Genomic DNA, 72089 nt, shown 5'->3' with positions numbered 1-72089 from the left:
TGTCAAAATAGAGTCCAAATCCTAAGACCCTTCTCTCCACCCTTCTTTCGATCATCTTCTTCTTCTCCCTCCAAAGTATAATACAACCGTCTATTACAAAAATTAGAAGATCTTTTATATTCTCTTAGGCCCTCTACTAATAGATGCTCAAATCTAGGGAGAAGGTAGAGGAAGTGGCGAAGAAGGAGATCAAGATGCTACACCGACCTTCCCTTCTCTCTCCTCTCTTCTCTTTTCTCATTATCTTCTATTCTCTTTCTCTTTCTTTTTTTTTCTTTTTTTCCTCTACTTTCATACTATTTTTTCTTAATTTTAGAATGTAAAAAAAATTAAAGATCTTAAACCTAGCTTTAGAATCTTTCTTGCAGGTGCAATCTTTAGCCTTCTCCAATATTAATATAGCAACCAACACTTGTCTTATCCTCTCATAGATTTTTGTAAGATTATTTTAATACATCTTGGTGGTGACTCTAATATTTAACCCCAATAGAACGTTCTCTAAAGATTATAAAAATTATCATATTTTAATTTAAAAAAATTTACTTGAGTTCAATTCTAATGGTTGTGACTTTCTTTCTTGCCCTCGATATTTATTTACCTCTTCTATCTCCTACCAACCCTCCAAAGTCTAAAATCCTATCAATTTCATCCCTCAACAGCTCTCATTATATAACTAACCCAATGCCCTATACTCTGCCATCTACTCCGACAACTCTATGAGAAACTTCAATTAATTACTAATGTCTTTAAAATCCACACCCTCATCCAGGCCTCCAACTTTAGCCCCAAAACCTTTGATGCCCTACTATTCCATCTTCATATTTTTGGCACTTCTTTGCCAATTTTCATAATGCCCAAATCTTGAATCTTCTTTTGGAAGCTTCTTCTATATAAGTCATCAAGCTACAAGTTCACTCTCTCATATTATAAACGAGAGGCTTCGACTTTCAAGTGTTACTTCTCACGTATTTTGGCCTTCATTTCAATTCTTTTTTGCAAGCATAAAAATTTCTTTATCCAACTACCTAGCCTTAGACTTAGAAGGGAGGTAGGAGTGTGGTGACCTCTTCTATTTAAAAAAATAAAAAAAAGAAGAGCACAAAGGGAGGAAAAAGAATTTTCTTGATATGATGTCTTTTACTTGGCGTAATGGTTCATAACCAAGTGCTTAAATTTTGGCTGGACTTCATGATCTTCCATTTAGAACTTCATGTTCCACATGCATGATTCTTGGAGATGGTTTGATTTTATGAGGCTTTCTTTCAATGATGTTGTAAAGTTTGACAATTCTTCATGAATTAAATATTAGTGAGTACTTAAAGTGTTGGCAATTCAAATATGGACATTAAATATTGGATAACTGATAGTGATGTTATGCCATGGAGAATATAGTAGCCCTTCTAAAAAAGGGCTAGAGTTCGATTTAGAAGATATTGAAAGAGAAAAGAGAACTTAATGATAGCATATTGGCAAACATTGAAGAGCATGCACTCATGGAGGAGAAATTAAACTCTACAGCATGTACACCATGTGGCCATGTACCATGCCAATCATCTTGTCTCCTTCCTATAGGCCTTATTTATTATGCTTTCATCTTGTGATTACCCCATAAGAAGGAGACAAGTTACATGATATAGTGCACAGTCGTTATGGTGTATGCATAGGATATAATTTGTCCTTATGGAGGGGCCATCAAACAACTCATGTGAATGGAAGAAAGATAATGAGCATATGAGCCCCATTCTTACGCATTGCATTGATTGACATGTACTAGAAATATGATGGTGTGGTAAAAATGTACTATAGTTGTTCTCAGAAATAGATGGGGAGGAAATACTATAATATGAGGTATTGGTGTTTCGAATATATACATATGCTCATTTCAAGCTGATTTTTATTCTATGACAAAAAATTAAAGGTTAAGACTTGTTTTCTGGATTATTAAATGAATCATAAGAGATGACTGGGCAAATACCAAAATGAAACTAAATAGTGTTATTTAGGTCTCTGGGGGCTCCTCTAATTTTTTGAAACATCCACAAGAACGTTGTAATAGGAGAACAAGTCTTTTTTGAATTGGATCCAATAAATAGGGGGTGGTATGTTTTACAACTAAATACATTTGTATGGATTTGAAGGTACAAAAATATAGCTGAGCTGAGGAGAGCAATTGGAGAGTACCAGATCAGGATCATTTGATCAAATTATGAAAAGGAGCTTGTACATACCCACCATAGACTCTGGATATGACCACTATCATAGGCCTTTAAAAATTATTTGGTAAATGGATCATGATAAGCAACAATAATAGGCCTAACAATTTTTTTTTCATGATAGATATCTTCTAATATGAAAATATAAAAGAATATAAGTAGGGTCAAGTCCAAAATAGGCCTTACCATTTGTGGAGTAGATGTTAAGATACAAACCGAATAAACCTAGGCCCTCAGGCAATTGCACCTAAAGCTTATATAAAGGCATAAAGTAGTAGAAATACAAAAGATTGTAATATAAATACAACCCATAATAACTAAAAATATAAAAAGTTGACATATTACTCTGTAGATACAGCAACATTGATATTAAAGTGAAGACCTGCAGATGCAGAAACATTATTGCTAAAGTAGAATCCAGGATATCATACAATGGTACTTAGTAAGTAGGCCCTTTAGTAGGCTTGATAAATATACATCTGAATCTCTAATAACATAGCTGTGGTTCCATAATCTCTATTAAAATTCTAGTTTAGTTTTGAAAACAACATCAAAAGTACAGTATGAGCAATTACACTCATATAAGCAAGCTCTAACTATCTCCTAATATATTTGTGAAGACAAAATCCATATTTGTGAGGATAAACTTGACGTATGTAATCAAATCACAACTCAGCAAGCCATGTTTGAGATGAGCCAGTAAGGAATAAAATATATAGAAAACCAAATAGTAAACATATGACTTTATAGATAGGAGTTGTTGTTGAAATAGAAGATCTAATCTTTGATTATGATAGTCACTGAGCATCCACTGAGTTAAAACCCTAGTGATATGAGTAAGGAGTAATAAATAGAAGAACCATGCAACTCCTAAAAAAAATATCAAAAAAAGCCTACAGTAGATTATAATGCAATAAAGAAAGGAGGCCATCTGCACAAAAACACAACACAATAAGTAAACACATTGCCTAGTTTTATTTTTTTCTTTCCTCATTTTTCTTATATTCTCATTTTTCTTACTTTCTTTTTTTTCATTTTTTAATAAAATTTTCTTTTTTCTTTTCCTATTTGATCCTTTTTCTCTTTTCATTTTTCATTTTCTAAAGGTGTATGGTCAAGTTGTAGCATGAAGAAAAAAATCAAACAATATGCAGATATAATATAGAGGAATCTAAGTATGTAAATCTTGATAGTGTATTTCCAGTGTGAAAGGTCCATCTATAGCAGAATAGTTATATAAATATGGAGAAAGCAAAGACTTCCATATTTGAAATGTGATGATTAAGGGATCCTTCCTATCATTAATATTTAGCTGCAAAGCATCATTTGGGACATATGGATAATAGCAACTTAAAGCCTTAAATATATAAGATGAGTAGAATATGGGCCAATTCCTATTAGTTGCAGCTTCCATTGATACATTATTTGGGAGAGAATAATAAAAACAACAGAGATCATATTGGCAAAAAAATCATGCCAGATATGTCTTATCTGCAATATATGCCAATTGATAACTAGGACTATATCTGAAGTATAACAATTATATAATGGCCAAATATCTGGAGTATAGTGAACATTTGGAATAAGGGCGAACTCCCATTAGTAACAAACACATGAAAAACATCATTTGGGAGATACATGACGTGCCAGCCAAGATTCCATAGCATATGGAAAGAGTAAATTAAGATGCAAATCCCATCAAGTAGACTTGAAACATCATCTGGTATAGAGGAACCACAACCACACTAATATTTAATCTATAGAAGTTGCATAGCCAAATTAAGAGCTCTAAAAATTATTTTAAGAATAAGATGGCAGTAGATAAGGATTCAAGTAGAATAATGACAATATATTCTAAGAACTCTGTCCATGGATGAGAACAATATAGGTAGATATTCTCACAAATAAAATTTAGTAGTAAGAATAAAAGATAACATAAACTAGCCTTTAAACATGTCAGGTATATCATTATAATATTCATCAGTAATAAGACCTTCTCTTTGTGAGCCTTTTAAATGTGAAGCTGCATGAGTATATAAAAAATAGATCTTATGATGTGTTGCCCAGATGTGGAGCCCAAGAAGGGGGGGGAGGTGAATTGGATCTTTTAAATTTTTTAGTGATTAGTGCTCATAAGGAATGTGCTCAACTTGATGAGTGAGGTGAGTTAATTAATAATGACAAAAGATCAAACACAATTAGTAAATGAACAAGTATGGAGCACAATAAGAAAAAGAAAATATGCAAGCACAGCAAACACAAAAGATTTATAGTGGTTCGGTGCTAACCTTGCACCTATATCCATTCTCCAATTTCCAACTTGAAAATTCAATCCACTAAAAAAATTTTCAAATTATAACACGTCGGATTACACCGACCCTTGCTGTCCAAGCAAGAATACTTATTTTTTGGATACAAGCCAACCCACAAACTCTCCAATTTTAGGTTCGGATCAATCTATCTGAGTTTTAGAACCTCCCAAAACTCAACACTCAAAGTACAAGAATAAATAAACAGAGCACATAATTTTCAGCATAAAAGAGCTCATTATATGAGCACAATAAGATAATAAAAGCACAATACTCAAGGAGTAGAAGTCTTTGTGGGACATCCTCAGATGATTTGGATACTTGAATGTAGCTAGAGAGTGATTGATGAGCTGATTGAATATTTTCTTCTCTTTCTAGAATTTTCTTTCTCTTTCACGGATTTAAGTTTGAATACTTTTTGTTACTTCTGATTTTCTATCTCTAGAAAGTATTTATAGTCTTCATTAAATCTTGAGAGTGTCTTAGAATTGATTAAGAGCCGTTGGAGTGTGTTTAATATGCATTAAATACATCAAAAATAGACTGAAAACTAGCCATTACATGTGTCAGCCCCGTATGGGTCGACCCATGGGATGCCTCACTGGGAAGGGATAGACCCATGAGTCACCTCATTTGGTTGGACAGAAAAACAAGCTCTTTGTTTTGATCTCAGGCTCTCAGGTGTTGATCCATGGGACGTCCCACTGCATGCCAAAAGCTAAAACAGGTACATGCCGGCTCTCTTTTTCAAGAGGATGATCTAATTGGGTCGTCCTATTTTGTTCCAACTCAATTTTTCATATATTTAAAATTTAAAACTTATCGAAACACTATCAAACACTCTTAAATAGATTTGAACAAACTTGATACTCCTAAAAGACTTCAAAATCGTCTCCAACTTGTAAAATCTTCAATTTTGACACCCTTGAAGAAGCTTTTCAAACTCAATATTTTTAGACTATCTAAAATAATACCAAAGTATTCTTCAAGGATAAGAAACTCATTAGTAGTCTCCTCAAATAGTTTGTGACCATCAAAATTAATTCTTGGGATAACAATCTCTTTTTTTTTTTATGATGACAAAATATTTGAGTGTTCACAAAGAGAGATCAATAAAGCACAAAGGTTGAGTTTTTAAAATACTTGAAAGTTAAGAGAACATGCTAAAAGTTGAACATAAGTTATAGAGAATCATGAGTTCCACACTACCAGCAAGTTGTGATGATTTAAACCATACTTTCTCATTTTTGTTGAAAATTGCTTGTGAAATATCAAGATTTTGTCAAAAATTATTTCTAAAAATAAAATTCTCCCCCTTTCTTGTATGACAAGATAAAATAACCATTTACTTTCTTTCTCTTCTCCTTTCTAGTCACATAACCAACTTGAAAAAATAAAATTCTCTCTTTCTTATTTCTCCCTCTTTTTGACATCATCAAAAATGGATTAAGGAGAGTTTATAAATAATAAAATTTTTAATACCAAGTAAGAAAAGTAGGTTATGAACTATGGTCCTACAGTAGATATCAGAGTAATTTTGAATAGAAATTCATTCACAAATATCTAAGAAGTCATAATCATAAGTTAACAACACAAAAGATGATAATAGATAACCTCATTTAAATACAAGAAAATAGGAGGTTACAAAAGTCAAGTACCTGATCAAGTCACAAAACATCCATACATAATTATAATCATAAGATTCTCATACACTTAACAAAATACAATAACCAAGTATTATGAGACCTAAAGCAGCTAATACAAAATAGCATAATCATGATCAGGGAGATTGGGCATCAGGCTCATGATCAGAAGGAACAAAATGAGGGAATGACTCTAAGTAGAATCACGATCACGTCTGCCTCAGCCTCGACTGGATGATCTGGTCTGAGTAGAGAGGTCGGGGGATAGAATGCGATAGGCTGAATAAGGATAGGCTCAGTGGATACAGATGGTCTGGACTAGAGTTGAGTTCTAATGACATCTAGCTGAGATAAGACAGCTCTCACTAAAACTCTGAGCCCCTCAAGATCAAATGAAACATAATTCTTTGAGTTTCTAATATCAGCCCAGATCAGCTCAAGCATCAATCTGAGCAGACCATAAAGTCTCTCTACCTTCTGAGCAAGATCAGCTAACTGAGATGAAGAACTGCTAGAGGTGCTCGCTCTTGCTGACAGTGAAGTCATGATCAGTTTGATCTCCCTCTCTATATCGAAAAGTCTGTCACTGAACCTGAGCATAGAGCTCTTCATATTCTCCAATTTGAAGCTCAGGTCAGTCAACAACTGTACCAAAGAGGAGATATGTGACACAACTGAAAGATCTAATGAGAAAGCAGAGAATGAGCTCGACTGAGAAGGATGATAATACTGCTGCTGTATCTGCTGAAGGATCTGCTGCTGAAACTGTTGGAACTAGTGAAGGATCTGCTCCTGAAACTACTGCTGCTGGATGGAAAGGATGCCTGCTACCCACTCAGCTAGCAGTCCCATCTCGTCCTCCTCCAATCTAGATGATGATGGTATGGTATGGCTCGTAGACAGGGGTGCACTAACTAAAGGACCTGCCTCAAGCTCCGACACAAAATGAATATCAGGGCTCGATCTGGGCTCAGGTAGTGATGAGGGACCCTCCCCCTCAGCACGTTCCTCCTCCTCCTCCTCCACAATTGCAGCACCTCGACTCTTGGTCCAATGACCATCCACTCTAATGAAACCCATACGTCAAAAAGAGTGATCATTGTAAGTGTCAGTATTTAGCAGTCTACACACAGCCTCCCCCTTAAAACTCACACCACTCTGCCTAAAAATAACTGCCAGGGCCATTCCATAAGGTAAGGAACCCTTGGATCTATACAAGGCCTCCCTTATGGCATTAACCATTAGAAATGAAAGATTTAGTGAAGACTCAGATACAACATGGTGCATCAGACATATATCCCATCCAGTCATCAGGTCATATCTTTCCCCTCTAGGGAAGAAGATCCTAGAGATCATGTGGAGTAGTCTCATCTCCACACTCAAATTTTTTACTTCAATTTTTATGAAATCTGCAACATCATCTCTCCCTAGGATGGTCCTGAGTCCATCCTCTTGCCTAGGAAGCTCATTAAAATAGCTTTCCTCATAGGGCATTTGAAGTAATCTATCCAACCTAGCAGCATTTAATACAATCTCAATACCCTTTACAGCTGATCTTAGAATTTCAACAGTAAACACTAGGTTTGAGTAAAATTCTTTAACCAAGTCAATGTTCACTGGCTCAGACAAGCAACAGAAGAACCTCCACCCTTGTTTAATTATCTTTTCACCAATTAAAAAATCATCTCTTCTCAAGAACCAAAAATCTATATTTCTTCCTAAAGCAACTTTTCTGGCAGAGAGGAGAATCTTACTTGGAGTCCTAGGAGAAGAGGCTTGAGCTGGGATCTGAGCCACCCTCTTTCTTTTTTCTTCTGTTTCCAGTGGCCTCACAGATTTTCTTCTTTGGGGCAACGGCATCTTGGGAGCCATTGTTGTAATGAGGACCAAGGAATCGGTCAAGAGAGGAATGGAGGGTGAAAGATTAATGGGGATGAAGAGAAATGAGGGATTTAGAGGTGTTTGTTTAGGATTTTTGAAATGAGGGTTTCAAGGGTTTGGTAAAAATCATGAAAGAGTGAGTTTTGATCATGGATAGGCCAAGAGAAAGTGTCTACTTAAGTTTTTAAGGTAGAAACTAAGAATTTTTGGACCTATGGAGGGTTGGATTTAAGAATTTGTGGCCGGTGGGAAGCTTGAAGAGGGATTTGAGTTTGGGATGAAAAGAGGAGGAAGATGAATAGTGGATGAGTCGGCCCCTTGGTGTTTTAAAAAAAAATTTAATGGATCGACCTACTTACAAATCTATTTACTCGATAATTTGGGACGTCCCATAGGTCATCCCATTCAGGGTTGGTTCAGGTGATGAGAGAAAAAAATTTAAAAATAAGAAAAAATTAAAGAAAAAAATTGAAAAAGACTTAAATCGACTTAAAATGATCTTGTAGAGCTTAGATAAATTTTAGTATGATTTTTGATAAAAAATTTCAATGAAAAAAAATTTGAGATCATATCTGAATAACTCTGATGATTTTTAATTAGCTTAAAATAGACCTCAAATAAAAATAGATTGCCATTTAAATTTAAGATGATGAAATAAAAAAATTTTGGAAGGATTTTGAGAGAAGAATCATGATGAGAGATCAAGCAGAAAGATCTAAAATATCTAATTCCCTCCTAATTGTATAAAATTTATCTTCATTTAATACTTTAGTGAATATATCAGCTAATTGTTTCTCAGTATTTATATATTCAAGCATTACATCATTGTTTTGAACATGTTTCCTTATAAAGTGATGTCTAATTTCAATATATTTTGACCTAGAGTATTGGATTGGATTCTTAGTCAAACTAATGGCATTAGTAGTATCACATCTTATGGGAATGTCTTTAAGTTCAATCTCAAAATCTATGAGCTGTTGCTTAATCTACAAGATTTGAGCACAGCAACTTCTGACTACAATGTACTCGACCTCGATCGTAGACAATGCCATCGAATTTTGCTTCTTGCTAAATCAAGAGATTAAGTTGACTCCTAAAAATTGACAAGTTTCACTAGTGCTTTTTCTGTCTAATCTACACCTAGTAAAACCAGCATTTGAGTAACCTATTAAATCAATAAAAGATTGCTTAGAAAATCAGAATCCTAGGTTTTGTGTTCTTTTTAGATATTTGAATATTCTTTTAACGGCATTCAAGTGTGATTCCTTAGGGTTAGACTAATATCTAGCATATATACATACGCTAAACATTATATCGGATCTACTGATAGTAAGATATAATAAAGAATCTATTATACCTCTATAAAGCTTTGAATCAATAGACTTACCATGTTCATTCTTATCTAATTTACAAGAAGGGGTCATAAGAGTACTTACACTCTTGAAGCTCTCCATCTCAATTTTTTTTAATAATTCTCTTATGTACTTGCTTTGGGTGATGGAGATCCCTTCCTTCATTTGCTTGATCTGGAGTCCGAGGAAGAAGGTGAGTTCTCCCATCGTGTTCATCTCGAACTCTCCGGCATAAGCTTGGCAAATTCTTGACATAAAGCTTCATTAGTAGATCCAAATATAATATCATCAATATATATTTATATAACTAGTATCTCTTCATCTTTTTTTTTTATAAAAAAAATTATATCTATTTTTTCTTTTGAAAAATTATTTTTTAATAAAAACTTACTTAGTCTTTCATATCAAGCCCTAAGGATTTGTTTCAAACCATACAAGACTTTGTTTAATTTAAATACATGGTTTGGATATTTATGATTTTCAAAGCCTGGGATTGCTCTACATATACCTCTTCAGTAATATAACCATTTAGAAAGGTACTTTTAACATCTATTTGAAAAAGTTTCAAGTTCATAAAACATGCATAAGCAAGCAACATTCTTAAAGCTTCTAATCTAACAACAGGTGCAAATGTCTCATCAAAATCAATTTCTTCTTATTGGTTATATCCTTTAGCAACTAGTCTTGCCTTATTTCTAATTACATTACCATCTTCATCTAGTTTATTCTTATATATCTATTTTGTTCCAATTATTGGATGGTTTTTAGGTCTAGCAATAAGAGTCCATACATTATTTCTTTCAAACTGATTTAATTCTTCTTGCATGGCATTAATCCAGTTATGATCTTGTTCAGCTTCTTCTATTGTCTTAGGTTCTAAGTGAGAAACAAAAGCTATATAATTATGTGCATCTCTAAGAGAAGATCGAGTCCTGATCCCTTGTGCCGGATCACCAATGATTAATTCTTTGGGGTGATTATGAACATACCTCTATTCTTTTGGAAGATCACTTATACCTTGAGGTTGTTCTTGAATATTTTGATCATTGATGCTCTCACCCTCATGCTTTTCCTCTGGTTGGTCTTTATTTTGTTCATTTGAGTCATTGATGGTGAGCTCTTTCATTCCTTCTTCTATGATATCTGCATCATCAGCACCCTCTCTCTTTCTTGATAGAAGATTATTAATCTCATCAAAAATCACATGGATTGACTCTTCCACTACTAGAATTTTTTTATTGAAAATTTTAAAAATTTTACTAAAAGTGGAATAGCCAAGAAAGATAGCTTCATCAGATTTAGCATCAAATTTTTCTAAGCTATCTTTACCATTATTTAAAACAAAGCAATGGCAACTAAAAACATGAAAATACCCTATGTTAAGTTTTTTACCTTTCCATAATTCATAAGGTGTTTTCTTTAAAATTGATCTTATTAAAGCAATTTTTAAGATGTAACATGATGTGTTGATAGCTTCTACCCAAAAGTATTTTGGGAGATTACTCTCACATAGTATCGTACGAGCCATTTATTCAAGAGTTTTATTTTTTCTTTCTACTATCCCATTTTGTTTGGGATGTTTTAGATGTAGAAAAATTATTATCTATGTCTTTTTTATTATAAAATTTTTTAAAGTTTTATTTTTAAATTTGGTACCATGATCACTATGAATTGAAACAATTGATAAACATTTTTCATTTGAGATTTTTTGGTAAAACTTAGAAAAAGCTGAAAATGCTTCGTCTTTGGATACTAAAAATAAGACCCAAACAAAATACGAGAAATCATCGATAATCACAAAATCATATCTTTTACCTCCTAAGCTAGTTGTCCTTGTAGGACCAAACAAATCCATATGTAAAAGTTCTAAAGGTTTAGAAGTTGAAACTATGTTCTTAGGTTTAAAAGAAACTCTTGTTTACTTACCTAATCGGCATGCATCACAAAGTTTATCTTTTTCAAAATTTATCTTTGGCAAACCAAAAATCAAATCCTTTTTGATAATTTTAGATAGTATGTGCATACTAATATGTGCAAGCCTACGGTGCCAAAGCCAACTAGTTTCGTTGATTTTAGCTTTCATGGCCATAAGATATTGCATGTTTTGCATGGAAAGGTTATCCAAATCTACCATGTAAATATTGCCATGCCTATATCCAGTGAACCTAATGCTATCATCAAAAGGACTAGTTATAATACACATGGATGATTCAAAAACTATTTTATAACCTGTATCACATAATTGATAATGCTTAATAGGTTATGTTTAAGACCATCTACAAGCAAAATATTTTTAATACAAGTATAGGGAGTGATACCAATGTTATCTATGCTGATGATCTTTTCTTTATCATTATCTCCAAAGATGACCATCCCTCCATTTTTAGCCTCCAAGATGATGAATTGAGACTCATCACTGGTCATGTATCTTAAGTACCCACTATCAAGATACCATTTTTGCTTCATTGCTTGGGATGCAAGAGACACCTACACACATGAAATCAAGCTTTAACTTTAGGTACCCAAGCTAACTTGGATCCTTTGGGGTTAGTTATAATGATTCTTTTTGAAATTCATATTTTCTTAACATTTATATTAACAAATTTGTTTGACAAGCATGCACAAGCTTTATGTCCTACCTTGCCACATTTAAAACATATAATGTTTGATAATTTGTTCATGGATACATTTACAAAGATATTTTTTAGAAATTTTTATTTTCTAAGAGTATTATAGTCAAGACCGACTTTATCATACACTGCTCTTTGATTATCAATAATCATTTGAAGTTTATTTGAGCTTAGGATAAATCTATCAACTATTAGTTTCAATTTGATTACTTCTTCCTTTAGGCTCTGATTTTTCTTTACAAGAGTCTTGTTTATACTTGAAATTTTTTTCTTTTCTTTTGATAGAGTTTGATATTTTATTTTTAATTCTTCATTTTTGTTGGAGATTTCTTCTTTTTTTTAGATAAAGTTTGATTTTTTAATTTTAAATCTTTATTTTTTAGTCTTAATTTTTTTAAATTATCCAAAAGCTTATGAAATGCTTCTTGCAGTTCATCACAAAAAAAATTATTTTGAGTTTCAGTGATTACCTCATTTTCATGTGCCATAAGGTATAGGTTGGCTTCTTCATGGGATTCATCATCTGAGATGGAGTCATCACTGTCACTCCATGTAGCCATCATTATTTTTTTCTTCTTGAACTTCTTCGGACCCTTCTTAAGCTGGGGACAGTCCGATCTAAAGTAGCTCGACTTCTTACACTCATAATAAATGACGGGCTGTTCTTTCTCTTTTTCTTTACTCAGCTTTCCCTTAACTAGTGGTATTCTCTTAGTTCCTTATCTTCTTTTTTTCATAAACCATCTGAATTTTCTTGTGATCAATACCAAATCCTCATCATCTTCACTATTTTCTGATTTTTCTAAATCTTCTTCTTCTTGAACCATTGATTTGAAGGCAATTATCTTCTTTCTTTTGGTTTCTTCTTCAAAATGCTGCTTCATGGTCAGCTCATGAGTCATGAGTGATCCAAACAATTTCTCCAAAGATAGGATGTTTAAGTTCTTGGCTTCTTGAATCATCGTGACCTTTGCCTCCCACAATCTTGATAGAAACCTAAGAACTTTTCTTACAAGCTCACTATTAGAATAACACTTTTCAAGACTCTTTAGACCATTTATAATGTCAGTAAAATGAGTAAACATTTGTGTTATAGAGTCATTAGATTTTATTTTAAATAATTCATAATTGTGCACAAGCATATTAATTTTTGACTCTTTTACTTGGTTTGTGTCCTCATGGGTAACTTCTAACCCATCTCAAATTTTTTTAGCTGAATTACACGTGAAAATACGATTAAATTTATTTGCGTCTAAGGTATAGTACAATACATTTATAGCTTTAGCATTGAGCTGAGCCATTTTCTTATCAAACTCATCCTATTCATCTTCCGACTTAGGGAGGGACACACCATCAATCAACTTAGTGGGTGTGTGAGGTTCATTCACTATGATACTTCACATATCATAGTCAAGTGCTTGGATAAATATTTTCATCCAAGCTTTTCAATAAGTGTAGTTGGATCCATTGAAAAGTGAAGGTCGGTTGGTGGATTGCCCCTCAGCTAGAGATGTGCCAAATTGGGCTGTCATAGATCTTTGGCTCTTGATGGTTAAATCAAGCAAGGACTAGAGTATCGGACTCTGATACCACTTGTTGTCTAGATGTGGAGCCCAAGTGGAGGGTGAATTGGGTCTTTTAAAATTTTTAGTGATTAGTACTTAGAAAGAATGTACTCAACTTGATGAGTGAGGTGAGTTAATTAACAATGACAAAAGATCAAACACAATTAGCAAACGAATAAGTATGGAACACAATAAGGAAAAAAAATATGCAAGCACAGTAAACACAAAGAATTTATAGTGGTTCGGTGCTAACCTTACACCTACATCTACTCCCCAAATCCCAATTTGAGAATTCAATCCACTAAAAGAATTTTCAAATTACAACATGTCGGATTACACCGACCCTTGCTGTCTAAACAAGAATACTTATTTTTTGAGTATAAGCCAACCCACAAATCCTCCGATTATAGCTTTGGATCAACCTATCTAAGTTTTGAAATCCTCCAAAACTCAACACTCAAAGCATAAGAGCAAATGAAGAGTACAGAATTTTCAGCACAAAAGTGCTCCTTGTATGAGCACAATAAAATAATAAAAGCACAATACTCAAGGAGTAGAAGCCTTTATTGGACACCCTCAGATCATTTGGATACTTGAATGCAGCTGGAAAGTAATTGGTGAGCTGATGGAATGCTTCTTTTTCTCTTTCTAGGATTTTCTTTCTCTTTCACGGATTTGAGGTTGAATACTTCTTGTTACTTCTGATTTTTCACTTCTAGAAGGTATTTAGTCTTCATTAAGTCTTGAAAGTATATTAGAATCGATTAAGAGCTATTGGAGTGTGTTTAATGCGTATTAAATGTATCAAAAATGGGTTGAAAACTAATCGTTACGTGTGTCAGCCCCGCATGGGTCGACCCATGGGATGCCTCACTGGGAAGGGGTAGACTAATGAGTCACCTCATTTGGTCAGACAGAAAAAAAAGCTCTCTGTTTTGATCTTAGACTCTCAGGGGTCGACCCATGAGATGCCCCACTACATGCTAAAAGCTAAAATAGGTGTGTGCCGGCTCCCTTTTTCAAAGGGATAACCCAATTGGGTTGTCCCATTTTCTTCCAACTCAGTTTTTCATATATTTAAAGTCTAAAACTTATCGAAACACTACCAAATACTCTTAAATAGATTTGAATGAATTTGATACTCCCAAAAGGCTTCAAAATCGTCTTCAACTTATAAAATTTTCAACTTTGACACCCTTGAAGAAGCTTTTCAAACTCAACATTTTTGGACTATCTGAAACAACACCAAAATATTCTCTAAGGATAAGAAACTCATTAGTAGTCTCCTCAAATGGTTTGTGATCATCAAAATTAATTCTTAAGGCAACATGGTGTAATAAAATATATTGAGAGTTTCATCTCTATATTCTAGAGTAAGCTACTCCATGACAATCAGCTATAAGTAGGCCATAAAGCTCTATTGATAAACCATCATATTGATTAAAGCAAACATCACCATTTAATGCCATTTTGGAAATAAGGTCAACTAGCCTATTAGCTTTTTGAAAGATATGTGATGCCTTAGATGCCGAAGAGATGGCCAGCTAACTCTTTATATCTCTCAATATTGGTTTATCTTGACCTTTACTAGGATTTCGATCATTGATCTAACTAATTACAGTGAGTGAATCACCTTTCAACCACAATTAATAAACCTTCAAATCATTATTTATCACAGAGGTTTCCAATCAAGCAGCAATTAATTCAGCTTATGGTACTAATGTAAGAGATGATTGTCTACTCCCTACTCTGAGAAGATGAGCTGAATGGTCTCTAATTATGAAGGCTACTACTGCTATTGTATCGGAAATGGTTGCATCAAAGTTGATTTTAATGACCCCAAAGGGAGGTGATTGCCATAAAGTAAGATCATTGTATTGATTGGTATGGTAGTTAAAAGGACGATCCTAGCATCTGAATTGGATCTTTAAGGAAGATTGAATAGATGTGACAAAATATGGAACCTTTCTCATTAATTGTGTTAGTATAATACGAGTATTCTAATAGATTCTATCATTATAGGCCCCCCATATTAACCATGTAGCACAAACAAATATAGCCCTTTCTTTCTATCCATTTGGCCCTCAAACAAGAATTCTATAGGAGCATCTGCAGAATGAGGGAGAAAGCTAAATCTACCAATATGTTGTAAGTTATTCTAACAGATTACAGCGAAAAAAGAAAGAATGATAGCATGCTCAATATCCTCCTATATCAATTGGCAAATATCACAATGGCTATCAATTGAAGCCAAAATATCCCTATTATGAAGTAGCTTTTTAGAAGGTAAACAACCCCCAAGACAACCTCCAGATGAAGGTTTGGATTCTCATGGTTACACTAAGCCTCCAAATATAAGAGAAGGAAGGTAGATTACTAGAGAGGTTGATGGGCTTGCTTAGATGATATATATCCTTGACAGAAACATATTATGATCTATTGGGATCCCAGCCAAGCTGATCAGACCAATCCCTAAATGGTAAGGAGATTTTACATATGTAGTTTATAATATCAGTAGAAAAATAGCTTTCGATTTAGACAAATTTCACGAGTGATCTTCATTAAGCAGCTCTCTAAGTTGAGGACTCATATTAGCAATATCAATGTTGATGGATATAGGTTATTTAGATATTAGAATAGAGTCAATCCGTGAATCATCAAGGATATTGATAGACACCTAAAATGTGGTTGAATCAGTGACCCAACTTTACATATCTCTCCAAATAGTAGAGCATTTTTTGAGATTTTTGTAATCAAACCAGCTATCCTGAAAGTGGTATTTTGCATATACAATGTTTGCCCATAAGGAGTCGGGGTGAAAAATGAGGTGAATAGCAATTCTATATATAATACACTTCGTATGAAGATCCACTATGCTTGAACCTCCATTCTTTTTGGTTTAGCAGATCCTATCTCAAGATAGAAGATGAATGCCCCTCCAAGTGGTATCGTGCCTCCATAAGAATACACAGAACTCCTTTTTCATTTTTGGAAGAATAGAGATAGACATCAAAGTGAACAATAAGCAATAAATTGGGATAGAGGGCAATATGGATTGGAGCAAAGTTGTTCTTTCTGCAAAGGAAAGAGCTTTCCATTTTCAGTTTTCAATCCAACTAGTGACTTTATCAATCAAAAAATTGTAGTCCGCTGACTTCATCGGATGAGTAGATAATGAAATTTCAAGGTACTTCCAAATAGATCTCTGCTCCGGGAAGGAAAAAATTATTTTGATCTGATTTTTAATAAAGGATGAGTGAAAGAGCTAAAGATGATGTGAGATTTATTGATATTAATGGCTTAGCCCAACAAGTCAAAGTCTCAATAAAATGTTGTATTTAGTTGTAGCTCTTGCTATCGAGAAACAATCATTTGCAAAAACATATATAAGAAAGGGATGGACCAATGCTTATAAGCTCTAAGTAATTGACATTGACTAGCATTATGCAAGAATTTTGAAAAAACTTCAGAATATAATATAAAAAGATAGAGAGAAAGAGGACAATCCTGTTTAAGACTTTTGGATAAGAAAAATCAATAGGAAGGAGAACCATTGATCAGCAATCCATAAAAAGTATTATTTATGGTGGCTTGGACCAACTTAATAAAATTGTCATTCAATCCAAATTAGGATATTAATTTGAAAAGAAAAATTCAGTGCCCCCAATCATAAGCCTTTTTTAGGTCAAGCTTTAACAACATCAAGCTTCAACAACATCATACTTCGAGAAGGGGAGCCCAAAATAGAGAATGCATAATTTCTTGGCTTAGAAGAATTGGATCTGAGATGTGCCAGCCTTTAATGAACGCCCCTTATTTAAGAGAAATAATGGTGGAAAGAATAGGCCTATTAATAAGAATTTTTCCTAAAAGTTTATATATAGTATTGCACAAACTAATAGATCGAATGTCGTCAGCTTTCAATGGATTGTTTGATTTATGGATTAAAGTGATGAAGATCTTCTTCCATTTAGAAGGCAATTAAGCATTTTTAAAATAAAATTGGATAGCTTCTACAACACCATGCTTAATTATATGCTAAAATTCATGATGAAATAATACAGGAAATCCATCTGACTCAGGGGCTTTGTCCAGGTGCATCCTTCAGAGGGCTAGTATGATTTTTTCCTCATTCATTTCTTTAAGTAATGCCTCATTTTATTTCAGAGATACTTGAGGAAGAACTACCAGCAAATCCAATTATTAATGGATAGGACCAACCCACGTCTAATAAAAATAAGATAGAAGTGTTTGAGAAATTAAAGATGGGCCTTCTACCACCTCCCATTGATTATTTTTTAGTCTGGCAATACGATTTCTCCTTCTCCAGAAGATAGTAGATTTATGAAGGTGCTCAGTATGCCATCCCCTTCATAAAGCCACATAGCCCGAGGCTTTTGCCTGCATAGAACGTTTTGCATTTGAACATTCTTGTGGTAATTTCTTGGAATAGCCAACAATTGATTATGTTGATCATTCGAAAGCACACCCCCTCCCCCCACGATGCTTCAAAGGTTTGCAGCTGATCGATCTCCTCATTAAAGTGTTGCTCCACTGTGAATTAGTTACCAGTGGTTCTGTTCCATCTCTTGAGAACCAATTTGACATGTTGTAGTCGTTTGGTTGGTTTATCATCCAATGAAAGTTAACCATGAGAGCTCCAGGCTTGTTAAACATCTATTTAACTCCAGCACATAATAGTAAAATTTCTCGGATCTGAAGGGAGGGGGTCCTCTGATGAGTAGAGGATAATGGTTTGAAGCTTTAAAAAATAGATGAAGCCAATTGTCCGACACAAAGGTTTGATCATGTCACGCCCCCGACCCGAGATTTGAATCGAGGGTCATGGCAACCGCCGCATACTTATAGAATACTTTTTCCATAAGCATGCAAGGCATCTCATCATGATATCTTCACAAATAGTTAACTAAATTTTTTTTTTTTTTTAATAATCAAACCTTAATTCAAATAACAAATCAAAACTTAGTGTTCAAAAGAAAGTAACTGTCTGTCAAAGTCAACACTAAAAACAAAACTAAAGGTCTTGAATCAATTCTGAGAAAAATCCTAAATCAATGAGTTAACTCCATCTCTAATCGCTCTCCCAACCGAAATCCCACATCATGCTAATTTTCTGGATCTGTAAGAAAAACATAAAACTTATCATGAGCTAAATAGCCTAGTAAGCAGTGTATACCTTTAACTGAATAATCAGGCAAATAATACTATGCATAACAAATCAATATGTAATTTCATGAAATCATACTCATACTGTCAATCATATATAAAAGTCAATTCATCATAATTTTCAATTATGCTTTTCTTCTTAAATTCATCAATTTCTTAAATTCTTCTTACCAACCATGACTATGACCACATTATCCCTGTGGCAGGGTCATAATACCGCGTATCTGCTTGCGGTGGGCTGCGAATCATCTGGCAGCCAAGTCCTTTGGAACCGCTGGTCTAACTGGCGGTTTTGTCGCTGGTCTATCTGGCGACATGTCGCTGGTCTTACTGGCGACGTAAACTCCTCAGGACAGTCAATTGCCAACGTATATGCCCCCATTGGCGGGGTCCTCAACACAGTCAGGTTGTCAATTTCATATTGTCTTCCAATTCATATATTATTTTCAAAAATAATAAAATTAATTGATATTCAAATCAAATCAATTATAACATTCTTTGAGATCATATATCATCATAATAATTGCTCAACAAATAACTTTAATCATAAATAATTTCCAACAATTATTTCAATAAATAATTTCAATCACAAGCATGCATAAATTTATTTAATTCATAATATATCAGATAAATTCAGTAAAAGTAAACACTACTTACCTCTTTCATCTTAGATCTTTAGACTTCGTTAGAAGAATCAGCTAATCCTATTTAAAATATCAAATCATTATCAAATTCTATTCCATAAATATAACAAGATTAAATCATAAGGAAAGAAGACTGTTGTCCGGATGTGTCGAACCACCCAGATACCAGGGCAAATTCAGGATCTCTGATCTGAGGGTCAGATTCAAGTGACTTGATCAAGAAATCGTGAGGCACAGATCGAATTAAAGTCAAGATCAATCAATAGGGTTCTTTAATAATAAATTTGAAAGATCTTTGATACGATCAGATGAGGTTGACATACAGCACGGATATCAAAGCAACTTCAGATCATCTTGTTAGAGTCAATATGAGCTTCTAAAAGATAAAGGCATGACTCGATACAGGATTCATAGACCTTTTTTTTAGAGAGAGAAAGTCGGTCATGAGAGAGAAAGTAGAGAGAGAAAGTGGAGAGAGAATCTTCGTATCCTTTAAAAATGACAATCATGATTGAGATCATCAGAGGTTATATCAGGATGACTTAATATGGATTAACCATGATCGATATTATCAATTTCGAAGAAGGATCGGATCAGGATCTAGTCTACTGCACGAATTTCGAAGCAGTCTCAGATCATCATATTTTTATCTCAAGTTTACCCTAGGGTCTGTGATGCAATCAGAGAGAGAATGACCCTAGAAAGACGAAATCCATAAAAAGAGATAAAAGGTCTAGAGAGAGAAAATAGGAAGAAAATCTAGAGAGAGAAAATGAAGAGAGAAAGAGAGAGAAGAGAGAGAAAGAGGGAGAAAGAGGGGAGAGAGGAAATTTTTCTCTTTTCTTATATTTTTTTTTTTTAATTTTTTCTATTTTGTATTTTCTTTTCTTTTCTTTTTCTTTTTCCTTTTTCTTTTTCTTTTTCTTTTTCCTTTTCTTTTTCTTTTTCTTTTTTTTTCCCCCGTAGCCTTCTTTGGCCGGAACAGGGGAGGACTAGCAGGACGTTGCCCGTGGTCCGGCGGGCTGTGGCGGCACGACCGGTGGTCCGACAGTGGCGACCGACGGCGATGGAGCCGGAGATGGCCGGCGGCGAGGATCGGCCAGTGGGAAATTAGAAAAAAATGGAAAAACAGGGGACCGCCCCTTTCCTTGAATTTTCTCCGGTCATTGGCCGATCACCGGCGGCCATGACCTTCGGAGAAAATAGGTAGAGGGTTGGGGGTCCAAACCTAGGGGTGCGGCGCCATGGACGGCGGCGCTGGTGGCCGGAAAAGGGAGGGAGATGGCTCGGCCGAACAGAGCAAAACATGATCTTGGATCTTTGTGGATTTTCCGATGAACCCGACGGCCGACGAGGGTGCACGAAGCCATGAGAAGGAGGGGAAGGAAGAGAGGAAGGAGGGCCGGGGCTTACCTTCGACTTCGGTGAGGTTTCCGGCGAGAAATCGCGGCGAGCACAGGTCGAGGGGTCGCAGCTTCAAACGGAAAAATCGGAGAAAAATCTCCGGCAATCGGCGGCGACTGAAGGGTCTACCCATAGAGGAGAGGGGAAGGGTTCTTATAGAGCTCGTCCTAGGGTCTTTCAATGGCCCTAGGACTCCGATTCTTGATCGGAGAAGAGGAAGACTCCGATCGGGAGTCTTCCTGCTCTGTTTTTCTTTCTTTTTTTTTTTTTTTTTTTTTTTTTGTTTAATGAGTTTAGTGGGCTTTGTGAGCTGGTTTTGGGCCCAGTTGGGCCGGATTATCACAGATCAAGTTTCTCTCAAACTCTGGTAAGACCCCTCTGATTGTTGCACCAGATAAATTTCAATCCATGAAAGCCAAGATCAATGAGACTGGTGTTTCTAATAAAAATCCAGAATTCATGGACCTTCCGATTCACAATAAAAGGTCTGCCATCTTCTTTATCCTCAGGGTACAGGATATAGTTGAAATTAGCAATAAAAAGTAAAGGAAGGTTCAAGGACATAACCGCCACGACCTCATCCGAAAGCCTGCATCGTTCAATATTGTTGGTAGTGGCATACACTGTACCCATAACCTGGTATTCCCTTGTTGTGAGGTTATGACCCCAAAGATAACATTTTTGTCTCTGCGGAAAAAGGAACATTTTGCTTGAGCTTTTCTCGAACAGATGATAATTCCGCTAGACAGACCAATGATTGATACCATATAAACCTCCAATTTAGGTCTCATCATTCTAGTTATTCTATAAAGAGCATTATCAGAGAGCCTAGTTTCCAAGAAACAACATAAAAAAGGACAATATAGACCAATAAGAGTCTTGGCATAATTGATAAATGGCGTTTTGGTTGCTTCCCGATGGTTCCAGACAAGAATTTCCATTAATGAATAGAAAAAGAGGTTTGAACATCCAAAACCCCCGTTCTACACTCTGTCAGACCAACAATCATATGAAGTATATTGATCACTCGGTAGTTTATAAGTAGAAGAAGATTCCTCACCTGTCAATTGACCAACCTAATATAGAACTAACTGTATATTTTTAACACATTCATGATGAATTAAGGAAGCATTACCAGCAGGCAGTGAAGATCAAGCAAGCTCCAGCCCATCATTGCCCTTAGTCATCATTTTGGATGCAGGATCCACTGGTCTCTAAACAGATTTTTGAGCATGAGAAAAAATAATCTTTTGCCTTGATGTAGAAGAAGAAGTTGCTTTAGGTGCTGCCCCAGCCTCCATAGAATGGTCTTCAAGTACAAGTACTTTACTTTGAGGAGGTGACTCTGAGTCCGGGGAGGAGTTTGGCTTAGATACTCTAGTAGGAGGACTATTCCTCTTTTCTTTCTGTGGAGGGGTGGTCACCATCGTATCAGCAGTCATCATAACTGGCACAATCTCCATATTTTGGGCCTGATCATCATCCGTGTCCAACCGTAGGCCGCTGAATCTTGATGAAGATGCCTCATTTACCTCCTGACCTGGTATCAAATTAGTAAATGATTTCTTGGATACTTTCTTAGCCTGCTGCTATTCACTTTGGTTGGGTCCCATCGTAGGAGCTGAAGAGGAAGATTTCTGAGTAGCAGGAGTTGAACTTGTCGCAATGGGATCCTTAGTTGCACCGCTCCGTGGTCCATACAAAGGTTTGGCAGATGAAAACGATAAACTCAAGCGGCCACCTACATCTCCATTACGCACTATTTTAGTACAGTTATAGTATTGTTGTGCACACGTGTCAAGCAGATCGTGCACACGTGTCAAGCAGATCGTCGGAGACCGCACGCTCCGCCCCACGAAGTATTGTCCGCTCTGGCTAGGTTCGGACCGGGAGCGTGCCCAATGATCCCCACCGGGGGTTGTCCCCCAGCGTCACGCAGACGGCCTCACGGTTTTATCCTTGGCCCTATGGGCAAAAGGTGCCTCGTGAGGGAAGGTGTGCTCATATCCCTCTTAAACACATGCACACACCAGAGTTGCCCGATGTGGGACTATTAAGGGAGGTCCCCCACAGTCTGCCCACAACAAATACCCCCCACTCTGGAGGGTGCAGGTGTTGGTGACAGGGGGCGGATGCCCCCTACCTGGGGTGCCACTCTGTTGTGCACACGTGTCAAGCAGGTCGTCGGAGACCGCACGCTCCGCCCCACGAAGTATTGTCCGCTCTGGCTAGGTCCGGACCGGGAGCGTGCCCAGTGGTCCCCACCGGAGGTTGTCCCCCCAGCGTCACGCAGACGGCCTCACGGTTTTGTCCTTGGCCCTATGGGCAAAAGGCGCCTCGTGAGGGAAGGTGTGCTCGTATCCCTCTTAAGCACATGCACACATCAGAGTTGTCCGATGTGGGACTATTAAGGGAGGTCCCCCCACAGCCTGCCCACAACAAGTATATATCTGGAAGTTCCTCAAAAATAAATTGTTGCTAAACAGTATTGCCATCAACACTAATCTTACCATCAGGACAAATAGGTTTAGAGATATCAACTACTAAAATACAGATCCTAACGATCCCATCCTCATAGATGTTTCATCCAGATACATTCTAGCCCTTTTTTTTTTTTCTTTTTTTTTGGGTAGAGGGACTTTAGCCTTTGAAGCAAGTTTTCAAGATTTTATCGGTAGCAACGCTTCCAAAAGTGATCGAGGATTCTGTAACCCAAAAAGTGATCGAGGATTCCTTTTTACGTTTTCAACAACTAGAACGGAGGGTAGGATCAAACCTAGATCACTATAGCATCCACCGCCCAATAAATTCGCCAAACACTGACAGAACTCGGTATGATTGAAGGCGCCAACAATGTACAGGACATACCTGAAGCTGGAACACACCAGTTTTTATATCTGTCATACCTTACAGGGTAGTATATAGCACTGTTGCAGATCCTCCAGCATGCATATACCCCAGAATTCAAATAAATCAGCTACCACAGCACAAACTAGTAAACCACAACGCCATTCCATCACAGAACCTTTATGCCAAGGCTATAAACACTATTTTTAACTGCTCGAGGACCTTAAAATGCAAACATTTTTACAATAAGACTACAACATTATGAAATTTAAAGGGGAAAAAAAGGAGTGGCAATGGAATCCACTGCTACCCTACTACAAAGACTTATAACGAAGGATATGAAAAATACACTAATTCAGGATCTCTTGGTCTCATCACCTCCAAAAACTAATGGGCAGAAGAGCAAAGATCCAAAGAACATACACAACCTAGGATAGCAAATCCCACTAAATCTGTGAATCCACCATTTTATACTTCTCCACAATCACCAAAACCTGGCAGCCAAATCGAAGTGAAGAATTATGCCACGAAACAGCCCAAGCTCCATATCATCGAAGAGCATTGATAAATGCAAGGAGTGAATCGACATCCCGCCGTTCAGAAGAATATTTTATGGGCCTAGATGCGTGCTTGGGGAAGAACAGTATTGTGGGGAAGCTTCTCAATTGAAGTTCTTGTTGAGCAAATGGTTTCAGGTCTCCATCTGCCCGGAACTTCCCTACCTTGATGCCTGTACCAGAGAGCTTCTCAGCCAACTCTACAAAGGAAGCTTCCATTCCCTGAAGGATAGAAATAAATCAGATCAGCAAATTGATTAAAGGGCAAAGGCAATCATGGTGCTCCTAGTAAATGAACTGAAATCGCAGCCTGAACATTACCTGGCAAAAGCGGCACCAAGGAGCATAGAGAACAACCAGCCAAGGCTCTCTCCTGTTCTCCATCCTCAGCAAGTTTTCTATACCTGGCCTGCTAAGGTTAACAATGGCTTGGGTCTCAAAGATGTCCGATTTGTTGATTGTCGCAGCCCCATTTCCATCACTACCTGATTTTTGTACCCCTTGCTGTGCAATGTTACCCTTGTGGAGTCCACACTCCTTGGCCTTTGCATCCTCCCACCACCATCTTCCTTCTCTCTCATGCTGACCAGGCAAGACAGGGCGGGTGCAGGGTTCACAACCAATTGACACATACCCCTGGATCCAGAGCAGATGGAGAAAGATAAGTATCATAGAGAGAATCAGCAGAATTACCACAATTATGTACCATTAGATTCCATTTATCTGTACCTGTGAATGTAAGGAGTTCACAGGAACATCCATGGTCCTGAGGAAATTCCATATATCTTTGCCTTCTACATTAGCAACTGGATTCCACTTTATTAGGCTACCAATTCCACCATCCATCCCTTCAAAAGAAGGATCTGCCTGCATATCCAATTCAATAATCTCAGCACTCTGAACCAGAGGTATAGAATCAATGTGTATGATGCATCACATTCTATTGTTATGGTCTTGTAAGATGTCAGGAATAATTTAGAACAGATACCTGAACAACAGGGATCTGGGCTCTGGTGCCAGGGGATTGATCCTTCCTCTGTCCAGTGATCCACGCCCTAAGGCCCTTAAGGGCCCTCCTCAATGGTCTCACTTTCCTCACCCTGCAGCACTCCTGGTGTCCATCTTCATAAAACGAGAACAGACCCTTGCTCCTCACAAAGGCCTGCACTTCCACTGCATCTGGGAACATGTATTCAATGTGAATGCCATAATGCTTCTCCACAGCATCAAAGAACCTGTATGTCTCTGGGTTCAGCCTTCCAGTATCCAGGCTGAAGACTCTGAAGGGTCGACCAGTCAACCGAGCATACTCTATCAATGCAACATCCTCTGCTCCACTGTACAAGAAAAACAATAAATAGTTTACAATCCTGTATTAAAATTCCTAAGTATTCGGATAACAATTTTTTCCCTCTCTTCTATCCAAGCAAAAAGCAGCTGCAGCTAGATTGGATGCAGCTTAGCAAACTCTACAATCTTTTCCCTTTTTTTGATGTAGACAAGACTAGGAAAAGTCTAATTACTTTATTCAGTAAACAAAAGAGCATGTTTGCAGATGAAACAGATGCAGGAGGACTTGAGGCCCTTAACTATTGCCCTAAGTATCTGTCAAAAGTTATTATAGGGACATGTATGGTTAACTTCACACTGAGTTTGCTATTATATGCCTGTCTCCTTTTTTAGGGAAATCTAAATACCTATGTCCTCAACCACACTTTATTGTTGGATTCAATGATATATGCAACATGTTGATGAAAAAAAAAAAAAACAGAATTCAACAGAAACAGAGAAAATAGAGAGCATGAATTGTTCGTATTATCCATGATCCATGGATCATACTACTATAGCTTATCCAGTGGTTCATTATAATAACACCACCAAGTTATAGGCACTTCTACAATTTAGATGTCTCATCAAAAATAGATCAGACTGCATTATTAAGCTTGGAAAAGGAAATAAAACATGTGAACATTCAAATCAAACCATAGCGAAAAAAGGGGATAAATCCATCAGATAAAAACCATTCTTTTGTCTGACATGGATCAACTATGATACTTCGGCTGGTCCATGATGAAGGGAACCTGACCGAAATGAGTCCAGTTTCTGCTCGCAAGCATCCAATAATAATGGTACCTAGCTAATTGTCACCATGTGCCAGCGATGCCGGCTTTTCCTTTCCTTCTACTGTTGAAGTTGATGGCAAGAACGACACTCTTGTTTCCATGGGCACGCATGATTCCAGGCTTGCTTGCGTTTAAAATGGAAAAAAAAAACCACCACAACCGGTGAGTGGATCGCAAGCCGTGACACATGATAACCGTTCGATCTACCATCAAACGGTTTAAAAAACACATCCAAAAAGTAAATTATAGTGAACAGGTGGTCGACCAAAAGGTACAGGTCATGGCCTACTGGTATTTCAGTACTTAAAAAATTAGATATAAATCATAACCGAAGTCTAAATCAAGAAACCACTCTCAAAAAAAAAAAAAAAAAATGGAGATCCAACCTGAAGGCGATGGCGATGTCGTTCCCAAATTTCTCAAGGGCCTTGTCCATGATCTCGAGAGGAGAAGAGTTCTCGAGCTCTCTCGCTAGCCGATCGTAATCCACCTCCTCTTCCTCCTTCTCCCTCTCCCTTCTCTTCTCCTCCACCACCGCCTCCGCCATCCTCGCCGCCGCCAGAGACGCCACGGAATCGTTCCTCTTGGCGGGCTCCACCGCATGGAGCGGCTTCACCACCCATCGCCTCCGGGAAGGATTAGTGACCGCCGACGGCACGATCGACGCCTCTAGATGCCTGGCAGACCCAATCAAGGCCGCTGCGCCAACAACCGCAAACCATCTCTGTTAGAGAGGGAAAACGAAGAAATAGAAAACCGAAGGGGCGAAGAAAACTTGAAGAAAAATCGCACCTTTGGGATCCCGGGAGACGAGCGAATGCGAAGAGACCGAACCGAGAGTTGCAGTGGCAGAGGCCATGAGAGGAGAATTATAACAAAATCAAGAAGAAAGCTTTAAGCTCACGCGCGTTTTTCTTCCTGGTTCTCTCCAGGGGTTGGGAGGTCTCAGGAAGAGGGGGGAATAAATCTTGGCCATGGTTGAGGAGAGCGCTCCGGTTCCATGAACCTGGACGCTTTTCCCTGCATCGGGAAAGGTAATACGTGGCGAGAAATGATTGGACAAGTCTATTGCGCGTCGCGTGATGGCGGAGGCGTGGGGAGCTTGGGAGGAAAGCGCTTGCGTCACAGAGCCGATTAACCTGTGGAGAAATTGTCGGTTGGACCTGATCCAAACAGGACCGTTGGTAATTTGATACTTAGGACGAGGGAAATGAGATTAAATAGATGAAAGCGCACGTTATTAAGGAGGGAAAAGGTGTGAACTGCATAATAAGATTAGGAATGGCAATGAGCCGGGGCGGGGACGGAGACCCCTCCCTCAGTCTCCGGTCCGACGGAGATTTTATGTCCCTGTCCCCGGTCCAATCCCTGATTGGGGATTAAAAAATTTTTCCGTCCCCGGTCCAGCGGGGGTTTAAAATTCCTGTCCTCGGCTCGTTTCTCCGGCCATGGTTCGTTATGTATAAATTTCTGTTTTAAAAATAAATACATAAATAGATTTAAATATAAAATATTTAATAACAATAAAAATAAATTTAAATATTCAATATATAATATTTATTTGATCGATCATTTGATAATCTATGCCCATAACAAATGCAAAAATTCTACAAAGATCATTACCACTTGTCTAAAAAAAAAACTGATAACTATATTTGGGAGAGCATGAAGATTTGATTCCATCGATAATCTCAACATTCCAATAATCTGACCACAATACATCGATCAAGGTTGATCCTTGTCACTTCACTATCCATATCTTGCATAACAAATAAATATATAATATTATATATAAATATATATAAATAATCACCTTGTTACGATTTAATCCATATTTCAATTGAGAAAGAGCAGCTGTAGCTTTCCTAATAGCATGACAGTAAGAATATAATTGAGAAAAGTATAAAAAATCAACAAAAAAAAAAAGAGAGAGAGAAGAAAACAATAGGAAGAATGATATTGAAATACATAAAATATATAAACTAAACATTAAGTAAATATATTAGAAATTTTAGATATATTACCTCCTCATCCGCATCCTTATCTTCCATAATAGTGTAATTTTTTTTTTCTTGTGCAATTGAAGTTGAGTTACCTATAAACATAAATTACAATCATAATCATGTATTACCAACAATTATAAACATAATTTGATATAAAAAATTGAATTACAATCATAATTATGTACTTTGTATATTGGGCCATAGCCAATATTGGCCTTCAACCATGTTCACCCAAAGCCTACTCTGATGAGGATTAACCACTCTCCCTCCAGTACTAAATGCGGACTCTGATGGAACAGTTGATATAGGGATCGAAAAGATGTCCCTCGCAATCATCTGAAAGATAGGATACTTGGACCCATTTGTCTTCCACCAAACCAATACATCAAAATCATTTGTCCTAGGCAACACAGTATCATCCAAATATCGAACAATCTCCAATCTTTCTTGCAAGTTACCCTCTTCTAGTGTTATGTAATCATCAAATCCAGCAAGATTATCCTCAAATAATGGTTTAGGAGGGCACATGGTGGAACTAGAAAGATGACCGGTTTGGATGTTTTTCACCCTTTGATTTGTATTCCTCATACAAATCAGAACAATATTTCTTAATCATTTCCATTTGCTCTTGAGCTCTATCATTATAAATTTTAGGAAAAGCATATCTCACCAAACTCATCTTGTACCTCGGATCCAAGACAATTGCCAACCCCATAATGGCATGAACATCATTCCAATATTTATTGAACTTTGCAATCAAGTTATCGGGTATTGCACCTATCACCTCATTCTCATCTACAAACCACTTCTCCAACTCAATTCTTATATTGCATATTGTTGGAAACCAACAATTGATAGTTGGATAATGGCTTTCAAAAAAAAAGTTCAGTTGCATCACGAAACAAAATCAATCAATCACAAACTTTTTGTGCCAATTCCCACTCATCATCACGAGGTATAGAAGCATATAAAGGCTCACGGTCCAAACAGAAGAACACATTCTTATACATCAAAGCAGTGTCAAGCATGTCACAAGCGGAGTTACACCTAGTCTTACAATCAAGACTTGAATGCTTACCATAAGATGAGCCTAATTGTTCAACCGTTTCTTCAAATTTTTGCTCTCTTTTTGGAGATACTGTCCAAAACCTCAGACTAGCATGAATCTTCTCAATCTCTTTTTCAATTACTTTTAATCCATCTTGAACGATCAGATTTAAAATATGTACACAATAATACATATGCAACAATGACCCACCCAACATCAAATGGTTACGTTTGAGCTTTCTTTTGAGAATATCAATGATACCATCATTACATTTCCAATTATCAACAGTGATTGTAGATACTTTCCTATCAATGTTCCATTCAAATAGGAAATCCTCCAAGATTTTTGAAAGCCCATCAGCAGTGTGAGGATATGGCAAATAAACAAACCTACAATTAATTATTTAATTATTAATATTAGTAATGAAAATAATGAAAATTAAAGCACACAGACAACCATCTATATTTATAATGTAAACTACTCATATGAAAAAAGAGAAGAATTACCTCACAATCCAATTTTGCAATGTCCAAGAGTAGTCTACACAGTGTGCCGTGATAGCCATGTAGGACTTGTTCTGATTGTTGGCTGACCACATGTCACAAGCGATGGCTATTCATCCCGATTTTATTAAGCAACCCTTTTAGCTTCTCCTTATCAGTTCTATATCTCCCCACTATGTCCCTCTTCAAACCGTTTCTTGTTACAACCTTAAACAAAGGTTGTAAAGCTCCACAAAACTTTCTAAAGCCATAATGGTCCACCATTGCAAGTGGATATTCATGTAGCATAACCATCTCAGTAAGTATTTTTCTTCCCTCTTCTTGATTAAAATGATAAGTGGTCAATGTCACATCTGAAGTTGGTGTCGTTTTCTCTCCCGCAAGCATAGCTTGATGAATATCACGAGTCTTTCTCTTGACGCATGATTTATAGTGATCATGCAAATGTCTTGTCCCATTCTTAGGACCACCCACAAGTTGCTTGTTGCAATATATGCACTCTGCCTTCATAACATCATCAATCTTCTTTTGACGATAGTGATGCCAAACTTCAGATTTTTAACGTCCCCAGGGACCAACCTTCTTCTTTGGATTTTTCAACATGTGGAGTATCTTTGGATGGGATCACCCCTTGCTGAGAGTCGATATTTATTGGATTCGATGTGAGGGAATCAACATCAATATCTACCGACTCTACTTGATTGCTAGCATGTGGAGTTGATGAGTCAATAGGCGATCGATGAGAGCTCACATCATCCCTTTCTTTTCTTTTACGAGAGCTTAATTGAGTGTTTTCTTCACTTGACATCTTTGATCTATAAAAAACACAAGATGCAAGAACCAAAACAGTAAACAAATAGGGATAAAATGCCAAAGATAATACAAAAGCCTAGATAAATTATCATTCATTCGGCTATTCCATTTGTAATGAATTAGGCTCAATTTTATCAACCCACTCATTCGGCTATTCCATTTGTAACAACAATAATTCTTTCTCAAGTACATCACAATGGAGATATCTTCTCTTATAACTTGTGTGATAACCCAGCCAGCCAAACGAAAAAAAAAAATAAAATAAACAAACAGAAAACAGAGGAGAAGAACTCCCGAAGGGAGTTTTCTTCCTCCGTTCACCGGCTCCTAATCGGAGTCGGAAACAAGTTCCCTCCGCCCTATTTAAGGAGGAGATCCCTCCTCTCTCCTTTCCACCGAAAATCTTAAGCTCAAACGGCGGCAATCGTCGGAAAAATCCCGCAGAAGATCGTCCCTGTGTCGTCCAATTTCTCGCCGGAAAAGCTTCGCCGGCGATGGAGGTAAGCCTCCTCCCCTTCCTCTCTTCTCCCTCTTCCTTTCCGTGCCGATGTGCACGCTCGCCGGCGACCGAAGTCGCCGGATTTTGTTGCGGAAGAACCTCTATATTTTGCTCGTTTTTCTTTGATTTCTGACGTCGGTGGTCGCCGCCGACCATCGATTTTAGCCCTCTTCTCATCGTTGGGTCGCTCCCCTCCTGCCGACGGCCACCTCACGCCGATTGTGCCGCCAGTCAGAACACCAATGAGGGGACCTCACGGTCCCCTGTTTCAGCCCAAACAAGCCCACGGGAAGAAGAAAAGAAAAAGAAGAAGAAGAAGAAGGAAAAGAAAAAGAAAAAGAAAAGAAGAAGAAGGAAAAGAAAAGAAAAAAGAAAAGAAAAAGGAAAAGGAAAAAAAAAGAAAGAAGAAAATAAAATGATAATAATATAATAATAATAAATAAGATTTTCTCCTCTCTCTTTCGTAAAGAAAAAGAAAAAAAAAGAGAGAGAAAAGAAAAGAAAAGAAAAAAATTATTAAATTAATTAATAAATAATGATATAAATAATATAATATGAGAAAGAGAGTTTCTCTCTCTTCCTTCTCTCTCTTCAGCCTGAACTAGTATTTTCTCTCTCTAAAATTGAACTTTCTCTCTCTAGAATTCTCTCTCTAGATTATTTCTCTCTTCTAAGATTTTTAAAATTTTGAGAAGAATGATGATGAATTTAAATGATTCTCGTAATGAATTTTTGATCTGTGATCGTCGGACAGTACACCGACATCCATTTTGATCATATTAGGTATTTTTAAGATTTTAATTTCTATAATTTTATTGAATTATCCACATGATAATCTTAGCATGATTTGATCTGATCGATCAGGATTTGTTGAATCATATTGTTTGAAGAATTCAAGATGAGTTTTCTCTCTCTAAAATTTTCTCTCTCTAGAATTTTTTCTCTCTAAAATATTCTCTCTCTTGATTGATTCTCTCTCTAAAAAGGTTAGTGAATGAAGAAATTTTTTTTAATAATTCTGATCTGATTATAATGAAGAACCCTGATCCATGATTGTCAGACAGCGTACTAGCACCCACCTTGATCAGAACATGAATCTTTAGATTTGATTATCCATGATTTCGATCTAGCCATGACTTGATTTGATCATGTTAATTTTACCAATTGAGATATTGGACCAATCGTAATGTTGGATTTTGTCACCTGATCAATTCGAATTGTACCTCATGAATTCTCTCTCCTCTGATTTTCTCTCACCACTTGATTTTATGAAATCGATGAAGAAACCTCGGTCCTATCACTTCTTATCCGATTTGATCTGATAGTCAAACTTTGGATCATTTAGGTCCTAATTAGATTTTGATTAGATGAAATTAGATGATCGGATCCAATCTAAACCATTGAAATATGGTATTCGTATTCTTTCTAATTATTGAAATTGATTCTGTATAGGATTGTGGATGTTTGATCATAGGATATCGCGATAAGATCTCCGAACAGAATTTTTGGAAGAAAATTTATAGAATTATGTGGATTTATTGGAATGCATTCGAGGTAAGTAATGTTTCACTTTTTCTAGATTTATCGGCAAATTATAATGTATTTTTCTGACATGATTTGTGAAACGATGCATGAATTGGATGAATGATATTTTGTTATGAAAATATCTTATTTGAAATGTTATGATGAAGCATGATTGAACATATTAATTTCATGATGCATTATATTGATTGATTTCGATACTACATGATTATATGTTTTATTATCGAAATTAGAATATGAAATATGATTTATGAAGAATTATGATATAAGAAACACTATGAATTGACAACCTGACTATGTAAAGGACCCCGCCAATGGGGGCATATACGTTGGCAATTGATTGTCTTGAGGGTTTATGTCGCCAGCGAGACCAGCGACATGTCGCCAGAGAGACCAGCGACAAACCGTCAGAGAGACCAGCGGTTCCGAAGAACTTTGCTGCCAGATGATTCGCAGCTCACCGCAAGTAGATACGCAGTATTATGACCCTGCCATAGGAAAAATGTGGTCATAGCTCATGGTTGACGAAAAGAATTTAAGAATGAAAGAAATTGAAATTTAGAAAGAAACTTGAATTTTCGAAAAAGAAATGAATTTGGCATGAATTATGTTGCATAATTGAAATTGATTTCGAATTGATGAACCTATATACTTATTTTCTATAAATGATGATTTACTTAAATGCCTGATGAAATCTGTTGAAAAGTGATCATTGCTTACTGGGCTGTCTAGCTCATTACCTTCTATTTTACTATTTTTACAGATGTTGAGGAATTAAGATGATACAAGATATGAATGGAAGAGTGATCAGAAGCAGAATCCTTATACTTTTATTTTAGGTTGAAAGTCTTATTGAATTTGGTGTAAGACCTATGAATCATTGTTGAATTTATTAAGATATTAAAGAAGAAATTTAGATCGTTATATTTTGGATTTAAATTATTGACTAATTATTCCGCTGTTGTTTTAGGATAGTATGATAAGATGCCTTGCATGCTTAAGGGAAGAGTTTTCTATGAGTATGCGGCGGTTGCCATGACCCTCGATTCAAAATCTCGGGTCGGGGGCGTGATAATTATAGTGGTATCAGAGCATAAGTGGATGAATTATGAAATGTAGAATCAGATATAGAATGGGTATAAGTGGATAGACACTAGGGACATTATAGTGTAGATCTTTGATGATTATAGTGGAAAAAATATTTAAAAATTTTGGTTAAACATTGAGATTATGTATAAAAGGATCGCAAGAGATTATGATATATGGAGTTTGAAATATGATGAATAATCTGTAGATCATGATATGATTAGTTAGATCTTGATCGAAAGTAATCACAAAAGGATTGACATAAAATTTTATTGTGCATTATAGTTATTAATTCGATCATTGGTTATTCAAGTGAATCGTAAGTTCAAATTCGATGTGAGAACAATACTATGATATTACTTCTAATTGAGAAGTTGACTATTATTGGCAAGATAAAGATTTGACGATAAAATATTGTTCCAGGATGGACTAAGAAAAAATCTTTTATGATGCTTGATTGGAATATTTTTCGAAATTGAACTTGGTATGTGGATCATATATATAAAGTGGCATATTAGGATAAAGACATATTTGGAGATATTGCAAAGAAGCCTATTTTTTATTGATGAAATTGATTTTGAGGTTGTAGGATATTCATCGTATTGGAAGTTTTAATCATCATCTTTAGATCTAGATAATAGATCTTATTATGTCCCTTGGAGACTACATGATGTGTATGAAATTTCAATTTAAAGATTTTGTATTTAAGTTGATCAAGAGATTTTCTGATATTATTGTTGAGGTTGTTAATAAAAAATTGATATCTTCAGATTAAGATAAAAGATCTGATTTATATTTATTTCAGATTAAGGGATCCATATGAATTTACAATTTAGAATTTTTGGATTTAGAAATTGATATGAAGTTCTTTTACTTTTATTAACGAGGTCCCTAATTGAATCTACTATTAAATGGAGATTTGATTTTTTTGAAGCTTGTATGATTGTTATGAAAGGATATTTGATAGATATTGAAGATCCTGATGATAGAAATTTTAAAAAAAAATAATGATTTAAAGTTCTTATATATTAAAATTATGTCCAAATTTGGTGGAGCATCGAAGGATTTTTTTTTCTTCATTAATTTGACTTATAAAGATTTTTGATTTAAAAATTATCGAATTGAATTGATATAAGAATTGAGATTTGATTCATATTGATTATAGTAAATCTATATGATGGTTTAAATATGATATTGGACTCAAGGGTTAATCAAGATTACTGTACACCAGTAAAGGTATGAATGAGAATCGAAAGTTAATCTTTGATTTCAATTGAAATTTGAAATTTTAGGATAAAAAAATAATTTGATCAATTTTTTTTTTGATAAAGCTAAGAAATTTTGATTGTTAGATCAGAGTGCGCAGCGGAAGCATCGTAATCTGGATTACTTTGAGTAAGTCAGGAATATTGACCCTTTGAGTTAAAGAATTATGATAGATGATATAGTTTGATACAAGAAATTTATTGATATTAGAAAGAATAATATTTTAAAATTTTGAATTATTTTAGATATCCTAATGTGATTTTTTAAAAGTAGTGCTTCCACCTACTATGCTATAAAAATTTTTAGCATCCTGATTTTAGGATGAGTGGATCCTTGATTTTTGATTTTTAGATTTAGAATATTTAGAGATAAGTTTTCTCTATCCTAAAATTGAATTTTACAATTCTCTATTTATTAGGAAGAATTTGAGATTGTTTATCGAATGATGATTTCGATCTTAGATTATTATACTCAAATATTTATTTTCAAGATATAATAAAATTTGAAGTTTGGACTCTTTTGATCATTATTATTTTTCTGACTAAATGAAAAAGATTGAGATTATCTATTGATATTGATGATTGTTCTACAAAAGATGGATTGGAGTTATTTATAATTTAATTTGATAATGAATCGATTAATTAAGAGTTGTTAATGTTTAGATAAAGAAAATTGATATACTTACTTAGAATAGAGACATTGATTTTGATTATAAGAAAAAAATATAGTTTTGATTTAGATCAATTTTTGAGTTATTGATTTTTATTATGGAATGACTTAATGATAAAAAAATTGCTTCAAGAATTAGAATATTTAAGAGTTTGAGGGTTTGAGTAAGAAAATTTCGATGACTAGAAATAGTGATATTGATTCAATCAACAATGGTGATATTGATCTTTATGAAATAACTTAATGATGAAGTTGTATCGAGAATTAAAATATCAAAAGTTCGAGAATGAGATTGAAATGATAAATCTTCAATCTTTGAAAGTATGAATAAGAGAAAATATTTTTGAATTTTGATTGATTGAGATGTCATCATATGATTCACATAAGTATGTTTTCCTATCTTATGACGGGTTGAAATTAAGAGTGGATAATATTTAAATAAATAAATAAATGAATGATGATGAATGAAGTTCTTATGTAAGAATAGAGACATTGACCTTCTTCTATTTATAAGAGATAGATTTGATTTTAATTTGAGTCATGAGATATTGAACATTAATTTTTACAGGAAATGAGATCATAATTTTAAAATCTTGAAATATTGAAAATCTTTGAGATGTTGATCTTTGTTGGGTACAAAATACCCACGGCCGAAGTTCTCAGCGGGATTAGCCCTTGCGAGCTCAGCCCGGACTCCTACGGGAGCCGAGCTCCGCCAATAACTTCAACCGCAAGTAGACTCTGCTCGGACTCCTATGGGAGCCGGGCTCCGTCCTCAACATTAGCTGCCGGTAAGCTTTGTCCGGACTCCTACGGGAGCCGGACTTCGCCTTTAACTTTAATTGCAGGAAGACTCCGTCCGGACTCCTACGGGAGCCGAACTTCATCCTCGACTCCAACGGCTGCAGACAAACTTCGTCCAGACTCCTACGGGAGCCGGACTCCGCCAACAACTTCAACCGCAAGTAGACTCCGCCCGGACTCCTATGGGAGCCGGGCTCCGTCCTCAACATCAGCTGCCGGTAAGCCTTGTTCGGACTCCTACGGGAGCCGGACTTCGCCTTTAACTTTAATTGCAGGAAGACTCCGCCCGGACTCCTACGGGAGCCGGGCTTCGTCCTCGACTCCAACGGCTGCAGACAGACTTCGTCCGGACTCCTACGGGAGCCGGACTATGCCAACAACTTCAATCGCAAGTAGACTCCGCCCGGACTCCTACGGGAGCCGGGCTCCGTCCTCAACATCAGCTGCCGGTAAGCCTTGTCCGGACTCCTACGGGAGCCGGACTTCGCCTTTAACTTTAACTGCAAGTAGACTTCGTCCGGACTCCTACGGAAGCCAGACTCCGTCTTCTATTCTGACTGTGGGAAGACCTCGCCCAAACTCCTACGGATACCGGATCTCACTACCGACTCCAACCGAACTTCGACCGACAAGTCTGGACCCCCTGGCAGGCCACAGTAATGGACAACACTGCTCCACTCCTTGCGGCAGACCCTACGCAGCTCCATTACTCCCTGACAGGCCGTATTAACGGCCACGATTCTGCTCCACTCCCTGCGGCGGATCCTGTGCGATCCCACCACTCCATGACGAGTCACGACAGCGAACGCCGCTCCACTCCCCGTAACTGACTCCACGTGGCACACCCCGGTGATAGCCACGGGTCCACTCCACTACTCTTCGCAGCAAACTCCGTCTGACCCTGGGCAGCCCACTGCCAGACGGTTACAGATGTCGCTATCAGGCTACTGCCCTCTCCGCCTATAAAAAGGGACCCCAGATACGTTATTCTATAAGCTTTGATCTTTCATCTAAAAACTCTGCTAAATTCTTCGTTCGAGCACTCCATTCTTGTTGAGGCAGAGAACTGACTTGAGCGTCGGAGGGTCTTGCCGGAGCAACCCCACCTCCGGTTTAGACTTCCTTTGCAGATCCCGGCGGCGACCGCGACTTCCTTGACTCCAGCTTCTCCGGTGCGAGCAGATTTTTGCACCAATAGGATTGGCGCTAGAGGAAGGGCGTGTGTCTTCGCAGTACCCTTGTTCTTAAAGGAGCGCTCAACGGATCCACTTCCGATCATCTTATCCGGCACCCACTCCTCCTTTCCTCATCTGATGCCTTCTCGCGAGGCCTTCGCACAACTACCTCCGGCTATGGTCGCCGACAAGGAGTGGTCGGACGATCGGCCTCTATCGGATTCCGTCAACACCATTTCAGAGGGATCCCAGCGGGAGGCAACCAACATACCAGCTGTATCCCCCAAGCGGCAAAAAGTTGAAGAACCCATAACCTTTACCGAAGAAGACACCCAGGGAGTCCAATTCCCTCATAACGACGCGGTCGTAGTTTCCTTGAATATAGCAAATTACGACGTCCGTCGCATTCTTGTCGACAACAGAAGTTCGGCCGACATCTTGTTCTACGATGCCTTTTCAAGAATGTCCGCTCTTGACAGTCATCTGAGGCCGATTTGCTCTCCCCTGGTAGGGTTTACCGGTGACGCCGTTTCGACGGAAGGAATGATAGCTTTGACTGTGGCCGCGGGTCAATATCCAAAGTAATCCAGGGCTCTGGTGAATTTTTTGGTGGTGAAGGCGCCATCCGCCTACAATGCAATCCTTGGCCGACCCGGCCTCAATGCCCTCCGAGCTGTCATTTTGACCTACCATTTGAAGTTGAAGTTCCCCACCAACCAGGGGATCGGAGAGGTCCGGGGAGACCAGGCCCTGGCCAGACACTGCTACAACATCGCCTTGCAAAGAAGCGATCAGGCTGACCCCTGTCCCATCGATGGACTCAATGCTCGCGATGACCTCACCGAAGAAAGGGGTGGCCCAATCGAAGATCTGGTACCAATCCCTTTGAATGATGGGAACGCGGAGCATGTGGCGTTGATTGGCTCCAACCTGGGGGAGGAGGTGCGGATGCGTCTTATTGATTTCCTCCGAAGGAATGCGGACGTTTTTGCTTGGGTTCCAGCAGACATGCCGGGGATTGACACGGAAGTCATGGAGCATCATCTGGCAGTCGATCCGAAGCATCGACCGACAAAAGAAAAAATCTGGAGTCATGCCCCGGAGAGGCAGAAGGCGATAGCCGAGGAAGTGGATAAGCTTCTCAAGGCCGGATTCATTAAGGAAGTCAATTATCTTGATTGGATTTTCAATGTTGTTCTGGTCAAAAAAGCAAACGGCAAGTGGAGGATGTGCATAGACTTCAAAAAGCTGAATAAGGCTTGTCCAAAGGACAGCTACCCCCTCCCCAGAATCGACCAACTGGTGGACGCGACCTCAGGCCATGAGCTCCTCACCTTTATGGACGTATTCTCCGACTATAATCAAATTAGAATGGCGTCTGAAGATGAAGAAAAGACAGCTTTCATCACTAATCACGGCCTTTACTGTTACAGGGTCATGCCTTTCGGCTTCAAGAATGTGAGCGCAACCTACCAACGGTTGGTGAACAAAATCTTCAAAGAGCAGATCGGCCGAAACATGGAGGTCTACGTGGACGATATGCTCGTAAAAAGCAAGTCTTCCAGAAATCATGTCGCCGACCTTGAGGAGACCTTTGACGCCCTCCGAAAGTATAGAATGAAGCTGAACCCAACTAAATGCGCTTTCGGAGTAACCTCAGGAAAGTTCCTGGGCTTCATGGTATCAGGGCGCGGGATTGAGGCCAATCCAGAGAAAATTCGTGCCATCCAGGAGATGACCGCCCCAAAGTCGATCAAAGAGGTTCAGCGCCTCACAGGGAGGATAGCGGCTCTTAATCGCTTCGGCGCAAGGTCGGCCAAACGGTGCTTGCCCTTCTTTCAAACCCTCAAGCAGCCGAAGAACTTCTGTTGGACCTCTGAGTGCCAACAGGCGTTCGAGGAGTTAAGAAGCTACCTTAGCTCACCCCCGCTGTTGGCAAAGCCTGAACCTGGGGAGGAACTATTTTTGTACCTAGCGGTCTCTCCCATGGCCCTCGCGGCTGTCCTTGTCAAAGAAGAAGTGAAAGTACAGCGACCAGTCTACTACATTAGCCGCGCGCTGAGGGACGCCGAGACCAGGTACACCAAATTAGAAAAACTGACCTACGCCTTGTTGATTGCAGCTCGGAGGCTCCGACCCTACTTTTAAGGACACGCAGTAACGCTACTCACCGATCAACCGATCAAGGCGGTTTTGCACCGGGCTGACACCTCCGGAAGAATGGCAAAATGGGCGATCGAGCTCACAGAATTCGACATCAACTACAGACCTAGACCAGCAGTAAAAGCCCAAATACTGGCAGATTTCATAGTAGAGTGCACCATCCCAGAGGAGGTCGAACCTGAGCAAAGCAAAGTTGACGACCTGAAGTCTCAACCGAACTCCCCCAACGAAGAGGCCAATCCCTCCGATCGCTTTTGGACCCTCTATGTGGACGGATCTTCCAACATGTCGGGCGTAGGTGCAGGCCTGATCTTGGTTAGTCCGGAGGGAGTCATAGCGGAGTACGCTCTGCGTTTCGAGTTCCCCGCAACAAACAATGGAGCGGAATATGAAGCTCTGATCGTAGGACTAAAGATTGCCAGAGAGCTGGGAATAAGTCAGCTCCGGGTGCACAGTGACTCTCAACTGGTGGTGGGGCAAGTCAGTGGGAGTTATGAAGCGTGGGAGGACAGTATGGTCAGATACCTTGAGAAGGTAAAGGAGCTCACCCCCGCCTTCAGCAGCTTCAACATTAGACAGATTCCCAGGCTGGAGAATACCAGGGCCGATCTTCTCTCCAAGCTGGCAACATCGGCTCCGGCCGAATTGCCCAGAGGCATCCTCTTCGAAGTTCTAAAACACCCGAGTACAGAAGAATCGCGGCCCGTAATGGAGATCGACCACGAGCCCAGCTGGGTCGACCCGCTGATAACCTATCTTAAGAATGGAGTTCTCCCCCAGGATGCGAAGGAGGCTCGGAAGCTCCGAAATCAAGCCTCCCGGTACATTCTTTATGAGGGCAAATTGTACAAAAGATCATACTCCTTGCCCCTCTTGAAATGTCTCCGGTCCTCGGAAGCTGACTACGCCTTGTGGGAAGTACACGAGGGGATTTGCGGAAACCATTTGGGGGCTAGATCTTTGTCCCACAAGCTGCTCCGCCAGGGATATTACTGGCCAACAATGCATCGTGATTCGATTGAATATGTCAAAAAGTGTGATCGATGCCAGAGGTACGCCAACATCCAGAGACAGCCCATCACCGAACTCACACCCTTAAGTGCCCCATGGCCTTTTGCACAATGGGGGATGGATATCCTTGGCCCTTTTCCCATGGCATCTGGGCAAAGGAAGTTCCTCCTTGTAGCGATCGACTACTTCACCAAATGGGTTGAAACCGAACCACTAGCAAAAATCACGGAAGCAAAAGTTCAAGATTTTGTCTGGAAATCGATCGTGTGTAGGTTCGGTCTGCCTAGAACCCTAATCACTGATAATGGACGACAATTTGCAGGAGCAAAATTCACCGAATTCTGTGAAGATCTAAACATCTCCCACAATTTCACATCAGTAGCCCATCCCCAAGCGAACGACGAAGCTGAGGTGACCAACAGAACTCTTTTGCAGGGGATTAAGACAAGGCTCGAAAAAGCAAAGGAAACTTGGGCGGACGAACTTTATCATATGTTGTGGGCGTATCGAACTACTCAGAGGCTACCCACGGGGGAGACCCCTTTCGCTTTAGCCTTCGGTACGGAAGCCGTCATCCCCATCGAGCTTAAACTCCCGTCAGCACGAGTCGTGACGTTCGACGAACATCAAAGTTTGCAAGGTCTTAGAGCCAACCTCGACCTACTGGAAGAAAGACGGGAGATAGCTCAGGTTCGGATGGCAGCCTACAGACAGAAGGTTGCTCGACATTACAATGCCCGGATTAAGAACAAAGCCTTTAGAGCGGGAGATCTAGTGTTTCGACGAGCCGCTGTCTCACAACCTCAGGACCGAGGAAAACTCGCCCCAAACTGGGAGGGACCGTATGAAGTCAAAGAAGTAGTCCGGCCCGAAACTTATTGTCTTAAGAAACTCGGAGGAGCCGACCTCCCACGACCGTGGAGCTCGAAAAACTTGCGGATGTACTACCAGTAATTTCATTTCAATTGAAAATCACATACCTATATGTCCTTGGACAATGCGAACAAACTGTATCAAAAACGAAAGAGAAACCTCATCCCGACAAGGTCGAAGGCCCGGTTCCATTTAGACCGGAGGGGGGAGAGGCCCTACAGCGCCCTAATGTGCCCCCACAGCCATGTCAGGAACAGGAGGAGAACCTCGTCCTGACATGAGCAAAGTTGAAGGTCCGGTTCCATTTAGACCGGATGGGGGGAGAGGCCCTACAACGTCCATATGCACCCCCACAGCCCTGTTAGGGACAAGAGGAGAACCTCGCCCTAACTTGAGCAAAGTCGAAGGTCCGGTTCCATTTAGACCGGATGGGGAGAGAGGCCCTACAGCACCCTAATGTGCCCCCACAGCCATGTCAGGAACAGGAGGAGAACCTCGTCCTGACATGAGCAAAGTCAAAGGCCCGGTTCTTTTAGACCGAATGGGGGGAGAGGCCCTACAACGCCCATATGCGCCCCCACAGCTCTGTTAGGGACAGGAGGAGAACCTCGTCCTAACTTGAGCAAAGTCGAAGGCCCGGTTCTTTTAGACCGGATGGGGGGAGAGGCCCTACAGCGCCCTAATGTGCCCCCACAGCCGTGTTAGGAACAGAAGGAGAACCTCGTCCTGACATGAGCAAAGTCAAAGGCCCGGTTCTTTTAGACCGGATGGGGGGGAAGGCCTTACAGCGCCCTAACGCGCCCCCACAGCCGGGTCGGGAACGGAAAGAGAACCTCGCCTGGTTCGAGCAAAGTGGAAGGCCCGGACTCCTACGGGAGCCGGGCTTCGTCCACGACACCAAGGAAGACTCCACCCGGACTCCTACGGGAGCCGGGCTTCATCCACGACACCAAGAAAGACTCCACCCAGACTCTTATAGGAGCCGGGCTTCGTCCACGACACCAAGGAAGACTCCACCCAGACTCCTACGGGAGTCGGGTTTCGTCCTCGACGTCAAGAAAGACGCCACCCGGACTCCTACGGGAGCCGGGCTCCGCCCATGACCCCAATCACAGGAGGGTTCTGTCAGGACTCCCACGGGAGCCGAACTTTGCCTTGACTTCAGCGAAGAAAATTTCCGAGCGAAAAGGAAAAAGGAAGGCAACGGACCAGGACAGCTACGGTTAGAAAACGGACAGCGGTCGAGGTACAAAAAACTCTATCACCGCAAGGACTGGGGCTCCCATCGGGAGTCCCAGCTTTTGGAGAAATTTTCAACACAAAATAGGACAATTTACTTAGGGTGACAGAAGCTCGGATCCCCGAATTCAAGCCCTGGGAGGGACCCCAGGCCCGAATGGCCCCAAGCGAGCCTGCAGCCATTGACGAAAAAATGACAATCGGGTATCTTCGAACGGCGTAAAAGTCGAAAAGGAGCTCGGCAAATGACAATCCTACATGAATAAAAGAGGTCGTCGATGACCTTAGGACGACATGAAAAAGAAAAGAAGAAAAGGAGGAAGAGAGAAGAAAGAAGAATAAAGAAGTTCGATAGACGACTATTCGATGCAAGATGCAGACGAGGTAACAAAATCTCCTTTTCATTTTTCAACCAACAAGGTGTACGTTACAAGACCCGGTGGGCCAGAAAAAAAATAATAAATACATCATCGACGACATCGAGAACACGGTTTGGAAAGGATGCACCGGAAGCCGCTTCAAGCTGCAAACTTCTCTTCCCATTTCGTGTCCAGTGCGTGTGGCGGGCCTATCGGCTTTCGCCCCGCCTTGCTTCGCCCCACCTCCGAAGTCCCAACCTCAGGGGGAAAAGGATGGGATAGATTCTCGGAGGCGGTAAGGGCAACGGCAGCGGCGACGAAGACCTGTTTCAAGAAGAACCAGAGTCACCCTGGGGGCAACGGTGGCGCCAGAGATATGCATCATCACCGAATACTCCGTGGTGGCCACCGTCTAGAATGCTCCGGCAAGGTCGGCATGCACTACTTCCACCGCCCCCGCAACAAGTTTTACTGCCCCACCATCGACGTCGACCGCTTCTGGTCCCTCGGCCCCGACGGCATCAAGGATCCCGCCACAGCTTGTGACGACAGCTCTGCCCTCTTGACCGGTATCAGCCCACCTTGCTACTCCAAAATTCTCGGGCAGAATACCTTTACCGGCGGCCCCCGTAATTAAACCCCTGTTGTTGAAGGAATTCTTCCTTGAGCCCCCTTTGAGACGACGAGGATCCTCAGCGGCCACTTGATGATCGGAGAGCTCACCGGCCGCTGTTCTCCTCCTCGCCTTCCTCCAAGCCCTAGACATCCCTTCGAGGATGGCCTCCGGGGTGGAGGACATGACGTGGGAACCCCTTAGAGAAGAATCGAAGAGCTGAAGACGGCAAGGACCGGTGCGGAGGAAGTGGCTGAGTAGCTAGGCTCTCAGACGGAAGAAAGGTGCCGTCCTCTCGGCAGGATGAAGCCCCGAAGGAAGAGCAGGGGGTTTAAATAGCCAACGGATCTTAGCGCAGTTATGGCGGCGGGCGTCCTTAGGCCAACTGGTGCGTGCCACGTGTCCCGCGTGTCCCACTCGCCGCTATAGAGGATTGACTATTCGCAAATTTTCATAACGCGACGCTTGGGATCACGTTTCGATGGGAGTTCCGAAAAGACTCTTCAGGTCACCCTAACCAGAAAAAGGGCTCTGGCGTGCGCACATTAAATGCCAACATATCCGAGGACGGTTATGCGCAGGATTCGAGGGGATAACTTCGGCCATCTCTCTGTACTTTCTTCATTCGAAATTCAAATTCGGAAGTAGGGAGACTAGTGTTGGGTACAAAATACCCACGGTCGAAGTTCTCAGCGGGATTAGCCCTTGCGAGCTCAGCCCAGACTCCTACGGGAGCTGAGCTCCGCCAACAACTTCAACCGCAAGTAGACTCCGCCCGGACTCCTACGGGAGCCGGGCTCCGTCCTCAACATCAGCTGCCGGTAAGCTTTGTCCGGACTCCTACGGGAGCCGAACTTCGTCTTTTACTTTAATTACAGGAAGACTCCACCCGGACTCCTACGGGAGCCGGGCTTCATCCTCGACTCCAACGGCTGCAGACAAACTTCGTCCGGACTCCTACGGGAGCCAGACTCCGCCAACAACTTCAACCGCAAGTAGACTTCGCCCGGACTCCTACGGGAGTCGGGCTCCGTCCTCAACATCAGCTGCCGGTAAGCCTTGTCCGGACTCCTACGGGAGTCGGACTTCGCCTTTAACTTTAATTGCAGGAAGACTCCACCCGGACTCCTATGGGAGCCGAACTTCATCCTCGACTCCAACGGCTGCAGACAGACTTCATCCGGACTCCTACGGGAGTCGGACTCCGCCAACAACTTCAACCGCAAGTAGACTCCGCCCGGACTCCTACGGGAGCCGGGCTCCATCCTCAACATCAGCTGCCAGTAAGCCTTGTCCGGACTCCTACGGGAGCCGGACTTCGCTTTTAACTTTAACTGCAAGTACACTTCGTTCGGACTCCTACGGAAGCCAGACTCCGTCTTCTATTCCGACTGCGGGAAGACCTCGCCCAAACTCCTACGGATACCGGACCTCGCTACCGACTCCAACCGAACTTCGACCGACAAGTCTGGACCCCCTGGCAGGCCACAGTAACGGACAACACTGCTCCACTCCCTGCGACGGACCCTACGCAGCTCCATTACTACCTGACAGGCCGTATTAACGGCCACGATTCTGCTCCACTCCCTGCGGCGGATCCTGTGCGATCCCACCACTCCATGACGAGTCACGACAGCGAACGCCGCTCCACTCCCCGTAACTGACTCCATGTGGCACACCCCGGTGATAGCCACGGATCCACTCCACTACTCTTCGCAGCAAATTCCGCCTGACCCTGGGCAGCCCACTGCCAGACGGTTACAGATGTCGCTATCAGGCTACTGCCCCCTCCGCCTATAAAAGGGGACCCCAGATACGTTATTCTATAAGCTTTCATCTTTCATCTAAAAACTCTGCTAAATTCTTCGTTCGAGCACTCCATTCTTGTTGAGGTAGAGAACTGACTTGAGCATCGGAGAGTCTTGCCGGAGCAACCCCACCTCCGGTTTAGACTTCCTTTGCAGGTCCCGACGGCGACCGCGACTTCCTCGACTCCAGCTTCTCCGGCGCGAGCGGATTTTTGCACCAACAATCTTGATAAATAAGAAAATGGATGGTTCCATTTCAGATCAATATTTGATGTATTTACTTTTTTCTTATGGAATGATTTAAGAATAAATTTATATCAAGAATTAGAATATTAAAATATTTGAGGATGAGATTTAAGTAAGAAAAAATATGAAGACTCAAGAAAGAAAAATTTCGAAGACGAAATTTCTTTTAGAGGGAAAGAATGTGATAACCCAGCCAGCCCAAACGAAAAAAAAAAAACAAACAGAAAACAGAGGAGAAGAACTCCCGAAGGGAGTCTTCTTCCTCCGTTCACCGGCTCCTAATCGGAGTCGGAAATAAGTTCCCTCCGGCCCTATTTAAGGAGGAGATCCCTCCTCTCTCCTTTCCACCGAAAATCCTAAGCTCAAACGGCGGCAATCGTCGGAAAAATCCCGCGGAAGACCGTCCCTGTGCCGTCCAATTTCTCGTCGAAAAAGCTTCGCCAGCGACGGAGGTAAGCCTCCTCCCCTTCCTCTCTTCTCCCTCTTCCTTTCCGTGCCGCACGCTCGCCGGCGACCGGAGTCGCCGGATTTTGTTGCGGAAAAACCTCTATATTTTGCTCGTTTTTCTTTGATTTCTGACGTCGGTGGTCGCCGCCGACTATCGATTTTGGCCCTTTTCTCATCGTTGGGTCGCTCTCCTCTTGCCGACGGCCGCCTCACGCCGACCGCGCCGTCGGTCGAAACACCAATGAGGGGACCTCACGGTCCCCTGTTTCAGCCCAAAACAAGCCCACGGGAAGAAGAAAAGAAAAAGAAGAAGAAGAAGAAGGAAAAGAAAAAGAAAAAGAAAAGAAGAAGAAGGAAAAGAAAAGAAAAAAGAAAAGAAAAAGGAAAAGGAAAAAAAAAGAAAGAAGAAAAATAAAATGATAATAATATAATAATAATAAATAAGATTTTCTCCTCTCTCTTCCGTGAAGAAAAAGAAAAAAAAAGAGAGAGAAAAGAAAAGAAAAAAAAATCATTAAATTAATTAATAAATAATGATATAAATAATAAAATATGAGAAAGAGAGTTTCTCTCTCTTTCCTCTCTCTCTTCAGCCTGAACTAGTATTTTCTCTCTCTAGAATTGGACTTTCTCTCTCTACTTTCTCTCTCTAGAATCCTCTCTCTAGATTATTTCTCTCTCCTAAAATTTTTAGAATTTTGAGAAGAATGATGATGAATTTAAATGATTCTCGTAATGAATTTTTGATCTGTGATCGTCGGACAGTACACCGACATCCATTTTGATCAGATTAGGTATTTTTAAGATTTTAATTTCTATAATTTTATTGAATTATCCACATGATAATCTTAGCATGATTTGATCTGATCGATCAGGATTTGTTGAATCATATTGTTTGAAGAATTCAAGATGAGTTTTCTCTCTCTAAAATTTTCTCTCTCTAGAATTTTCTCTCTCTAAAATATTCTCTCTCTTGATTGATTCTCTCTCTAAAAAGGTTAGTGAATGAAGAAATTTTTTTTAATAATTCTGATCTAATTCTAATGAAGAACCCTGAACCATGATTGTCAAACAGCGTACTGGCACCCACCTTGATCAGAACATGAATCTTTAGATTTGATTATCCATGATTTCGATCTAGCCATAACTTGATTTGATCATGTTGATTTCACCAATTGAGATATTGGACCAATCGTAATGTTGGATTTTGTCACCTAATCAATTCGAATTGTACCTCATGAATTCTCTCTCCTCTATTTTCTCTCTCCACTTGATTTATGAAATCGATGAAGAAACCTCGGTCCTATCACTTCTTATCTGATTTGATCTGATGGTCAAACTTTGGATCATTTAGGTCCTAATTAGATTTTGATTAGATGAAATTAGATGATCGGATCCAATCTAAACCATTGAAATATGGTATTCATATTCTTTCTAATTATTGAAATTGATTATGTATAGGATTGTGGATGTTTGATCATGGGATATCGCGATAAGATCTACGAACAAAATTTTTGGAAGAAAATTTATAGAATTATGTGGATTTATTGGAATGCGTTCGAGATAAGTAATGTTTCACTTTTTCTAGATTTATCGGCAAATTATAATGTATTTTTCTGACATGATTTGTGAAACGATGCATGAATTGGATGAATGATATTTTGTTATGAAAATATCTTATTTGAAATGTTATGATGAAGCATGATTGAACATATTGATTTCATGATGCATTATATTGATTGATTTCGATACTATATGATTATATGTTTTATTATCGAAATTAGAATATGAAATATGATTTATGAAGAATTGTAATATAAGAAACACTATGAATTGACAATCTGACTATGTAAAGGACCCCGCCAATGGGGGTATATACGTTGGCAATTGATTGTTCTGAGGGTTTATGTCACCAGCGAGACTAGCGACATGTCGCCAGAGAGACCAGCGACAAACCACTAGAGAGACCAGCGGTTCCAAAGGACTTTGCTGCCAGATGATTCGCAGCTCACCGCAAGCAGATACGTGGTATTATGACCCTGCCATAGGGAAAATATGGTCATAGCTCATGGTTGACGAAAAGAATTTAAGAATGAAAGAAATTAAAATTTAGAAAGAAACTTGAATTTTTGAAAAAGAAATGAATTTGGCATGAATTATGTTGCATAATTGAAATTGATTTCGAATTGATGAACTCTATATACTTATTTTCTATAAATGATGATTTACTTAAATGCCTGATGAAATCTGTTGAAAAGTGATAATTGTTTACTGGGCTGTCTAGCTCATTACCTTCTATTTTACTATTTTTACAGATGTTGAGGAATTAAGATGATACAAGATATGAATGGAAGAGTGATCAGAAGCAGAATCCTTATACTTTTATTTTAGGTTGAAAGTCTTATTGAATTTGGTGTAAGACCTATGAATCATTGTTGAATTTATTAAGATATTAAAGAAAAAATTTAGATCGTTATATTTTAGATTTAAATTATTGACTAATTATTCCGCTGTTGTTTTAGGATAGTATGATAAGATGCCTTGCATGCTTAAGGGAAGAGTTTTCTATGAGTATGCGGCGGTTGCCATGACCCTCGATTCAAAATTTTGGGTCGGGGGTGTGACAATTATAGTAGTATCAGAGCATAAGTGGATGAATTATGAAATGTAGAATCAGATATAGAATGGATATAAGTGGATAGACACTAGGGACATTATAGTGTAGATCTTTGATGATTGTAGTGGGAGAAATATTTAAAAATTTTGGTTAAACATTGAGATTATGTATAAAAGGATCGCAAGAGATTATGACATATGGAGTTTGAAATATGATGAATAATCTGTAGATCATGATATGATTAGTTAGGTCTTGATCGAAAATAATCACAAAAAGATTGATATAAAATTTTATTGTGCATTATAGTTATTAATTCGATCATTGGTTATTCAAGTGAATCGTAAGTTCAAATTCGATGTGAGAACAATACTATGATATTACTTCTAATTGAGAAATTGACTATTATTGGCAAGATAAAGATTTGATGATAAAATATTGTTCCAGGATAGACTAAGAAAAAATCTTTTATGATGCTTGATTGGAATATTTATCGAAATTAAACTTGGTATGTGGATCATATATATATAAAGTGGTATATTAGGATAAAGGCATATTTGGAGATATTGCAAAGAAGCCTATTTTTTATTGATGAAATTGATTTTGAGGTTGTAGGATATTCATCGTATTGGAAGTTTTAATCATCATCTTTAGATCTAGATAATAGATCTTATTATGTCCCTTGGAGACTACATGATGTATATGAAATTTCAATTTAAAGATTTTGTATTTAAGTTGATCAAAAGATTTTCTGATATTATTGTTGAGGTTGTTAATGAAAAATTGATATCTTCAGATTAAGATAAAAGATCTGATTTATATTTATTTCAGATTAAGGGATCCATATGAATTTACAATTTAAAATTTTTGGATTTAGAAATTGATATGAAGTTCTTTTACTTTTATTAACGAGGTCCCTAATTGAATCTACTATTAAATGGAGATTTGATTTTTTTGAAGCTTGTATGATTGTTATGAAAGGATATTTGATAGATATTGAAGATTCTGACGATAGAAATTTTAGAAAAAAAAATAATGATTTAAAGTTCTTATATATTAAAATTATGTCCAAATTTGGTGGAGCATCAAAGGATTTTTTTTTCTTCATTAATTTGACTTATAAAGATTTTTGATTTAAAAATTATCGAATTGAATTGATATGAGAATTGAGATTTGATTCGTATTGATTATAGTAAATCTATATGATGGTTTAAATATGATATTGGACTCAAGGGTTAATCAAGATTACTGTACACCAGTAAAGGTATGAATGAGAATCGAAAGTTAATCTTTGATTTCAATTGAAATTTGAAATTTTAGGATAAAGAAATAATTTGATCAAATTTTTTTTTTGATAAAGCTAAAAAATTTTGATTGTTAGATCAGAGTACGCAGCGGAAGCATCGTAATCTGGATTACTTTGAGTAAGTCAGGAATATTGACCCTTTGAGTTAAAGAATTATGATAGATGATATAGTTTGATACAAGAAATTTATTGATATTAGAAAGAATAATATTTTAAAATTTTGAATTATTTTAGATATCCTAATGTGATTTTTTAAAAGTAGTGCTTCCACCTACTATGCTATAAAAATTTTTAGCATCTTGATTTTAGGATGAGTGGATCCTTGATTTTTAATTTTTAGATTTAGAATATTTAGAGATAAGTTTTCTCTATCCTAAAATTGAATTTTATAATTCTCTATTTATTAGGAAGAATTTGAGATTGTTTATCGAATGATGATTTCGATCTTAGATTATTATACTCAAATATTTATTTTCAGGATATAATAAAATTTGAAGTTTGGACTCTTTTGATCATTATTATTTCTCTGACTAAATGAAAAAAATTGAGATTATCTATTGATATTGATGATTGTTCTACAAAAGATGGATTGGAGTTATTTATAATTTAATTTGATAATGAATCGATTAATTAAGAGTTGTTAATGTTTAGATAAAGAAAATTGATATACTTACTTAGAATAGAGACATTGATTTTGATTATAAGAAAAAAATATAGTTTTGATTTAGATCAATTTTTGAGTTATTGATTTTTATTATGAAATGACTTAATGATAAAAAAATTACTTCAAAAATTAGAATATTTAAGAGTTTGAGGGTTTGAGTAAGAAAATTTCGATGATTAGAAATAGTGATATTGATTTAATCAACAATGGTGATATTGATCTTTATGAAATAACTTAATGATGAAGTTGTATCGAGAATTAAAATATCAAAAGTTCGAGAATGAGTCACTAAACAAAAAGCAAAAAACAAAAACAAAAAAAGAGGAGGAGAAATTCACATGTAAATCAAACCAATACATGTGCTGCAGTGATGATAGAAAAAAGAAAAAAGGAAAGGGAGTAAATCCTGAATGTGGATCAATCATGAAAAGGGCATTCAAATTGAACAAATGAGAAAAGCCACAAAATACTTTAGGAGCTCAACATTATCAGGGGAATTTAAACAAAAAGTACATGTGCATTTACATGTCTATGTGAATAAAAACATATTTAAATCATTAAATCACCATGAGTACAAGCAAAACAGCTGAGCACTCAAAGGGAAAAAAACATGCTTACACCAAGGAGTAAAAAAATATGCCGATGCTGATACAGTACAGGCCACCAAGATCTGCATGGAGGTTCACTGCAGTGTGAACAGAGAAAATTGCATAAGATTAGAAACGTCCATAAGGGTATTGCAAGCAAAAATTGAATCCTGTATTTAGAATATTGAAGCAAATAAATATAATATCACACCCCAAAATGCACATCTCTTTCACAAAGATCAAATATTTTTCACAAAGATTAATTGTATTATCAAGACTGAATACTCATCAGAATCCAACAGAGGAAAAAAGAGCAAAAAAAAACTTAAATAATGCAACACAAATCAAAGGGAAGAAGAAGAAGAAGACTTGCCTGTGATTGGGAATACTCAAAAATGCGGCGTGTGTGAGATTTGGTCTCCCTAAGCGAGGAACGTGTAAGATTTGGAGTGTGGAGAGAAAATAAAGACAATTTTTTTAGGATTAGATCAGCCCATTTTTAGTATTTACATCTTATTTTTATATATAATAAAATAAAAAATCAGATGGGCTAGGGATGGGTCGGGAAAAGCATCATCCCATCTCTGGTCCAAGCCCGGTCGGAGATTATTTTCCCCCATTCCCAACCCAACCCCATTAAAAATGGGGAATCCCCGACCCAATTGGGCCGGGACCGGGCCTGGCCCTCACTTGGCAGACCTTTTTGCCATCCCTAGATAAGACGTGTGTTAAGAAGAAAATATAGAGGAAAAAGGATAAAATAATCTATAGTCTATTGTAGATCAGGTCTAACTAATACTTCATCTTTCTTATCAAGGGTGGAAGTGGATGGTCAGCCCAAGGCCTTTTTGGCCGAACCAGCTTTGGATCGAGTTAGGAGCAACATCTGAGATAAGTGAGATCAAATTTGAACTTATAAATAGGCTCATATATATTTCGAACTAAGTTCAGAATACATATAGATTTATTTGAGGCTGGCTCAAGCCCAAGATCGAACTAGATCGAAAAAATAAAGCCCAATTATATCATCCATCCACTTTTTTGATACAAAATCCATTCCCCATTGGATATCATACCATAGGTTCATCATTCTCTCTTTCCATGGTGCTGCTACCCCCAACCATCATGGTGAACTCCAGACCTAGGAGGAACCTAGCAATGAGTTGTATGTGAGGATGGAGACGATATGGATAGCAGTGGACACATGGTGCTACGGCACAAAGATAGGGTTGTATATGGTGATCTATATCTTGCCGGTGGAGGATGGCAGTCAAAGCTTAGGTGATATGATCATAGATGGTGAAGGGGAAGTGCAAGCGGATGTGGTGTAGAGGGAAAGATTGAGGATTGGGTGGTGGGGTTGCGGATGATAAATAGGATTGTGTGGGCAAAGGCGGTGCAAAGGGCAACGATCAATGCTAAGGTGGCAGTGACGGTGTTCTACTTTATTGTCTTCTATATTTTTACCATTGACCACTACAAAGATAAGACTTTTGATTTCTACAACCACTACATGCAGTTGCGACCATTTGATTGCAATTGTGTGGTCAGTAAATATTTTTTATTTTTTTAAAAAATATAAATGGAGTTACCATGGGTGTCCATGGGCCTTCAAGTCATCTTGGAGCCATGATTTTTTAAAGTTTTGAAGCCTGAGCGAAAAATTTTGATTGGGCTCAAGTAGAAGCATGGCTTAGCCTGGCTCAGCTCATTTCATGCCCTAGTACCTATTAAACAGAAAGAAGAAAGTAAATTCAGCCTCTCTCCAAAAATTTAAAAAATTAGAAAGAAAATTGTAGAAAAATCAACTCTTCTTAATTATTTTTGGAAGTCATGTAAAAAAAATTCCCCAGATTCTTGTCCACTTAAAAGAATCCAAAAAAAATTCTTATGTTGAAGACATCTAATTATTTAAATTCAAATTTTAGTTCAAATATAATTTATATTTTTTCTAAGATTTATGTCCCAATAAAATGAAGGGTGTCTCAGCTATCTCATCTCATTCATGTGAGAAAATAAGATCGAAATGGGATTGAAACTCTGAAACCCATCCATATGGAGAGAGAAAAAGAAAGAAAGGAAAGGAGAAGAAAAAAATAAAAGAAGAAAATAAGGAATCTAAAAAAAAAGAAAAAGAAAAGAGGAAAGAAAAAGATAAAAAAAGAAAGCAAAGTAGAAGAAAGAAAGAAAAAAAAGGAAGGAAATAAAGAAGAATGAGAAAAAAAGAAAGAAAGAAAGAAAAGAAAAAAGAAGAGAGAGACATGGGATATCTATCAAGATATATGATCAAAACGGCGATCAAGATGAAGCGAGATAGCAATAGACATTCCATTTCATAGAGAAATAAAAAAACTCCCATCTCATAGAATTTAAAATTTTATTTTTCTCCACAAGCAGAGAAGAAAGAAAATCCTAGGCCATGTAAAAAATGAAAAAAATATTTAGGGTAGATTTTTTGGTCCCTGAAGTTTAGTGTCTTTTTTAAAATGAAGAAAGATAAAAAAATAATTTGTTTCATATTTTTCTCCACATACACAAAAAAAGATGAAGTAAACTAAATTTATGTTAATTATGCTTTTATTCCCTAAACTTATCTATCTGTTTTTTTTAAAGGTCTTTGATGTTCAAAAACCTAAGATTTAGTCTCTTATGTTTGTGAATCATTTTAATATAGTTCTCAAACTTTCTCTCATCGGCAATCCAATGTGGCGACCATCGGTGTGTACATGGCCTAAATTTTGATTACATGGCATTAACTAGTGATTCCTTTGTTTTTAATAGAAGATGTTAATTCTTGAATTATTTTCATTATGCTTAGTTTATGCTTGAAATTATTCTCTATTATGCTCTGTTTAACTGAATTGAAGTTAATGAGTGCCATAATTTGTCATATATGCAATGACTCTATGCTTAGTTGTTCTGATAGATATACATTTACATGCACCAGAGGTGGGCTAGAGGTGAAATTGCCTGTTAATATAACTTCATACATTGTTAGTTCATTGCTATGGTAAAGTATCTATGATACCCCAATCTGCATAGATCTTAAAGCCTTAAAAAAAGAGAAATTTTTAAGCTAGCACGTGCAGAGCACGTGCTAGGCTATGGGCGAGTAAATAGGACTCCCGCAGGAGTTGTTTCCATCTCTGACTCCATGTGGGAGTTTGAATATCTTTCAAATTTTAAACACAGAAAGTCCCATAAAATCCCCGATTTCCTCTGGTATTTGTGTTAGTAATTTTTGGTCCTTAGAGTCGATTTTCCAAGCATTTTTCCTTATTTTTCGTCTCAAATCTAGTCTGTCTTCATCCTTGTATTTGCTGGAAATTGCTAACAAACATTATCACAACTAAGGTAATGATCTCTTGAATCCTATGCTAATCTTCTCCTCGGTCTTTCATAGTTGCTGAAACTTGGATTTTAACAGATTAGTGCTAAAATTGTTCATGAAAATCTGATTTTCGATATCTCCTATTTTTTCATGTTTTGTCCTTGATGTTTTGGCACCGCTGGCCACTGCTTGTCACCAGACCAAGCCGGTTGCCACCGTCGGGGTCTGCTCCTCTGGCTATAGGCATTGTCGGTGATAAGTATAATAAATATCCCATAAAAAATATCAAAATATCTATTAGTTGATTTTTATTCTTTAAGAATTGATGCTTTTGCTTGTGTTTTATAGGAAAGATGATTGCCAATGTAAAGAGCTTGACTCATAGGAAAAAAAAAAAAAAAAAGAGCAAATCAAACTCCGAACGAATCCTGAATGAAGCCCAAAAATCAAAAAAATAAAATAATAATAATAACCGTATAGTCTATGGTATGGTGCATGGACCAACCCACCGCTCAATCCATGCGTGATGTACAGGAGCCCCGGTATTTATCATGGCGCATAGGGGGCATTCTGGCGAGGCATTCGGGGGCGCGGTGCGGGTTTAGGCACGTGAATGGGTTCAGCAGCAGGGAACATGGCTCAGAGAAAACAAAAGGGCGAGCGGGTTTCATTTAAACAGGTTTGGGCACACTTCACTGCATGCGGGTGCTTGGGACGCGAGATGGACATGGAAACTAAGCCGGCAAGGAGTCCTATTCCGAGGGAATTTATGAGATTTAACATGTCAAGGACTCAAAAGTGCTAAAGGCTATATAAACAGGGCATTGTGGTCAATAAAGGAGAACAAAGAGTGGAAGCAGGGAAGCAGGCAACAGTGCAAGCAGCAACATTTTTCTATATTTTTTTTATTCTAGTATTTGTTTAGGGAGAGAGAAAAAGAGAATATGAAGATTTCTATGCATGGCTAAATCGCTTCAACTCGAAAAGATGATGAAGTCTATAAATAATTTTTTTTTTTATATTTAATTTTTATACAATAAAATTATACTTTTATTTCATATCTTATTATTTTTCAGAGATATTAATCTAACCTACACCACCTATACCCTCTACAGATGTACCGTGATCTTCGGATATAGTACATGCCTAGGAGAGATAGATCGTCTATATTAGATTAAATCTTATATCTTGTAATTAGATTTAGATAGTTTATACTCCAAACAGATAGAGCCGTGATTTACGAATATGATTCGTACCTCTCAGAGATAAACTATACTAATATCCTAATCACAGTATTAATATTATAATATAAAAAAATAAAATATATTTTGTATGGTGGATTTAGAATTTCTAGATTATTTCTCTGACTTGCTTTTATTCATAAATTACTTTAAACTTGTAATTTAATTTTCACTATTTTATTTTAAAATTCTTCCACAATCAATTCTCTTTTATTACTTCTTTATAAAATAATTACCTTAGATTCTCGAAAATACGATCCTGACTCATTCTATCTATATAGTTTGAGTTGGTTTTTATTTTTGACTACTTATGATAGTGATCAAAATTTTGGCATCATTGTCAGAGATCTAGGCACGATTATTTTTTTTTGAAAAAAAATTAGCCTTTTTTAGTCTTATTTGCTTTCCTAGTTAACTTCTTTAATAATTATTACTTCATTTTAGTTACCTTATTTTCTAAATTATCTTAGCATAAAAAAATAAAAAAAATATAAAAAATTAAAAAAAATTAAAAAATTAAAAATTAAAAATTTTTTACTTGCTTGGACATCTTGTTTTATTTGCATAGCATCTTCATAATACATCTTAAGGGCGCAAACCCTAAACAAGATAAGGTGGAGATTTCATCACCCTCTCTTACCCCACAAACCATAACCTTGCATTATTTTTTAACCTAAATCTTAAATTAAAATTAATTAGATGTTGGCCTCTAAGGACTCTCGAGCTCAATATGATAAGAGATCTTAAGAGTTGGATCGGATTAGGGTTAGTCAGTTTAACTGGTATCTAAAAAAATAGTTCAGGGCCAAGATCCCGAAGAAAAGTGGTTATTTAATTGATTCTGTTCGCTTACCTGATCAATTTTAATTGGTATTTATGGAAAGCAATGGGGGATCTCCATCAATCTTATACTTATCTGGCTAGTTGAGTGGCTAGTCTTTTACTTGGAGAGCTCAAAGACAACCTTGACTGTTAGGAGCTGTCTAAATCTAGAGTAACCCTTAGTTAGGATTGATTATCTAACTTGATTGCTAATCCATAAGTTAAATCTAATTAAAATACTCTTCTCTATCATCTCCAGATTTAGGACTCCTTAGGACTCATCTTTAGAATTTCCTTCTCATCCATCTCTCCTTCCTCTTCTCTCTTCCTTCAAAAAAAAAAAATCTGCAAAATTAACAACTTGAAAAAGAGAATCTGGTCAATTAGTGAGAATAGATTCAAATCCTTTCAAGCCCATCATGGGTAAACTCGAACATGAACCATAGGTCCTGAAAGATCTTTGCTACCCAGTTGGATCAGCCCAACCCTCATATATCTGACTATCACAAACCGATGCTAATTTCAAAATTAAACCTCAAATCATAAACATGCTTCCTAAATTCATCGAAATTGAGGATGCATATATTTTTATGAGAAAATTTGAGGAAGTATGCGCTACGATACGACTCCAACAGCTCATTGAGAATGCTGTTAAATTTCGATTGATCAATTTTGCCCTCAAAGATAATGCTAAAAAATAGCTATATAATCTATCCAACCACTCGATCATAACATGGGATGGCTTTGTTAAATTATTCTTGAGAAAGTTCTTCCCACATCACAAAACAGCCAAGTTTAGGAACGAGATCAACCAATTTTATCAATTAGGGGGAGAGTCTTTCTGAAAATGCCTAGACCTCTTTAAAACCTTGTGAGTCAATGCCCGCACCATGGAATAGAAACTTGAAGACTGTATCAAATCATATATGAGGGACTAGATCCAAACATCAGAACAATATTAGAATCAATGTGAGAGGGTCAGTTCATGAACAAAAAATTTATAGAAGCTTGATAATTTCTAGAGGACCTAGTAGAGAAGAGCTTACAATGGGAGATAACTAGAAAATCCAAAAGACTCTCACTTTCAAGAAGGGGAGTACATCAACTTCAACCTTCTCTAGCTGAAGAGACTAAATTTGCATCTTTGATCCGTAGGATAGAGGCCCTAGAACTCAAGGGACATGCCCTTATAAATCAAGTCAACCAAGTGTCCACACCCATATGCAATGGATGCGGTGACTCAAATCATGTAATAGAAGAGTGTCCCTACCTCATGACCCAAACTGAAAATGGTTATGCACAGGTGAATGCAACTTATCAGAGATCTATTAATGACCCCTATGCACCAACCTACAACCCAGGGTGGAGGAACCATCCAAACTTTTTTGATCACAAAGTCCTAATATAGGCGGTCCCAGCTTCTACCAGCCAAACCCAAGGCCCGATCTGTTAGAAAATATGTCTCGAGATTCGGTCCATATTGAATCTACAGTGAGGTCCAGAATGATGAATGGAGTCCAACAAGTTCAAGAACAGTCCAAATGGAGTTCAGACAGAAAAAATATGCGCAAAAAAAGCTTAGAGCGGACAGCACAGTGCACGAAGCGACGGCGACCGACGGTGGCCGACGGCGGCACAGTCAGGCCTGACAGAGATGGGTGCATGTGGCCCAGCACATGGGCAAACCCAGTGCGGGCGCCCAGGCCCAGCATCCCTGCACAGTCCATCGTGGACCGCGGGGCGCTGGTGGTCCATGGGGGCCGCATGGACCGAACACGCGGTCCACATGCAGTTTAGGTGATTTTTGCGCTATCCGACAGCTCAGATCGTAGTCAATCATGATCGGATGGCTGATAATGAATCTAAGCTTGATCAGATTATCGATGGCCCTGATGTACGTGATCAGATGGCTCTGGTGCGAGTCGGTCATGATCGGATGGCCATGGATGATTCTAGGCTTGATTGAGACTCTATTTCCTAATATAACAATGTTTTGAAGTTTTTGGAGTCTATAAAACTCCGATTGATGAGCCATCAGTTGTGTTGGAGAGCTAATGACATCTTGAAAGTATAAAAAGGCTTCAAAAGAGATTTTAGAGAGCTTTTGTGAGAGTTTTGAGGCTTTTTATTGAGAGACTCTTGTATAAGGGTTGAGTGGTGAGTTCCTCTTGTATTGATTTTATTTTATTTTCTTATAGTGAAGCTTGTACGCCCTGTGGAGGTAGGCTTGAGGCCGATCTATATATTTATATGATATTTTTTATTTTATTTCTTTTTTCTTTCTGCTGCATCTTATGGTATCGGATTCTACGCAATAATTGGTATTGGAGTAAGGTGGTGCCAGAGCATAGGTTGCAGCGGTGGTGATCGAGATAGAAGATAGAGAAGATAAGCACAATCAAGATGAAGATCAATAGATTTGATGGAAAGAGTAATTTTTCTTTATGACAAGCAAGGGTGAAAAACGTGTTCATCCAGTAAGGATTGATCGATGCTCTCTTGTGCGACGAGAAGCCGACTACCATGGAGGTGTAGGATTGGAGGAGGCTCTAGATGTAGGCGGTGCGTACGATCCACTTATATCTAGCAGATGAGGTGGTGATCCATATATTTGGCGAGACTTCTCCGATAATGCTGTGGTCAAAACTCGAGGAGTTGTACATGAAGAAGTCTCTCACCAACATCCTTTTTCTTTGGAGACAGTTCTACCAGCTATGGATGACTGAGGGACAGAGCGTGCAGGAGCATCTCAGCCACTTTCAGAAGATCCTCACCGATCTCCTCAGTATTGGCGAGAAAGTTGAGGAGAAGATCAAGATACTGGTCTTGCTGGCATTGCTTCCTCCTTCGTATGAGTCCTTGGTGACTGCTCTTCTAGTGAAAAAGAGCACCATTAAGATGAATGAGGTTACTATGGTGATTCTCCAGATTGAGGTTCTTAGGAAGAAAAATCCAGCTTCGAGCTCAGATGGTGGGAGCTCAGCTTTGGTGATTTTTAGAGGAGTAGGAGGCAGCAGATGGAGCAGTAGGAGATCACGGTGAGGGCAGTTTAAGTCTAGAATGACAGACTTGAGCAAGATCAGATGTTACCGGTGTGACGAGTTGGAGTATCTAGCTAGAAATTGCCCTCAACTCAGGGATCAGATAAGGACTACTGCAGCAACGGTTAGTAGCGAGTCAGAAGATGATGTCCTAGAGATATCTCACGAGGTATCTACTTCTTTCTAGCAGTGGATTTTAGATTCTGCATGCACCTATCATGTATGTTGCAAAGAAGAGCAGTTTGACTCTTTGAAGAGCAGTGAGGGCACTATTTATCTATCGAATGAATCGAGCTATGCGATCAGAGGCATCAGGATGGTCAGCTGGAGGACACATGATGGTGTAGTGAGAAGATTGAGGGAGGTTCGATACATATCCAATTTCAGATGGAATCTTATCTCAATGAGCAGACTGAATTCGAGAGGCTACAGGATGGTAGTTGGTAGAGAAATCTTGCAGGTATTGCATGGCAATAGAGTTATTCTGAAAGAGAAAGAAGAGGATGAGAGGATATTACTACCTGGTGGAGAGTCCAGTGCGAGGTGGAGCTTCAGAAGTCAGGAGGAGTCCAGAGCGAGGTGGAGCTCTAGGTAGAGGTGGATCGAACACTAGATGGAAGACTCGAGAGGATGAGAGGCGATATCGCAGGGTGAAATTTTTATTATTGCAGGATGATACCCCGAGCAGATCTTTGGTCAGAGTGAATGCAGCCCATGATGGAGGTGGAATCAAGCGATCTGGCTTGACTCCCATGTTTGCCCATCTATAAGACAGCAGACATGCCCCAAGGTGTGAGGGTGAGACGGATCACAGACTCTTACAGATAGATGGAGGTCGAATATCAAGTCAAAGTAGAGATTGTTAGAAAATATATCTCAAGATTCAATCTACATTGAGCCCACAGTAAGGTCCATGATGACGAATGGAGTCTAACGAGCCCAAGAACAGCCTAAATGGAGTCCAGACAGAGAAAATATGTGCAAAAAAAGCTTGCAGCGGACAGCATGGTGCACAAGGCGGCAGCAGCCGATGGTGGGCCGATGGTGGCCAATGATAGTGCAGCCAGGCCTGGTGGAGATGCACACGCATAAGCACGCATGGTCCAGCATGAAGGTGGGCCCAGTGCGGATGCACGTGCGGGCTGGCCTAGCGCGTAGGGGTGCCTAGGCCCAGCATCCCTGTGCGGTCCACCATGGACTGCGGGGCGCTGGCAGTCCATGGGGGCCGCATGGATCGAACACGTAGTCCATGTGTGGTTCAAGTGATTTTTTACGCGATCGAATGACCCAGATCATAGCCGATCGTGATCAAATGGTTGAGGATGAATTCGAGCTTGATCAGGTGATCGATGGCCCTGATGTGCGTGATCGAACGGCTTTGGTGCGGGCCGGTCACGATCGAATGGTCATGGATGATTCTAGACTTGATTGAGACTCTATTTTCTAGTGTAACAATATTTTAAAATTTTTAGAGTCTATAAAACTCTGATTAACGAGCCATCAGTTATGTTGGAGAGCTGATGATGTCCTGGAGGTGTAAAAAGACTTCAAGAGAGATTTCAAAAAGCTTTTGTAAGGATTTTGAGACTTTTTGTTGAAAAACTCTTGTACAAAGGTTAAGTGATGAGTTCCTCTTGTATTGATTTTATTTTATTCTCTCATAGTGAAGCTTGCATGCCCCGTTGAGGTAGGCTTGAGATCGATCCACATATTTATATTGTGTTTCTTATTTTATTTCTTCTTTCTTCCTGCTGCACCTTGTGGTACCGGATCCTACGCAACACAATTCTATGGTAAGCAACCCACCAGGATACAATAATAATGAAAAGAAACTCAATGCATTAGAAAAGAATCTAGAAGTCTTGGTGAAATCAACTGCTAACACCAACACTATACTAGATAACTTCATACAGACCACGGGCCAGCTTTTAACTTCCAACACTCAAGCTATTACCAATTTAGAGATGTAGTTAGGTCAATTAGCCATGACCATGAGTGAAAAAAGAAAAAGATAAACTATTGAGTCAGCCCGAGGCTAACTTCAGGATCCAAAACAATCAAAGACCACAATAAGGAGTCCAGATCCATCAATTAAATGCAATTCATACTTTAAGATTTAGAAGACAAGTAGACAATCATGTTAGTATATCTGAAGATCAAGATGACCTACTATCTGAACCATCTTGTAAGCAATTGATCGATCAGATCAAATTTGAGGAGTTCGAATCAACAAAGATTGACGAGACATCACCCACCAATCCTGTAGCTTCTTTTCCAAATAGACTTAGGTCCAACAGATACTTAGCCTATATGAATCAAATCTTAGAGATGTTTAAATAAGCAAAAGTAAATATCCCTCTACTAGACATGATCCAACAAGTTTTCATATACGTTAAGTTCCTCAAAGACCTATGCATGAAGAAGAAGATCACCAATACTTCCAAGAAAGCCTTCTTGGAGGCTAGTGTGAGCTTATACCTTTCGAGCCACATGCCAGTCAAGTACAAAGATCCAGGATCTCTTATAATTTCTTATGTTATTGAGAAAACCATCATTGATAGGGCCTTATTAGACTTAGAGCTGTGTGAACATCTTACCTTATTCGGTCTATGAAAAATTGGAGATAGGAGAATTAAAGTCTACAAAAATTATGTTACAATTGTAGACCGATCAGTGAGGATATCTAAGGGAGTTGTAGAGGATGTGCTAATCAAGGTAGGTAATTTCATTTACCTTGTGAATTTTATAATTCTCAAGATTGAACCAGTATCTAACCCAAAAGATCATATCTTAATCACCTTAGGAAGATCATTTTTAGCAACCACCAACGCCCTAATCAACTGCCGTAATGGACTCATGAAGCTCTCATTTGGAAACTTATTCATTAATCTTAATATTTTCAATCTTGAAAATAAAAGGGACCAATTTGTCGATATAAATCTAATCCAGGATGAGATTTATGAGCCCATTGATCTGGGAGATGAAGAATTTGATTGCAATCTCTAGTTAGACCAAGAATCTGAAATCACTTATGAAATTTTCACATTCAATGATCAAAGAGTTCATCCATAATGGCAACCACCTGTTGAACCACTTATAAGAATTGATGAACCAATATCCAAACCATCGATTGAGGAAGCACTGAAATTAGAATTCAAAACACTCGAGCACTTCAAGTATGCGTATCTAGGTCCATTAGAAATCCTATCAGTAATCATTGGATCGAACCTAGATCAAACTCAAGAGGAAGAACTTTTAGCTGTGCTCAGAGAGAATCAGAAAGCCATAAGTTGGACCATAGCTAATATCAAGGGGATCAGCCCCTCAATTGTCCAACATCGAATTCATTTAGAAGAGGAAGCCAAGCCAATTAGAGACCCCCAAAGGAGGTTTAACCCAGCTATGAAGGAGGTAGTGAAGAAAGAGATTCTTAAGTTACTAGACAATGAAATTATCTATCTCATTTCAGATAGTTTATGGGTTAGTCCAATTCAAATAGTGCCTAAGAAGTCAGGGGTAACAGTGGTCCAAAATGAAGCAAATGAGTTAGTACTGATCAGAGTCCAAATTGGAAGGAGTGTCTATATTGATTATAAAAAATTGAATGTAGTCATAAGAAAGGATCATTTTTTTTTACCATTCATTGACCAAATATTGGAGAGATTAGTCGGACATGAATTCTATTATTTTTTTGATGGATACTCCGACTATAATCAGATTTCTATAGCACTAGAGGATCAAGAGAAAATCATGTTTATCTGTCCATTTGAAACTTTTGCCTATAGACATATGCCTTTTGACTTATGTAATGCTCCATTTACTTTTCAAAGGTGCATGATCAGCATCTTTTCTGACAGGATCGAGAGATTTTTAGAAATATTTATGGATGATTTTTTCATCTTTGGCTCTACTTTTTTCAAGTGCCTACATCACTTAAGACTAGGCTTAAAAAGGTATAAGAAAAAATATTTAGTGCTTAATTGAGAAAAATGTGAAGTCACGGTCAAAGAACGCATAGTACTAGGCCATGTTATCTCAAAGAAGGGCATTAAAGTAGACAAAGCCAAAGTAGATCTGATTGTAAATCTTCCACCATCCAAATCAGTCAAAAAAGTTTATTTTATTTTAGATCATGTTAGATTCTATAGAAGATTCATCAAGAATTTCAGCAAGGTAGCTCGATCATTGACCAATCTTCTTATCAAAGAAATCAAATCTGACTTCACTTCTAAGTACCTCAAGTCTTTTTAGCATCTTAAAATGGCACTGACGTCTGCACCCATCATTCACCCACCTAATTAGACTCGATCCTTCGAACTCATGTGTGATGCATCTGATCATGCTATCGGAGCCGTTCTAGGATAGAGAATTGATAAGCTGCTGTGAGTCATTTACTATGCTAGTAGGATCTTTAATGATGCATAGTTTAATTACTTTACAATTGAGAAAAAGTTCTTTGCTATCGTCTTTGCTCTGAAAAAGTTTAGATCTTATTTGGTTAGATCACACGTTATTGTACACATTGATCACTCAGCCATTAAACACCTCTTGTCAAAGAAAGATGCTAAGGCACATTTGATCCGATAGATTTTGCTTCTTCAAAAATTGGACTTACAAATTAAGGATAAAAAGGGAATAAAAAATATAGTAACTGATCACCTGCTCTGATTGATCGATGTGCCCTCTAATGAACCATCAATGGAAGAGTCTTTTCCTAACGAACAACTCATGTCTGTGACTATAGAACTGTGATACGCTGATATTGTCAATTATTTAGCCATTGATATGATTTTTTTTCATTGGACCACTTAGGACAAACATAAATTTTTTGTTCAAGTGAAGTATTTTATTTGGGACGATCCATATCTGTTTAAATAATATTCTAATCAAATCATTAGAAGATATATCCTGGATCATGAGATCAAAAGCATCCTGTCCTTTTATCATGACCAAGCCTGTAGTGTCTATTTTAGATCCAAAAAGACTGCCATAAAAGTTCTCCAATGTAGATTCTATTGATCCAATCTGTTTAAACACATACATGAGTACTATAAAAGCTACGCTAGGTGTCAACAAGTAAGATGAATCATAAAAAAAAACATGATGCCATTAAATCTGATCCTAGTTGTTGAGATTTTTGATATGTGGGGAATCAATTTCATGGGACTATTTTTAAAATCTTTTAAAAATAAATATATCTTGGTGGCTATTGATTATGTGTCAAAATGGACAGAGGCTATACTATGTAGGTCGAATGACAGCAAAATTATTGTCAAATTCTTAAAAAAAATATATTTTTTTTATTTTGATATTCCTAGAGCCATCATAAGTGATCAGGAAACATATTTTTGCAATTGATCCTTTGCATCCCTGATGAAAAATTATAACATCACCCATAAATTGGCCACACCCTATCATCCATAGACTAGTGGGCAAGTAGAGGTTTCTAATCATCAAATCAAACAAATCCTAGAGAAGACTGTGAGCACTAATAGAAAAGATTGATCATTGAAGCGAGTGGATGCTCTTTGGGCATATCGCACTGCCTTCAAAATCAATTTAGGAATGTCTCCTTATAGACTTGTATTTGGCAAACAATGTCACTTACCGATCGAGCTTGAATATAGGGCTATGTGGACCATCAAAAAGTTGAGCATGGACCTAGACGAGGCTGGATAACATAGAAAGCTACAAATCAATGAATTACAGAAAATCAAGAATGAGGCATATGAAAATGCTAAGATATACAAAGAATGAACTAAGGTATTTCATGATCGTGCAATTCTTAAAAAATCATTTACATCTGGATAAAAAATTCTTTTATATAACTCTAGACTACATTTATTTTCTAAAAAATTTAGGTCTAGATGGACAAAGTCCTACATAGTAAAAAAAATTTCTAACATGAGGCTGTAGAGATCGAGAATTCAAGTAATGATATCATTTTTAAAACTAATCGATAATGATTGAAATCATTCTTGAAGTTACCTACTGAAGTGGAGGAGGCTATAGAGCCTATTTATACTAACTGATTCTATATCAAGGATTTAGTTTGATCGAAGGTTTTAAACTTAGCATTTTTTAGGAGGCAACCCAAATATTTTATTTTTTTTCTAACCTTTACTTTAGTGATTTTTATTTTTTTTAAAAATAATGGACCACTTTGCATGGAAGCAACCATCAATAAATGAGTATACTTAGTCTAGGTGGTATCTCTCCTTATCTTATTTACACATCTTTGTTTATTTTTTCCTTACTCCATTAAGGACAATGAAAATTAAGTTAAGGGGTGAGGGTAATTAAAAAAAAAGTCTTTGAATAAGAAAGTATTTAGTATTTAGACACATAATTACTAGATTTGAGTTGAATTAAATAAATTTTAAAATAATAATTGATATTCATCTAGAAAATTTTTGAGACACTGAGAGATCAAGTATTAAGAAAATCTAATAAACAGTTAAATCTAGAACAAAAATTATTCTAGTATTTCTAACTCTTTCTACTAGAATCAAAGAAGAGTCCACTTTTTACAAGCATATGTAGTGTATCTATAAGTTTCTTCATAAAATATGAAAAAAAATATAAGAGCAAGTCCTAAATATTGGTCTTCCATCGAGTAATCGGACCTCTTTACTTCAAGAAGCATTGATGTTCACATCAAAAAGTGGGCAATGTGAAGATGTCTCTTTCAAAAAAAAAAGAAAGAAAAAAAAAGGAGGGAGTAACAGGAGTGACCTTGCACTTGCTTATATTAAAGTAGACAATTTGAAGATGAAAGTAGGAGTTGATCTAGAAAAGGCTTGGAACAATTTTTGTTCTTTATTTAACCATCATATTAGTAAGTATTAATACCTCTATGACCTATCTCAATAATGTTCTTTTAAATATCAATAGACTGTTTAAAAAATTATTTGATAAAATATCCATTTCAGAGTATGACAGTATCTAACACTAATTTCTTTCTTTACTTAAGAACCAGCAGAGTTCAAGATGGGGGTGTGTGATAAGTATGATAAATATCTCATAAAAAGTATCAAAATATCTACTAATTGATCTTTATTCTTAAAGAACTGATATTTTTGCTTGTGTTTTACAAGAAAGATGATCATCAATGCAAAAAGCCCGACTTGTAGGAAAAAAGAAAAAAATTGAGAGCAAATCAGACTCCGAACGAATCTCGAACGATGCCCAAAAGCCAAAAAAATAAAAAAAAGAGAAAATAAAAAAAATAAAAAAATAATAACTATGTGGTCTACCACGCGGCACATGGACCAACCCACCACATGGTCCACGCATGGTGTACAAGAACAGGAGCCCTGATGTTTATCGCAGTGCACAGGGGGGCGTTTGGGCAAGGTGTTCATGGGCACGGTGTGGGTTCGGGCGCATGAATGGGTTCAACAGAAGGGAGCATAGCTCACAAAAAACAAAAGGGAAAGCAGGTTTCATTTAAATGGGTTTGGGCATGCTTCACTAGATGCGGGTGCCTGGGATGCACGATGGATGTGGAAACTAAGCCGGCAAGGAGTCCTATTCTGAGGAAATTTATGAGATTTAACATGTCAAGGACTCAGGAGCGTTGAAGGCTATATAACCAGGGCACTGCGAATAGTAAAGGAGAATAGAGAGTGAAAGCAGGGAAGCAGGCAACAGTGCAAGTGGCAGCATTCTTTTATATATTTTTTTATTCTAGTATTTGTTTAGGGGAGAGAGAAAGGGAGAATATGAAGATTTCTATGTGTGGCTAAATCTCTTCAACTCGAAAAGATGATGAAGCTTGTAAATAATTTTTTTTTATATTTAATTTTTATGTAATAAAATTATACTTTTATTTCATATCTTGTTATTTTTCTGAGATATTAATCTAGCTTGCATGGCCTATATCCTCTACAGATATGCCATGATCTCCAGATATGATACGTGTCTAGAAGAGATAGATCATCGTATGTTAGATTAAACCTTATATCTTATAATTAGATTTAGATAGTGTATATTCCAAATGGATGAGCCATGATCTACAGATATGGTCCATACCTCTCAGAGATAAACTATACTAATACCCTAATCACAAGTGTTAATATTATAATATAAAAAAGAAGAAGATAAAATCTATTTTTCATAGTGGATTCAAAATTCTTAGATTATTTTTCTGACTTATTTTTATTCATAAATTACTTTAAACTTATAATTTAATTCTCACTATTTTATTTTTAAATTCTTTCATAATTATTTTTTTTATTTCTTTGTAAAATAATTATCCTAGATCTTTGAGGATACGATCCCGACTCATTCAATCTATATAATTTGAGTTAGTTTTTATTTTTGACTGCCTATGACAGTGATCAGTCGGCTAAGAGAACCTCCTCTATTTTGAGAAGAAGGACATGGTCCCCTGTCTGTGAAAGAAGAGAGAAGAGAAAGAAGAAAAGAAAAAAAAAGAAAAAAAAAGAGAAAAAAAAGAAAAAAGAGAAAAAGAAAAAAGAAAAGAAAAAGAAAAGAAGAAAAAGAGTTTATATCTCTTCCTCTCTCTCTTCTCTCTTAGCCTGTAGCCTCACTTTCTCTCTCTATAATTTTTCTCTCTCTAAAATTATTTCTCTTTATAGAGTTTTTTTTCTCTATACTTGATCTAATAAAAGAATTTCTTTCGATGATTTTGATTTGATCTTAGTAAAGAGAGTCCTGATCTACGATTATCAGATAATGTGCCAATATCCATCTTAATCAGACCCAGATATCCATAGATTTGATTATCTATAATTTTTATTGAACCATCTGTACACTAGTTTATCCTAGATGAATGCCCTAGAAGTTAATCTAACTGGCACATTATATTCTTTCTAAGACATAAATTTATATTTGACTTATGTATTCATTAATAAAATTGGATATTTTATATCTGTTGGCAATTGTGCCCTAAAGATGATTGTGCTCATTATAAATATATATGAATTGATCATTAATAAAAATTATTTGACTCTTTTATCACAAGGTTACATCTTCTTATAAACTCTTGTGTTGTGACGAAATCCTTAGGACTACTTTGATCGATAAAAGAGGATTTATTGCATAGTCCTTAAACTGGTTTATGACCAAGTGATATACAATTACTAGGACGATAGTAATTATCAAGTATATATTGTGTGCCATATGCATTGGTTGTCCTCATAATCAAGAGGTGTGGAGACACTAGTATAGCATGCAAGTGAGATGTAGGAGTACATCTCATTGAACGTGATCAACTGCAGAGCACTCAGCTGTCAAGAATAACTCACAAAGAATATGGGTATAAATGTCACTCCGATCTGAGATCACCACGGTGACTTGCAAGCAACTCACTGTACTTTGATGTCGGACTATCTGAATTTCTAATTCAATGATAAAAGATTTTTGGATACAGTCAAGTACTTATGATAGTCGGTGTGTGAGTCAAGAAGAGATTGATCTCTCCAAATAAATAGGAGTTAATGCATCAGTGTATTTCAATTTAGTAAAACCTGAGCCTGAATAATCCATATGATGGATTTGAAAGATTGAAATACAATATGGATGACTATTCCAGGGTTGACAGTTAAACTCTAGGTCATCTTGAGTATTAGGATCAAACGGATGAATTATATGATAACTATACGTCAGTATATTCTTGAATGTTGCTTCATAATCATTCGATCTATCCGGACGTCGGGTTTCATTGCTAGATAGTTATATCGATTAGTTCAAAAATTTATTTTTATGCTATCGACTTGATTCGAATCTATGGGGTCATACTCAAAAGAAGTTTCTAACTGATCATGTAATTGATCAACGATTGAGAATCATTCAAGGGTGTAATCATCAATTTAATCGATAATTAATCTTATGCAAAAATTATGAAAAAATTATTTGCTAAGTGTTAGTGAATTATTAAAAGATCAATTAGTAACTAAATTATTGATTAGCTCAATTTGATTGAGCAATGAGGGTTGAATCAAGTCTAATTGAATTTAATTCAATTAGGTTTGACAGGATTAGGTTATTAGATGACCTAATCGCTAAGAAAGATTAGTTCTTGATTTGATCAGGACTTTGGTTCAATCAATTCTTAATTAGGTTGGAACTTGATTAAGGGTTTATGAGCCTAATTAAATTGGGTTTTATCTATCTATTTTGGTCTAACCATATTTGATTTGGTTTTGGATCAAAATTGAAAACAATTAAGAGACCTAGTTGACTGGGACTATATTTCTTCCTTGTGCCTAAAACTCTCCATGCCTAAACTCTTCTTCACGCATTCTTATTTTGTGCATAAGATGTCTCATGCTAAAAGCAGAAGCACCCCTTCCTCTTAACGCCACATATGGATGGATTTAGATAAGGATTTGAGATTTGATTTCAAATATGATTCCTTGTCAAGAGAAGTTTGTTCTCATCCAACTTCCAAATCGCCTCCTATTAAGACATCATTCTTTTGTGTGACAAAAGTGAGGATGTCACCATGGGAAATAAGATTTCACCATAGAAATCAGATTGTGGGGTGTGTAATAATATAGGAGGCGATATCTTTATGAGTGCGTGAGAGAAAGGTGTGGGACGGCAATAGTTGCAAGAGTCCAATACTTGTTGGACTGTTTAAACCCTAACCAACTTACCTATTTAAAGGGTGGTTATGGGGTGCCTGGTTTATGATGAGATCAAAAAATTAGGAGATGCCTCCTTGGATTTTTGGCATGAGAAATTGAGAAGAGGAGTCTTCTCTATTAAGGGCATGGGTTTTTAGGTTTTCTTCTTAGGGTTTAGGGAAGAGAGAAAAAGAAAGGAGTTTCTTATGTTCTTCCTCTTCCACAACACCTCTTAATCCTCCATAAGCATCCTTCTTCTACCTCTAGAAGGGTTCAAAGATTTGAAGGAAAGATCCAGATCAGCCAACAAGATGGTCTTCGCACAAGCTAGCACAGTCGAGGAGATCGATTAGATTAGTGCTTCGAGTGAACTTTTCGTAGAGGCTGGACATGCTGTGCGGCTATGAGTAACTAGTGAGGACCTCTTTGCCATGTCTCTCAGTAGCGGCGATCATTGATCCGTACTCAAGTATCGAGTTCTGAACTCAGATAGAAGTAAATTTGATCTACCACATACATCCATGCATGCAGATTTTATTTTCAGATTTTATGTATGCTATATATCATGTCATAGATCTTAGAGTAGGTTGATTTAATGATTTGATCATATGTATGTTTGATTAATATGATTAATTCAGTAACTTTTTACTACGGTTTGTTTCAAAATTTTTTTGAAATACATGCATAAAATCTCCTACAGTTTCCAACAGTGGTATCAGAGCCAGGTTCGTTATGACATATATATACATATTAGATTTGAAATTAAATTTTATTTAAATTTGATATGTGATATTTTAGATTTGAATTTAATTATTGATTGATCACACAAATTGAGATAAGGTTGTACTACTGTAGGGTTTATCCCTTACAGTAAATAGGTTGTCCTAGTTTGTGCTCATCTTTGATAAAATCTGATTTTATGTGATACATGTGATGTTTTTGATCTAATATAAATGTGATCTAATATTGTGATCAGATTTAATATGATTTAGATTAGATCTAAATTTTTACATATATGATATGTGAGTAGATTAGATGATCCAATTAGCAAGTACTTGGATTGAATTGATCATCAAGCCGTTCGATCATAGAAGCAAGAAGGATTTGAAGGCCCTCTCTTTTCATTTGATGGAGTGCTCTTATAGCATGTTGGGGTGCCATGTGATTAAACCCATGAAGAAGAAAGTGAAAGAAAAAACTTATTTTTATGTAAAATCTTAGATTTTGAAATCATAGATTTGGTGTATATGATACAAAAGATATATTATATGAAAAATAAAATATCTAATCTATATGATTAAAATTATTTTAATCATCAAAAATAAAATTTAAAATTATAAAATATTTAGATGTGATCTAAAAATCT

At 37.8% G+C, this 72089-nt stretch overlaps 1 protein-coding gene and 1 long non-coding RNA gene across 2 annotated transcripts; both read right to left on the bottom strand.

The window, feature by feature from the left end:
* Positions 1 to 23844: 23844 nt before the first annotated feature.
* On the bottom strand, positions 23845 to 27355 carry LOC105036141 (5'-adenylylsulfate reductase 3, chloroplastic). The gene is made up of 6 exons (XM_010911887.4): positions 27148 to 27355; positions 26742 to 27054; positions 25221 to 25569; positions 24962 to 25099; positions 24554 to 24868; positions 23845 to 24454 (listed from the first exon to the last, which is right to left on the bottom strand). Exons 1-6 carry the CDS (start codon positions 27212 to 27214, stop codon positions 24224 to 24226), a joined length of 1413 nt encoding a protein of 470 aa, XP_010910189.1. The 5' UTR covers positions 27215 to 27355; the 3' UTR covers positions 23845 to 24223.
* A 1202-nt stretch (positions 27356 to 28557) lies between these two features.
* On the bottom strand, positions 28558 to 51901 carry LOC140858855 (uncharacterized). The gene is made up of 3 exons (XR_012142267.1): positions 51725 to 51901; positions 29913 to 30724; positions 28558 to 29795 (listed from the first exon to the last, which is right to left on the bottom strand). It is a non-coding gene; the product is annotated as an uncharacterized lncRNA (long non-coding RNA).
* Between the last annotated feature and the right edge of the window lie 20188 nt (positions 51902 to 72089).

This window comes from Elaeis guineensis, chromosome 6 (assembly GCF_000442705.2).
Source record: "Elaeis guineensis isolate ETL-2024a chromosome 6, EG11, whole genome shotgun sequence".
In the NCBI taxonomy this organism is placed as follows: domain Eukaryota; kingdom Viridiplantae; phylum Streptophyta; class Magnoliopsida; order Arecales; family Arecaceae; genus Elaeis; species Elaeis guineensis.
This window is presented reverse-complemented; position numbering and strand designations above follow the sequence as displayed.

Bases quoted from the DNA above. Each gene is read 5' to 3' on its own strand.
- LOC105036141 (XM_010911887.4), bottom strand. From the start codon at position 27,214: ATGGCCTCTGCCACTGCAACTCTCGGTTCGGTCTCTTCGCATTCGCTC. The intron at 25,100-25,220 runs GTATCTGTTCTA...TTGGATATGCAG, and splicing joins CCCAGATCCCTGTTGTTCAG to GCAGATCCTTCTTTTGAAGG. The intron at 24,869-24,961 runs GTACAGATAAAT...CTCTGGATCCAG, and splicing joins TGAACTCCTTACATTCACAG to GGGTATGTGTCAATTGGTTG.